Source organism: Lissotriton vulgaris, chromosome 5, assembly GCF_964263255.1.
Source record: "Lissotriton vulgaris chromosome 5, aLisVul1.2, whole genome shotgun sequence".
NCBI lineage: Eukaryota > Metazoa > Chordata > Amphibia > Caudata > Salamandridae > Lissotriton > Lissotriton vulgaris.
The window spans coordinates 1,001,186,813-1,001,258,901 of record NC_141693.1 but is presented as its reverse complement, the minus strand read 5'-3'; positions in this window follow the sequence as shown (position 1 = coordinate 1,001,258,901).

Below are 72,089 nucleotides of genomic sequence, written 5' to 3'. Positions count from 1 at the left end.
AGTTTTCTGGACATGACTTCGTGAGTAGTAAGTCTGTAGTGCGTGACAATGGACCAACTGCTAGGGGAACAGGTTTCGATACTTCATTAACAATAGGCTGTCCTGAAAAACCAAGGGAAACATTCTGTGAGCCTGAGAGGGGTGCCCCTGGAACCTCATCGTGACTTATTGTTGTTCGACTTGCCCCTGTGTCAATCAGAAACTTTCTATCCTTTCCTAATACTTGACTATGTACATAAGGACCCTCTTGATCTACAGGGATTTCAATAAGAGGCAAGCCAACCTCCCTCTCTAGGCTGTTTCATGTGTATCGCTGATAATCGGGATAATCAGATTGTGCATACTGGTACATCTGTTGTGAAACTTGCTGTGTCGCGGCAATGGGCTGCGGACGTGATACCGCTACTGTCTGTCCGGTCTGTTGTGGAGCAGGCATTGGCTGAACGTTCTGTGGAACATGTTGCTGGACCTGATGTTGGATCTGGTCCTGTCTAGGCTGACGGGGTCTCTCTTTAGTTTTACCTGTGGCTATGTTGTGTTTCAGGACTGTACATTCATTTACATAGTGACCTGGCTGTTTACAATAGTTGCATGTCCCTTTAACGGGAGCTGCCGAATTATTACAATGTGTCATGCCCCTTTTCTGACCGTCAGCTGGGACTGACTGAGCGACTAACATTTTCATTTTCGTATCTTTCATACGCCTCTGTTCATGATCTTGTTCTTCTCTAATTCTATTCTGATGGTACTGTAACATTTGTAACATTTGGGATGGCGTATTTGCTTGCCATGTGCTTTCGACCTTATATACACGGTTCTTAACCTGTGGCAGGGAATTCTCGACTAATTTGGTTACAAAAAGGTGCGGGTATGACTCGCTACTTGGTTTCAGGCCACTATTAATAATAAAACATTTCTCGAATCTAGAATAAAAATCACTAGTGTCTTCATCGTGCTTCTGTTTACAGGCTGAGATTGCGTCCCAGTCTTCCTTTTTCGTTGTCAATAATCTTGGCAAAACCTGTACAATTAATCCTGGTAATGCTTTAGCTTTCGGCCCAAGGCCTAACCCTGGAGTACGTCCATTTTCCTCGTCTTCTATTTCGGTCCAATTAATCTTTTTATCTCCCACCTCCCATTCTTTCTCTTTGAGTTTCTCGTAAATGCCAGCTGGCAACAGTACTTTTGACATTTTCATAATATCTGAGTACGTGTAGTCACCCATGAGTAGCATATCTTTAATTTCTCGGTGAAAACCTGCAGGGTCTTTATCGTGACAGGGTACTAGTTTCTTCATTTCTAGCAATTCTATTTTAGTGAGGGGTGTATATACAAATACACGTTCTAATGTGTTATCGTCTTTTCTGACCGGATGTACTTCCCGTAAGGGATTCTGTCTATCAAAGTAAAACATTTTTCTTTCTGAGGGTGGTGGAGCTGGCATAATCTGCGGTTTCAGAAAAACACTATACTTGTGTCTATGTTCTAGAATTTCTTTAATTAAATCAGTACCTAGGCCTCTCCATCTATTAGAGAGCAGTTCTACCAATATGTCCGGTAAGGGACCTGGATCAGAATGTTGGCCTTTAAACAACGTAATGAGATGCTGAATCATGTATACACTAGCTAATTTTTGTTCATCAGGGGAAAGGTTCAAAAACGTCTGAGCTACTGCATCATCATTATATGTACTGGAATTATCAGCCCATTGTACGGCGGACCGGGCTAGTTCTTGTTCATCCATGGAATCGAGTACATGGTACCCCATTCGTTCCTGAAGTATTTTATCGGTAGCCTGAAACAAATGTTCAGGAGTCCTCGGATTTGACATGGCAGCGTGAAAAAGTCTCTTGCTTTCTGGACGTATCGGACGTATTGTATTATTAAAGGGTCTTCCCTTACCTACATATGCTATCATTTCTCTAGCTGGTAATTGCAATGTTTCTGCTGTGGTCTCTGGTTGTTCGTCCTCCTCCGAGGATTTATTTGCATCTAATTCTGCTTCCCTTTCAGCTTTCTCTTTTGCATGGAATATTACTATTTCTTTACGAATTTTCCTGTACATGCTCTCTATACTATTTTGTTTATCATGTTTTCCGTCTGAAATATTCTGACCCCATGTAGTTAGTACCTTCATCTCTTCTTTATTTACACCAGGCCGATCTCGTTCTCTTATGAAACAGTTTATGAGGAATCTTAATAGTAGACTTTGAATGCCTACTTTCTGATGCGCCATGGCCTCCTGAATACATTCCTGACCCTCCCCCGTCTGAACAAAATGATATATCCTGTCTAGATTATCTGTCATTCCTGGAAACAGAACTAAAAAGTCTGCAGCACGTCTTATACGTATTGAAGATAATAACATGCAACCATCTTTGCCTGGTATGGGGTCATATCTACAGGTTACGATAAGTTCTCTAAGCTTGTCAGCTGTATTCGGTTTTGGAGTACGTTGCATTGCTAGTTCTCTAGTATTTAATCGATGTACTGGTGGCGGGGTATGGTAACCTCCTGATGCACCTCCTGAAGCGGAGGCTTGAGCATGATCTGTCGGTAGGGCAGTGTCAGGTCCAAAAGGATTAAGCAGATTAATAGGGGGTGCAGGAAGTGGTGGAGGATTATCAGGGGGTTGACGATCAGCGGGTGGTATACGTGCAGGCGGAACATTAGTATATTCGGGAGGTACGTCGTCTAAATAGGAAGAAAGGAATATGTCTTTTGCGGTCTTGTGACGTAATTTAGTCGGAACCAATGGAGGGGGCAGATCTTTCGGTATTTCCGGGGTGGCCTTAGGTAAACCCTCGGCCAAAAGAGGATACATACCATTCGCAAGAGTATTTCGTTGTCGGTCTACTTGTTCTGCTCTAACTCGTATTCCTTCTTCAACTAGCGCGTTTTCTCGGGCTTTATCTGAATCTTCTCTATGTTTCTCTGCTTTTCTGAGTTCTTTCTCTGTACGTCTATGAGATTCTTTACGCCACAATTCTATGGCGTCTTTCTGGGATTGTCTGGCTTTCTTTTTCCATAGCGCTTCTTCTACTCTCATGATGCAATCTGCATCCCATGTCCCTGTAACGGGCCATCTGTATTTCTCTTCTAGGTTCTTAGTATAATCGGCCCATAAATCTAGGTACAGTATGGCATCTAAGCCATGCTTATGGTACATAAAATTTCCAGGAGTGTCCCTAGGTGGGACAGGAATTGCTTCCTCTAATATCCCTTTCCTAGTTCCTAGCTGTTTTAATTTGGAGAACAGTGGCATCTTGATATTCAGTACTTGATACTTACTTGAACCTGAACACACTTTTAACACAGAAACACAGTAATGTATATCAAACAGTCACTCATACCACGACATTAATCACATAGAAACATTTTGAACACATTTTGACTAAGCTTGAATTCTATAACGAAAACAAAAACTGAACTGTTGAAAACACTAGTTACTTGATATACTGCTAAACAGTACAGATACACCGCTAAAACAGTGCAGACCGGGTCTGTGTACCCAAAACCGTCTTGACCGGATGCATAGTAATGCACCCGTCTAGATGCGTCCCCAGCAACGGTACTCACCGGGAAGCACGGAACGGAAGGCCTCGGAAACTCGACTGGACTGGACCGGACTGGACTCGACTCGACACGTGACGTCACCGGGATGTCGGAACTGGTGGGCCTCTAGACACCTCGGACCTTGCTCTCTTAGCTGGGCTCTGGTCGGGATCCTCCGCACTCCTCACCGCCTCGTCTGGGTGCTGATCGCAGTCTCCGTCACCTCCGTAGGCCTGAGGGAGATACAGGAAATCCTGCGGGTACGCGGAATTGTCTGTCTTGGCCGGGGCAGGGGGCAAGGCCTGCAACGCACCTACCGGCGCGTGGGGTGGGGGAGGGGTCCCTGTTCGGGCGCCAAATTAATGTGGTAAATAAATATTTACCGTCTGAATTTCTATGCAGTAAAGTTCAATAAAATAACTCAATCGAAAATAAGAGTCAAAGTCCGTGGCATCTGAGTTATAAGGGTTTTATTCCATAAAAGGGAATGGTTCGAACCAGGGTATCATGTTCCTTTCACCATAAAGGATCAGGAAGGGATAGAGCATACTTTATTGACAGAATAAAACTTTTATAGTTAATGCATATAATGGTGAGGAATACAGAAGGCGTAACAGCTGAGAGAAACGAGATAAGAACACATGTGCGTAGCAATACGTAATCAGAAGGCGTGCACTAGGGCGTACACAGAGGTGTTTTCGAGGAGCTGAGCTCGGCTATACTGATAACTTGAAGGCAAAATACTGTCTTTGGCAGGCAAGCAGGCCGAGCCGGGCACCGCTCGCCGCGCAGGGAGTAGGACAGAGGTCAGGGAGGCATCCCACGTTGCAGCTTTCAGGAGGCAGAGAACAGAAAGGACTCGATGGCAGAAATCAGGGCCTAGCTCTGCAGGGCTAGGAAAAACGTGAGAGTGCACCATGAAGAGACGTTGGCAAGGCATACTTAGGAACTGAATTATCGATCCATTCATGGTGGATCTGAAAGAGGACATGTTAACGTTGGACGCAAATGTCTATCAAAGTAAAACATTTTTCTTTCTGAGGGTGGTGGAGCTGGCATAAACTGCGGTTTCAGAAAAACACTATACTTGTGTCTATGTTCTAGAATTTCTTTAATTAAATCAGTACCTAGGCCTCTCCATCTATTAGAGAGCAGTTCTACCAATATGTCCGGTAAGGGACCTGGATCAGAATGTTGGCCTTTAAACAACGTAATGAGATGCTGAATCATGTATACACTAGCTAATTTTTGTTCATCAGGGGAAAGGTTCAAAAACGTCTGAGCTACTGCATCATCATTATATGTACTGGAATTATCAGCCCATTGTACGGCGGACCGGGCTAGTTCTTGTTCATCCATGGAATCGAGTACATGGTACCCCATTCGTTCCTGAAGTATTTTATCGGTAGCCTGAAACAAATGTTCAGGAGTCCTCGGATTTGACATGGCAGCGTGAAAAAGTCTCTTGCTTTCTGGACGTATCGGACGTATTGTATTATTAAAGGGTCTTCCCTTACCTACATATGCTATCATTTCTCTAGCTGGTAATTGCAATGTTTCTGCTGTGGTCTCTGGTTGTTCGTCCTCCTCCGAGGATTTATTTGCATCTAATTCTGCTTCCCTTTCAGCTTTCTCTTTTGCATGGAATATTACTATTTCTTTACAAATTTTCCTGTACATGCTCTCTATACTATTTTGTTTATCATGTTTTCCGTCTGAAATATTCTGACTCCATGTAGTTAGTACCTTCATCTCTTCTTTATTTACACCAGGCCGATCTCGTTCTCTTATGAAACAGTTTATGAGGAATCTTAATAGTAGACTTTGAATGTCTACTTTCTGATGCGCCATGGCCTCCTGAATACATTCCTGACCCTCCCCCGTCTGAACAAAATGATATATCCTGTCTAGATTATCTGTCATTCCTGGAAACAGAACTAAAAAGTCTGCAGCACGTCTTATACGTATTGAAGCTAATAACATGCAACCATCTTTGCCTGGTATGGGGTCATATCTACAGGTTACGATAAGTTCTCTAAGCTTGTCAGTTGTAATCGGTTTTGGAGTACGTTGCATTGCTAGTTCTCTAGTATTTAATCGATGTACTGGTGGCGGGGTATGGTAACCTCCTGATGCACCTCCTGAAGCGGAGGCTTGAGCATGATCTGTCGGTAGGGCCGTGTCAGGTCCAAAAGGATTAAGCGGATTAATAGGGGGTGCAGGAAGTGGTGGAGGATTATCAGGGGGTTGACGATCAGCGGGTGGTATACGTGCAGGCGGAACATTAGTATATTCGGGAGGTACGTCGTCTAAATAGGAAGAAAGGAATATGTCTTTTGCGGTCTTGTGACGTAATTTAGTCGGAACCAATGGAGGGGGCAGATCTTTCGGTATTTCCGGGGTGGCCTTAGGTAAACCCTCGGCCAAAAGAGGATACATACCATTCGCAAGAGTATTTTGTTGTCGGTCTACTTGTTCTGCTCTAACTCGTATTCCTTCTTCAACTAGCGCGTTTTCTCGGGCTTTATCTGAATCTTCTCTATGTTTCTCTGCTTTTCTGAGTTCTTTCTCTGTACGTCTATGAGATTCTTTACGCCACAATTCTATGGCGTCTTTCTGGGATTGTCTGGCTTTCTTTTTCCATAGCGCTTCTTCGACTCTCATGATGCAATCTGCATCCCATGTCCCTGTAACGGGCCATCTGTATTTCTCTTCTAGGTTCTTAGTATAATCGGCCCATAAATCTAGGTACAGTATGGCATCTAAGCCATGCTTATGGTACATAAAATTTCCAGGAGTGTCCCTAGGTGGGACAGGAATTGCTTCCTCTAATATCCCTTTCCTAGTTCCTAGCTGTTTTAATTTGGAGAACAGTGGCATCTTGATATTCGGTACTTGATACTTACTTGAACCTGAACACACTTTTAACACAGAAACACAGTAATGTATATCAAACAGTCACTCATACCACAACATTAATCACATAGAAACATTTTGAACACATTTTGACTAAGCTTGAATTCTATAACGAAAACAAAAACTGAACTGTTGAAAACACTAGTTACTTGATATACTGCTAAACAGTACAGATACACCGGTAAAACAGTGCAGACCGGGTCTGTGTACCCAAACCCGTCTTGACCGGATGCATAGTAATGCACCCGTCTAGATGCGTCCCCAGCAACGGTACTCACCGGGAAGCACGGAACGGAAGGCCTCGGAAACTCGACTGGACTGGACCGGACTGGACTCGACTCGACACGTGACGTCACCGGGATGTCGGAACTGGTGGGCCTCTAGACACCTCGGACCTTGCTCTCTTAGCTGGGCTCTGGTCGGGATCCTCCGCACTCCTCACCGCCTCGTCTGGGTGCTGATCGCAGTCTCCGTCACCTCCGTAGGCCTGAGGGAGATACAGGAAATCCTGCGGGTACGCGGAATTGTCCGTCTTGGCCGGGGCAGGGGGCAAGGCCTGCAACGCACCTACCGGCGCGTGGGGTGGGGGAGGGGTCCCTGTTCGGGCGCCAAATTAATGTGGTAAATAAATATTTACCGTCTGAATTTCTATGCAGTAAAGTTCAATAAAATAACTCAATCGAAAATAAGAGTCAAAGTCCGTGGCATCTGAGTTATAAGGGTTTTATTCCATAAAAGGGAATGGTTCGAACCAGGGTATCATGTTCCTTTCACCATAAAGGATCAGGAAGGGATAGAGCATACTTTATTGACAGAATACAACTTTTATAGTTAATGCATATAATGGTGAGGAATACAGAAGGCGTAACAGCTGAGAGAAACGAGATAAGAACACATGTGCGTAGCAATACGTAATCAGAAGGCGTGCACTAGGGCGTACACAGAGGTGTGTGCTAGAAACGTCACATGAAAGTGTCACAAGTGGGTGGATACATAGTGGAATCTTGCAGTGTCAGCAGAAATCTGTAGCAAGGATGCGCGCGCAGCAGCATGACGTGTGACTGACGTGAGGTTGGAGGGTGCAGGGGACTTGACATTTAGCACTAGAGGAAAGAGACAGAAGTCTGGCATGTCAGATCAACTCGTTCCTAAATCATATCTAATATCTTGTGTTTGGGGAACTATATTATCTAGAAGGAAAGGTCTCTTGGGCAGAGGCTACTCTATACTGGCTATTAATGCGTGCATATTTGACTACGTGTCTGCGTGTAATACGAGGGGCCATGGGCCTACCATGGTAACAGGAGCAATGAATTACTTGCATGGAGACAGAGAGGCCGGGCCCTTTGCTCTGCAGCCGGGGAAATGTTTATCTATTCTGCTAGACTGGAATGTGTTTTCGAGGAGCTGAGCTCGGCTATACTGATAACTTGAAGGCAAAATACTGTCTTTGGCAGGCAAGCAGGCCGAGCCGGGCACCGCTCGCCGCGCAGGGAGTAGGACAGAGGTCAGGGAGGCATCCCACGTTGCAGCTTTCAGGAGGCAGAGAACAGAAAGGACTCGATGGCAGAAATCAGGGCCTAGCTCTGCAGGGCTAGGAAAAACGTGAGAGTGCACCATGAAGAGACGTTGGCAAGGCATACTTAGGAACTGAATTATCGATCCATTCATGGTGGATCTGAAAGAGGACATGTTAACGTTGGACGCAAATGTATTTGCGTCTTCATAGCAGGTCGAGGAGGGAAGTTACATGCACATTAAGCTCGTACATGGAGACGGTGGGGTTCACGTTAGGGGACACAATTGACTATAAAAATTTATATTACCTCAGTACTCTGAAACCCAGGACATTACTTCGTGCCCCTATGGCAATATAGGAAATATCTGGGCTGGGACAGAAATTTACCTTAATTATGTACATAGGATTACCTAAGGCATCCCATAACGGTCAATCAGGTACTGCAGGATGTTGCGGCAACTGCTAATAAACAGAAAGATGAATAACAAGATAAGATAAATAAGATAAGAAAAAGAAAAAAGGTTTAAAATGAAAAAAATAGCAAATAAGATATAACAAAAACAGTACTCACTATAGAGAAATATTATCTGAACTTTTCAGCTAACAGGTCCTTATTCCTGGGGCTGATGTAATCCAGATAGAATTGTTATGATTTATTTTGCACTTTATCTGTACTTTATTTGCACTTAACTTGCACTTTATCAATGACATGGGAGTAAATATAGGTTTTACAAATGTAAATTGATCCTTGGGTCAATTTATGGTGGTGCAGGTGGATAACACAAAATTGAATTCATTGCATTGCCTTTGCATTAAAACATGGTAAAGTTTACATTACAATCCTGCTCAGATTTGCACTTTTTGATGGTACAATTTATCATCAGACGTTTAACATCAAAACATTTATTGGTGCACAGAGTACAAAAGCTTAAATGACTCTATGGTTATACAGCACAAGCACTTTATGGTTGATATTGTAAATATGTAAAAATTTTATGATATGTAGATATTTGTAAATAGTATATAAAAATAGGTATTACTATGGACATGTTTTAATCTATTTTTGTATTTTGAAGTATAATGGGGCAATTTTCTATTATAGAGTGATTCATACAATTTTGTATTTAACCTAGAATTAATGATTTCAAATGAATTTTAACCACGGTGCATCAGATGGTATTATACCATGATATCATATGTAAAATGTGCTTTAGATTTGCCATCTTTTATTCAATTAAGATATGTTGTCATGCAAATCACAGCGGAAAGTATTTCTTCCATGTCTATCACTAAACCGAGCATGTGATCACAAACTTTTTTTCTAATGGCTGCTCCTTTAAAAGAACGGCTCTAGAATTATGACACTGTCATGTGAACAAGGCTCCTTGGAGCCGAAACGTCATGCGTTGTGCCTGCTCGCTATAAATTGACAGCACAAAATTGGACCGTGTCTGCGTCTTTCTAAGGTGTGGGGGACGCTGCGCCTTTGTGGAAACTCGAACGTGGATTTCGTGGATATATATATATATATATATATATATATATATATACATATATATATATACTAGTTAAATAAAAATTATTGAAATACATATTCAACTTCATGAAATAAAAAGTAATTAGTATTCAGTATATATATATATATATATATATATTCCGTTTCACAAGTTGCCTTTTGCAGAATGCACTCACAACAAGTCTTTCAAAAGCGCAGGATCAGCCTCAGTGAAAGCCAGATAAATAAATCATTGCATGCCTTGCCTGACGCGTTTCAGAGTACATAAACCTCCTTCCTCAGAGGCAGCATGCCAAGCCATGTTCGTTCCGTAATGCCTCCAACTGAAATAACCCCTCTCATTAATTAGTATCCTGCCCAGGTGGGCCTCTCAATGTAAAGCATCATGGGAGTTGGAGTCCCTGTTAAACCCTCGTGGGTCTGGAAAAACGAAACATGCTCAAATTTAAACAGCATACCATTTCTTTTTATTGAGCATTAACTGTGCAGTCACAAAAGATTGTTCCCAAATCAAAGCACAACTCGTTGCGTCCAACTGGCACTTAACATCAGAATGCCAAGGACTTGTAATATACAATGGTGCATTCCCCGACCTAGCTGGCCGCTTCAGATTCCGTTTCACAAGTTGCCTTTTGCAGAATGCACTCACAACAAGTCTTTCAAAAGAGCAGGATCAGCCTCAGTGAAAGCCAGATAAATAAATCATTGCATGCCTTGCCTGACGCGTTTCAGAGTACATAAACCTCCTTCCTCAGAGGCAGCATGCCAAGCCATGTTCGTTCTGTAATGCCTCCAACTGAAATAACCCCTCTCATTAATTAGTATCCTGCCAGGTGGGCCTCTGAATGTAAAGCATCATGGGAGTTGGAGTCCCTGTTAAACCCTCGTGGGTCTGGAAAAACGAAACATGCTCAAATTTAAACATCATACCTTTTCTTTTTATTGAGCATTAACTGTGCAGTCACAAAAGATTGTTCCCAAATCAAAGCGCAACTCGTTGCGTCCAACTGGCACTTAAAATCAGAATGCCAAGGACTTGTAATATACAATGGTGCATTCCCCGACCTGGCTGGCCGCTTCAGATTCCGTTTCACAAGTTGCCTTTTGCAGAATGCACTCACAACAAGTCTTTCATATGGCCGGGATGCCCGCCACCCCCTCCCAATCCCAATCTCGTAAATGCCAGCTGGCAACAGTACTTTTAACATTTTCATAATATCTGAGTACGTGTAGTTACCCATGAGTAGCATATCTTTAATTTCTCGGTGAAAACCTGCAGGGTCTTTATCGTGACAGGGTACTAGTTTCTTCATTTCTAGCAATTCTATTTTAGTGAGGGGTGTATATACAAATACACGTTCTAATGTGTTATCGTCTTTTCTGACCGGATGTACTTCCCGTAAGGGATTCTGTCTATCAAAGTAAAACATTTTTCTTTCTGAGGGTGGTGGAGCTGGCATAAACTGCGGTTTCAGAAAAACACTATACTTGTGTCTATGTTCTAGAATTTCTTTAATTAAATCAGTACCTAGGCCTCTCCATCTATTAGAGAGCAGTTCTACCAATATGTCCGGTAAGGGACCTGGATCAGAATGTTGGCCTTTAAACAACGTAATGAGATGCTGAATCATGTATACACTAGCTAATTTTTGTTCATCAGGGGAAAGGTTCAAAAACGTCTGAGCTACTGCATCATCATTATATGTACTGGAATTATCAGCCCATTGTACGGCGGACCGGGCTAGTTCTTGTTCATCCATGGAATCGAGTACATGGTACCCCATTCGTTCCTGAAGTATTTTATCGGTAGCCTGAAACAAATGTTCAGGAGTCCTCGGATTTGACATGGCAGCGTGAAAAAGTCTCTTGCTTTCTGGACGTATCGGACGTATTGTATTATTAAAGGGTCTTCCCTTACCTACATATGCTATCATTTCTCTAGCTGGTAATTGCAATGTTTCTGCTGTGGTCTCTGGTTGTTCGTCCTCCTCCGAGGATTTATTTGCATCTAATTCTGCTTCCCTTTCAGCTTTCTCTTTTGCATGGAATATTACTATTTCTTTACGAATTTTCCTGTACATGCTCTCTATACTATTTTGTTTATCATGTTTTCCGTCTGAAATATTCTGACTCCATGTAGTTAGTACCTTCATCTCTTCTTTATTTACACCAGGCCGATCTCGTTCTCTTATGAAACAGTTTATGAGGAATCTTAATAGTAGACTTTGAATGTCTACTTTCTGATGCGCCATGGCCTCCTGAATACATTCCTGACCCTCCCCCGTCTGAACAAAATGATATATCCTGTCTAGATTATCTGTCATTCCTGGAAACAGAACTAAAAAGTCTGCAGCACGTCTTATACGTATTGAAGCTAATAACATGCAACCATCTTTGCCTGGTATGGGGTCATATCTACAGGTTACGATAAGTTCTCTAAGCTTGTCAGTTGTAATCGGTTTTGGAGTACGTTGCATTGCTAGTTCTCTAGTATTTAATCGATGTACTGGTGGCGGGGTATGGTAACCTCCTGATGCACCTCCTGAAGCGGAGGCTTGAGCATGATCTGTCGGTAGGGCCGTGTCAGGTCCAAAAGGATTAAGCGGATTAATAGGGGGTGCAGGAAGTGGTGGAGGATTATCAGGGGGTTGACGATCAGCGGGTGGTATACGTGCAGGCGGAACATTAGTATATTCGGGAGGTACGTCGTCTAAATAGGAAGAAAGGAATATGTCTTTTGCGGTCTTGTGACGTAATTTAGTCGGAACCAATGGAGGGGGCAGATCTTTCGGTATTTCCGGGGTGGCCTTAGGTAAACCCTCGGCCAAAAGAGGATACATACCATTCGCAAGAGTATTTTGTTGTCGGTCTACTTGTTCTGCTCTAACTCGTATTCCTTCTTCAACTAGCGCGTTTTCTCGGGCTTTATCTGAATCTTCTCTATGTTTCTCTGCTTTTCTGAGTTCTTTCTCTGTACGTCTATGAGATTCTTTACGCCACAATTCTATGGCGTCTTTCTGGGATTGTCTGGCTTTCTTTTTCCATAGCGCTTCTTCGACTCTCATGATGCAATCTGCATCCCATGTCCCTGTAACGGGCCATCTGTATTTCTCTTCTAGGTTCTTAGTATAATCGGCCCATAAATCTAGGTACAGTATGGCATCTAAGCCATGCTTATGGTACATAAAATTTCCAGGAGTGTCCCTAGGTGGGACAGGAATTGCTTCCTCTAATATCCCTTTCCTAGTTCCTAGCTGTTTTAATTTGGAGAACAGTGGCATCTTGATATTCGGTACTTGATACTTACTTGAACCTGAACACACTTTTAACACAGAAACACAGTAATGTATATCAAACAGTCACTCATACCACAACATTAATCACATAGAAACATTTTGAACACATTTTGACTAAGCTTGAATTCTATAACGAAAACAAAAACTGAACTGTTGAAAACACTAGTTACTTGATATACTGCTAAACAGTACAGATACACCGGTAAAACAGTGCAGACCGGGTCTGTGTACCCAAACCCGTCTTGACCGGATGCATAGTAATGCACCCGTCTAGATGCGTCCCCAGCAACGGTACTCACCGGGAAGCACGGAACGGAAGGCCTCGGAAACTCGACTGGACTGGACCGGACTGGACTCGACTCGACACGTGACGTCACCGGGATGTCGGAACTGGTGGGCCTCTAGACACCTCGGACCTTGCTCTCTTAGCTGGGCTCTGGTCGGGATCCTCCGCACTCCTCACCGCCTCGTCTGGGTGCTGATCGCAGTCTCCGTCACCTCCGTAGGCCTGAGGGAGATACAGGAAATCCTGCGGGTACGCGGAATTGTCCGTCTTGGCCGGGGCAGGGGGCAAGGCCTGCAACGCACCTACCGGCGCGTGGGGTGGGGGAGGGGTCCCTGTTCGGGCGCCAAATTAATGTGGTAAATAAATATTTACCGTCTGAATTTCTATGCAGTAAAGTTCAATAAAATAACTCAATCGAAAATAAGAGTCAAAGTCCGTGGCATCTGAGTTATAAGGGTTTTATTCCATAAAAGGGAATGGTTCGAACCAGGGTATCATGTTCCTTTCACCATAAAGGATCAGGAAGGGATAGAGCATACTTTATTGACAGAATACAACTTTTATAGTTAATGCATATAATGGTGAGGAATACAGAAGGCGTAACAGCTGAGAGAAACGAGATAAGAACACATGTGCGTAGCAATACGTAATCAGAAGGCGTGCACTAGGGCGTACACAGAGGTGTGTGCTAGAAACGTCACATGAAAGTGTCACAAGTGGGTGGATACATAGTGGAATCTTGCAGTGTCAGCAGAAATCTGTAGCAAGGATGCGCGCGCAGCAGCATGACGTGTGACTGACGTGAGGTTGGAGGGTGCAGGGGACTTGACATTTAGCACTAGAGGAAAGAGACAGAAGTCTGGCATGTCAGATCAACTCGTTCCTAAATCATATCTAATATCTTGTGTTTGGGGAACTATATTATCTAGAAGGAAAGGTCTCTTGGGCAGAGGCTACTCTATACTGGCTATTAATGCGTGCATATGTGACTACGTGTCTGCGTGTAATACGAGGGGCCATGGGCCTACCATGGTAACAGGAGCAATGAATTACTTGCATGGAGACAGAGAGGCCGGGCCCTTTGCTCTGCAGCCGGGGAAATGTTTATCTATTCTGCTAGACTGGAATGTGTTTTCGAGGAGCTGAGCTCGGCTATACTGATAACTTGAAGGCAAAATACTGTCTTTGGCAGGCAAGCAGGCCGAGCTGGGCACCGCTCGCCGCGCAGGGAGTAGGACAGAGGTCAGGGAGGCATCCCACGTTGCAGCTTTCAGGAGGCAGAGAACAGAAAGGACTCAATGGCAGAAATCAGGGCCTAGCTCTGCAGGGCTAGGAAAAACGTGAGAGTGCACCATGAAGAGACGTTGGCAAGGCATACTTAGGAACTGAATTATCGATCCATTCATGGTGGATCTGAAAGAGGACATGTTAACGTTGGACGCAAATGTATTTGCGTCTTCATAGCAGGTCGAGGAGGGAAGTTACATGCACATTAAGCTCGTACATGGAGACGGTGGGGTTCACGTTAGGGGACACAATTGACTATAAAAATTTATATTACCTCAGTACTCTGAAACCCAGGACATTACTTCGTGCCCCTATGACAATATAGGAAATATCTGGGCTGGGACAGAAATTTACCTTAATTATATACATAGGATTACCTAAGGCATCCCATAACGGTCAATCAGGTACTGCAGGATGTTGCGGCAACTGCTAATAAACAGAAAGATGAATAACAAGATAAGATAAATAAGATAAGAAAAAGAAAAAAGGTTTAAAATGAAAAAAATAGCAAATAAGATATAACAAAAACAGTACTCACTATAGAGAAATATTATCTGAACTTTTCAGCTAACAGGTCCTTATTCCTGGGGCTGATGTAATCCAGATAGAATTGTTATGATTTATTTTGCACTTTATCTGTACTTTATTTGCACTTAACTTGCACTTTATCAATGACATGGGAGTAAATATAGGTTTTACAAATGTAAATTGATCCTTGGGTCAATTTATGGTGGTGCAGGTGGATAACACAAAATTGAATTCATTGCATTGCCTTTGCATTAAAACATGGTAACGTTTACATTACAATCCTGCTCAGATTTGCACTTTTTGATGGTACAATTTATCATCAGACGTTTAACATCAAAACATTTATTGGTGCACAGAGTACAAAAGCTTAAATGACTCTATGGTTATACAGCACAAGCACTTTATGGTTGATATTGTAAATATGTAAAAATTTTATGATATGTAGATATTTGTAAATAGTATATAAAAATAGGTATTACTATGGACATGTTTTAATCTATTTTTGTATTTTGAAGTATAATGGGGCAATTTTCTATTATAGAGTGATTCATACAATTTTGTATTTAACCTAGAATTAATGATTTCAAATGAATTTTAACCACGGTGCACCAGATGGTATTATACCATGATATCATATGTAAAATGTGCTTTAGATTTGCCATCTTTTATTCAATTAAGATATGTTGTCATGCAAATCACAGCGGAAAGTATTTCTTCCATGTCTATCACTAAACCGAGCATGTAATCACAATCTTTTTTTCTAATGGCTGCTCCTTTAAAAGAACGGCTCTAGAATTATGACACTGTCATGTGAACAAGGCTCCTTGGAGCCGAAACGTCATGCGTTGTGCCTGCTCGCAATAAATTGACCGCACAAAATTGGACTGTGTCTGCGTCTTTCTAAGGTGTGGGGGACGCTGCGCCTTTGTGGAAACTCGAACGTGGATTTCGTGGATATATATATATATATATATATATATATATATATATATATATATATATATACTAGTTAAATAAAAATTATTGAAATACATATTCAACCTTATGAAATAAAAAGTAATTAGTATTCAGTATATATATATATATATATATTCCGTTTCACAAGTTGCCTTTTGCAGAATGCACTCACAACAAGTCTTTCAAAAGCGCAGGATCAGCCTCAGTGAAAGCCAGATAAATAAATCATTGCATGCCTTGCCTGACGCGTTTCAGAGTACATAAACCTCCTTCCTCAGAGGCAGCATGCCAAGCCATGTTCGTTCCGTAATGCCTCCAACTGAAATAACCCCTCTCATTAATTAGTATCCTGCCCAGGTGGGCCTCTCAATGTAAAGCATCATGGGAGTTGGAGTCCCTGTTAAACCCTCGTGGGTCTGGAAAAACAAAACATGCTCAAATTTAAACAGCATACCATTTCTTTTTATTGAGCATTAACTGTGCAGTCACAAAAGATTGTTCCCAAATCAAAGCACAACTCGTTGCGTCCAACTGGCACTTAACATCAGAATGCCAAGGACTTGTAATATACAATGGTGCATTCCCCGACCTAGCTGGCCGCTTCAGATTCCGTTTCACAAGTTGCCTTTTGCAGAATGCACTCACAACAAGTCTTTCAAAAGAGCAGGATCAGCCTCAGTGAAAGCCAGATAAATAAATCATTGCATGCCTTGCCTGACGCGTTTCAGAGTACATAAACCTCCTTCCTCAGAGGCAGCATGCCAAGCCATGTTCGTTCTGTAATGCCTCCAACTGAAATAACCCCTCTCATTAATTAGTATCCTGCCAGGTGGGCCTCTGAATGTAAAGCATCATGGGAGTTGGAGTCCCTGTTAAACCCTCGTGGGTCTGGAAAAACGAAACATGCTCAAATTTAAACATCATACCTTTTCTTTTTATTGAGCATTAACTGTGCAGTCACAAAAGATTGTTCCCAAATCAAAGCGCAACTCGTTGCGTCCAACTGGCACTTAAAATCAGAATGCCAAGGACTTGTAATATACAATGGTGCATTCCCCGACCTGGCTGGCCGCTTCAGATTCCGTTTCACAAGTTGCCTTTTGCAGAATGCACTCACAACAAGTCTTTCATATGGCCGGGATGCCCGCCACCCCCTCCCAACACCAATCCCCAAGGATGGGAGAAGTCGGACACAGGTTTGAACTTTTGGAAGGCGGGAGGGAGTCACCCTCCCGGCCGTATTTATTAAAATATGAAACAAAATTTAAAACATTAAATAAAAGTTTCATCATTATGTACAATTTTACATTTATTACATTTCGATGAAGACATGTTCTTTGGCTAACCTTAACAGATCTCTAATACAAAGGTTTCCTAGTCGAGTCTAACATCCTGAAAATGCATACATTCTAAATTAAAATTGTACATCCTAGCATTAAGGGCCAACGGCAAGGTCTTAACCGGTGTCAGATCCCTACTACCAAAATCTCGCCCTCACGGTGTGAGTGGCGCATGCGCAGAGGACTCTACCCTCATTGCCAACTGTAACTTCCCTTGTCGTGGTGGGGGTCCCCTTTCCACTCAACGCCATCTTAAAGGTCGTCCGAGTTCCCGTGTACGGTATCTGTAGGAAGGACAGCGTGGACTCCCCCCCATCCCCACACTCTCTATCCGCCGTCGCGGATATCCGGCCCCCGGGAAATTAGTAGGAGGGGCATCTAGCCACCTCCCCCTGAGAGGGGCCTAGGGCCGTCTCCCCCTAGGCGACCCATCCTTAGTGGGTGCCGCCTCCCCGTGGAAGGGGCCAATGGCCACCTCCCCCCGGGCGCTCCCATCCATTCTGGGTGGCGCCCCCCTCTAGGGACCTTGAAATTACTGCTCACCGATCATGACCTTACCGCCCGACCAAAAAATAATACGACAGTTGTTCACCTACTAAGGAAAGAAAAATTCTGACATAGCCTTGATGTGTCATCAACTGCTCTCTCCTACAAAGAAAAAACATTATCCTAAAGGCAGAAGTCACATCCTTATCTTAAACATTCCCTTACTTTTTCAACAAAGGAAAAAAGGCCTATACATCTACTTCTCAGCAAAACTTTATTTAAACAAATATTGCCATAATGGGCTGGTGGGTGGGTCAAAAGTGCCGCTTGTTCCGTCGAGGGCTCATGAGCAACGAGTGGGTGCAGCCTTCAGAGCACAGGAACAAGAGGACGCTTCATCGGATTCCCGCTCTATTTATTCTTCTGCGGGAGTGCGTGTACCCTCCTCCGGTACGCCTACTGGGCGTGGTCTTCTGTGTAGGTGTCTAGGACAACTCCTCTTGGGCGGGAAAAGGCGCGCCCCGGCTACGCCACTTCGGGCATACCAGCCGATCCACGCCCCCCGCCCAAAATGGTTTCCCGGGGGATCGGGGCACCCAACCATACGTTCTGGGGGACCGAGTGGTCGCCCCTTTCCATATGGCCGGGATGCCCACCACCCCCTCCCAACACCAATCCCCAAGGATGGGAGAAGTCGGACACAGGTTTGAACTTTTGAAAGACGGGAGGGAGTCACCCTCCCGGCCGTATTTATTAAAATTTGAAACAAAATTTAACACATTAAATAAAAGTTTCATCATTATGTACAATTTTACATTTATTACATTTTGATGAAGACATGTTCTTTGACTAACCTTAACAGATCTCTAATACAAAGGTTTCCTAGCCGAGTCTGACATCCTGAAAATGCATACATTCTAAATTAAAATTGTACATCCTAGCATTAAGGGCCAACGGCAAGGTCTTAACCGGTGTCAGATCCCTACTACCAAAATCTCGCCCTCACGGTGTGAGTGGCGCATGTGCAGAGGACTCTACCCTCATTGCCAACTGTAACTTCCCTTGTCGTGGTGGGGGCCCCCTTTCCACTCGACGCCAACTTAAAGGTCGTCAGAGTTCCCATGTGAGGTATCTGTAGGAAGGACAGCGTGGACTCCCCCCCATCCCCACACTCTCTATCCGCCGTCGTGGATATCCGGCCCCCGGGAAATTAGTAGGAGGGGCATCTAGCCACCTCCCCCCTGGGAGGGGCCTATGGCCGTCTCCCCCTAGGCGACTAATCCTTAGTGGGTGCCGCCTCCCCGTGGAAGGGGCCAATGGCCGCCTCCCCTGGGCGCTCCCATCCATTCTGGGTGGCGCCCCCCTCTAGGGACCTTGAAATTACTGCTCACCGATCATGACCTTACCGCCACAGGCCGGATAGTTGACCGACTATCCGGCCCCCCCTACTCCTCCTAAAGGTCATGCTTCCTCAAACCCCTTAGCCACGCTATGAAGTCTCCTATGAGTAAGTAATTCCCCTCCCTGGACAGATGAACCCCATCATTCAGATACATGTGATCACCCCGAATACACCCGTGAGGAATGCTATGTAACTGCGAAGAGCGGAACAATTTACCAATTTTATTGTTAACCCTTTTCACTGAATGGTTCAGTGCTGACACCGAAAGGCCCCCCCGCCATACCTTCCTTGGAATCATGTGGGACCAGGCAATCGTGCACCCCGGGACTCTTTTAGCCAACCAGCTAACAGCCGACAAAATGTGTTCCAATAACACTCGTCTACCCAGTGTCACCAAGTCATTGCCCCCCAGGTGTGCTATGACTACAGATGGCGGTGACCTTTGCCGCCCTAAGAGACCCTCAAAAAACGATTCGAATTGGTCAAAACAGAGCCCACCCTTCCCATGGAAGACCACTCTGTACCAGTATTCCCCAGCTGCGTGAGTCGTGTCACCTGCCTTGAATACGTCCCCAGCGCGCCTCACATATGAGTGGCCCACAACCCATACCACTCTCTCTCCAGTCGGTGATCCTTGACCGCTGGTCTCCTGGTGCTGGGTCGACTGTAAATTCCGCCCCGCGTGACAGGCTCGCGAAACTGTAATTCAAACAAAAGACAAGAAGCGTGAGTGCATGTCAATTGATCTTTACAACATGTGCAATCGCACATACCTTTTGAAGCAATTCGAGGACCAACGTCCCAACTGTTTTACTTCCTCCGCACTCTGACCCCTGGCTGTAGCCTCAGTAGCATCCCCTATCCTAAAGGAGTGGGTCCCAAAATCGCACGGGTCCATGCCCGCAGCAGCGATTTACAGTGCTAGCACCCTCTGGAACTGAAATCTCGTCAGTGGGGTGCCATCCTTGTGCCTCAGCAAACTCCCCCCCCATGTAGCCGCCCTTAGTGCCAAGTATTCCTCTACACACTTTATCGGGCACGTGGGGGACCCTCGCGCGCGCTGCACAATAACACTATTTCCCATAGCTCCCTGGTCAGTCTTGGACCCGGCTATCGAGACCACCATTGAATCACCCCTAATTTGGACGTGATCCCTGCACAAGCCTCCTTCAACATCTTTCTTGTTCCTTGCGACAAGTTCGCTCACCCGGATAGCCCCATGGAATGCCAATGCGAAAGCTGCCCGGAACAGAACTACTTCGAAATGGGAGGAGCACGTCTCGTCCAGTTTTGCTACGAGTAGAGACAACCTGTCTAAGCCAATCGGGCGCCTCGCATCTTGCTTGCGACCCTCGAGGTGCTGCCAGCCGCGAAGGGCTTTCTTAACCAAAAAGGAACCCGTCGGGTCTTTTACGCCATGCACCTGCGCCATGAAAGAAATGGCCGCCCTATGCCTACTGGCTGTTGCCGCTGATCGGCCTTCTCTGTGCAGCGCAACCAGGAACCCCAGGAAGGATTCCTCCTGACCCCAGCTCTGTCTCCCTGTTGAACCCAAAAATGTGCAGTAGGAACGAAACGCTCCTTCGTATGCCTTCCTTGTCCTGGGGGCTAAGCTTGCTGCCACGAGGTCTTGTAATCCGGGGCACCGATTCGCCATAGCGCTTCGGGGAATGGTGCCACCACTAGGTCCGCTGTGGGTAGATAGCCCCTGAACGCCTGCATATGTGAACGAGAGAGTGCATCAGCTGCATGATTCAGTACGCCTGGCACATGTTTCGCCCTGAACTGTACATTCAATCTCATGCAAAGCAGTGCAATTTCTTTCAACAATCTCAAGATCCACTTGCAGCGGGCTGCCTGCTGGTTAATGCACTCGACCACAGTCATATTATCAGACCAAAACACCACTGAGCAGTCCCTGAAGTCGTCTGGCCATGCCATCAGAGCAACCCAAATGGGGAATAACTCCAAGAACCCAATGTTACCTGTGAGACCGCTGGAGTGCCACCACATCGGCCATACTTGCGCCGACCATCGGTTACCAAAGATGGCGCCAAATCCCACGCTCCCAGCTGAGTCAGTCCACAGACCAAGTTCGCCTGAAGACGCTGGTGGCTTGTTCCACACAACTCGACCGTTGAAGTCCGCCAGAAATGCCAACCAAATGCGCATATCCTGGCGAACCTCTGCCGACAGTCTCGTACGGTGGTGTCCCTCCTTGAGACCCACCATAGCTTGTGAAATAGAGCGTGAGAAGGGGCGGGCCATTGGCATTACCCTCAAGGCAAAGTTAAGCAGACCCACTGTTTGCTGTAACTGGTGCAGGGTCACTTTCTCCTTGCCCAGGTATTGTATCAGGGAAGCCCTGAATTTGGCTACCTTTTCCATCGGTAAACGGAAACATCCTTCCACCGAATCGAGCTCAATTCCCAGAAACTCCAGTGAAGTAGATGGTCCGACCGTCTTACCTGGTGCCAGTGGGACTCCGAACTCCCGCATGAGGATGCAGAAGTCCCGTAGCGCCTGCGCACAACTCGTATCGCCGGCTGCACCCAAAAACAGGAAGTCATCTAAATAGTGCATCACATGCTTATGGCCGTGGCCTCAGTGAATACCCACTGTAAAAACCAGCTGAACATTTCAAAATAAGCACAAGAAATGGAGCAACCCATCGGCATGCATTTATCCATGTAATAACTCCCTTGAAATGCAAAACCTAGCAAGCGCTGATCCTGTGGGTGTACCGGGAGCAACCGGAATGCCGATTCGATATCTGATTTCGCCATCAGCGCCCCGGGGCCCAGGCGATTTAACATGGCCACGGCATCATCGAACGATGCGTACCGCACTGAACAAACTTCCGGGTCAATGGCTTCGTTCACCGAAGGACCCCTTGGGGCGGACAAGTTATGAATTAGTCTAAACTCCCCAGGGTCTTTCTTCGGGACAACCCCTAACGGGGAACATATGAACTCCGCCACCGGCGGGCGATGAAAAGGCCCCGCCACCCGCCCCAAGCTGACTTCTTTTGCAATTTTCTTTGCTGCAACGCTTGGGTTGTGTTGGACAGATAACTGTTTTTTACAAAAGGAGTCCCCCCGAAAATCCCCCGCCGGGATGTGGAAGCCATGTAAGAATCCCTTCCTCAACACCCCAGCGGATACATGATCAGGGTATTTGTTCAACCAAGGAGTCAGAGCCATGATATCAACAGGTGTAGGCAATCGGTTACAAAGTCTTACCTCACTCTTGCTTAGACCCCCCTTTTCCTCCCATCCCGCTGTTTTTAGATCGACAGCTACTCTCCGGGTGTGAGGAGTTCCCACAGCCCGCACACGCATGCCTGAACCTACATGTTCCCTGGGGTCTGTTACAGTTGCCTCTATTGAAGCCCCAACAAACCCCACGCCTGCCGCCATTCCCGCCGGTCTTGGGCTGATAGTCCCCACCGGTGCCCGCTCGAAGAGGCACCGCGGGTTTTTGGCGGACGAACCCCGACCCGCTCCCGCTCGGCGAGGACGTACCTGCCGCCCCTGGCAAGAGCTGCTTGTGCCATGACACCGAGTCAAGGCATTCCCAAGTCAAAGTAGCATCAAACTCTTTCGCTTTCCGGAATTTCATATCATAACCTTTCCATTCATCCCCCTCATACATGGAATAAAAATCCATAATCCTATTCTGATAGCAAGTCAACTCGGTCATCAGTTCAGGCTTTCGTTCCCCCATGACTGCAATAAATATGGAAAAGGCCTTAACCCAGTTCGTTACCGTCTCATCCACCCTGAATTCCGCCATCTTGGCGCACCATACACTGGGATGCCATAAATCTTTCTGGGATTTTGCATATTCCATCTCGCGATGGTCAGTCAATAATGAAAACATGTTAACATATTTCTCCCCCCATATTAGTTCTTTTGTGGCCATAGGGATGTGCTGTGCCACCCTTTCCCGCCTCGAGGGTAATGAACCCTCCCCCGCCATTGGCAATGTGTGCTTACCAGGTTCGGCCGTTGTTTCTGCCGCCTTTTCCTGGCCAACCGCAGGTCCTCCCGGCGCCACCTGTGGGGGAACAAGAGGAACATTCGCCGTTGCGGCCTCTCTCGACTACCGCAATTGCTTGATCATTAGCCTGGCCCCCGCGGCCACTGCCCCCCCTGCTTTCTTCTTGAGCCATGGCAACACCGCCGCTAACTGGATGGCCAATTCGGGAGGCATCTCCTCATCATTAGCGGGAGTAATTATAACCAGGATCGGCAAACCTATATCTGGGTTTGGTACCGGGATGTCCGCCGGCGTGACGGGGGCGACTGGGGGTACCTCAGGAACCGGGATCTCCCCAGAAACCGCCCTCCTCTTGACCCGCTTCCCCCTACCCTCGGGGACGACTCCCGGCAAGGCCGGGCCCATTACCTTCTTAGCACGACCTGAGTTGTTGTCCATCTCGGAGCCTTTTCCTGCTTTCTTGCCAGCCATGGTTTCGAGTATTCTGCTCTTAGTCGATCAATGAGGTCCTGGATCCTTCGTACTCCAAATAACTGAAAGAGAAACAACAAGATTACAAGTTCTCAAAATTGCCGCTTGTTCCGTCGAGGGCTCACGAGCAACGAGTGGGTGCAGCCTTCAGAGCACAGGAACAAGAGGACGCTTCTTCGGATTCCCGCTCTATTTATTCTTCTGCGGGAGGGCGTGTACCCTCCTCCGGTATGCCTACTGGGCGTGGTCTTCTGTGTAGGTGTCTAGGACAACTCCTCTTGGGCGGGAAAAGGCGCGCCCCGGCTACGCCACTTCGGGCATACCAGCCGAGCCACGCCCCCCGCCCAAAATGGTTTCCCGGGGGATCGGGGCACCATACGTTTGGGGGGACCGAGTGGTCGCCCCTTTCCAAAAGCGCAGGATCAGCCTCAGTGAAAGCCAGATAAATAAATCATTGCATGCCTTGCCTGACGCGTTTCAGAATACATAAACCTCCTTCCTCAGAGGAATAGATATATATAGATATATACACACATATTAAATCAAGTTAAATACAAATTATTGAAATACATATTCAACTTTATGAAATAAAAAGTAATTAGTATTCACCATAAAAGGCAAACAATTGTAACTAAAAGAATACTAACAATATAAATAAATCATAAACAATATTAACCAATAGAACTATACAAACAATTAAACTAACAATATAAAAGTCTCATAGATTTTAACAACTTACTACTCCAAAAACTTCAAGAGGAGACTCTGCCAGCTTTTCTAAATCCAACCTGAAAACAGAAGTGGAAATATATATACAACTACCTTTCAAAGTAAGTAAAACATTGTCTTAAACTAAATTATAAAATGTATTAAACTTCAAAATGCAAATTAACAAATGACTAACAAAACAGACTACTGTTTTTGTATCTTTACATTTAGAAACTACAAAAAAAGCTACAACAATGAGAAATTGCTAATCTACCGAAAAACAATATCGATCACATACCTGAAAAAGGCACACAAAAAGCAAGTACGTTTTAACCATTACTAAAAAGCAACTCACACTAAAACGTTTAAAAAAATACAGTTCACTCCCTCAGCCCCCACTTCCTACCAAAATGAAATGTTTAAAATCAAATTAATATAATTTTTTTTTCCAAACGCCACCTGATCCACATTTCAACATCCCCAACGGAAAACCTGAAAATCAAGACTGCAATTTTCAGCAAGAGCACATATGTAACTATAAAATAGAAAATGAGTAGCACAATTGTGTATGTCAATAACAAACATATTATACATTTGAAAAAATTAATTCTTTATATTTTTTCACTATTTTCAGGCATAATGACAGAAAGAGCAAGATATATCACATCAGAGAAAGGATAACAATTACTATCTGCCATACCATGGGCTACACTTACAGCCAAGAAAGCACAAGCATGGAAATTATTAATTGGAAATGTAATAAATGTTACTCTAATGTTTGTTGTAAAATGTTTAGAAGCCCTACAAAAAGAGAAAATCTACCAACAACTTTGACCAGAACTATAAGAAACCCAAATAAAACCTAAAGTTAGCAAAAAAAACAATAGAGTGTATGGCAAGCTATAATGTAAACTAAAACTCTTTATTGACAACAAAGGAATACACTTCTTTGCATCAATAGCCGAAACCCAATTATAAAATAACTGGGGTCGATTCACAAAGGTAAACTTAAATGTTTGGTCTAAATTTCTAAGTATATGACTGAGATGTCACAAAGGGCATTTACGAGTACTAGAGGACAGTGAACCGCCCGAGAGCAGATATAAAGATAGTACTCATGAATGCCCTCTGTGAATTCACAAAGTCATAAACTTAGATGTTTAGTCTAAGTTTAGACCAAATGTCTAAGGGCCTGATTCTGAAGCAGTTAGGAAGGCCTCCTAACGGCATTTGCTCTGTCCGAATCGGTAATGTGTCTTTACAACCGAGGGCCCGATTACGATGCGGTTAGGAAACATTCCCACCTAGGGCCCGATTACGATGCGGTTAGGAACATAGAATCCCATTGAAGTTAATGGGAGTCCAACCTAATTGTTTCTGGAAGCATCCGGATGCATCATACTTGGTCGGTTGGACTCTCACGATACGATTCGGTTGGAAAACATTCCCAAATCCATTCGGTAGGGAAGCTTTCCAAACCGCATCAGAACCGGGCCCTAAGTTTATCTTTGTGACTTGCTCCCCTTATCTCCTAAACAACACCAAATATAGCAAAAGAATATTCCAAACCAGCATAAATAAAATATTTTTTTAAATAAATGATAAACATATTGTTTTTATATATCAGCTATAAATATATATATCAGAAATTGCATATAAGACTGATGAATAAAATGTATATGTATATTAATTATTTAAAACAGTAAAACCTCACTAAATACAAAACTCAAAATTACAAATAGAATCAAATAAAAATAATATTTGGAATACATATAGGGGCTGATTACGATGCAGTCTATTACGGCTCCGACCAACGGTTGAAGCCGTTAGGGCTGCATAGTAATTGGCCCCGCGGTTCACTTTCTGGCCTCCTAATTATGATCTAGGCCAGTGGGTCCCAATCTGTGCGCGGCGGCGGCCGGGTGCGCCATTAAAACTAGCCAGGGGCGCCGCAAATGGATGCGCACCAGTCTGGGAACCACTGAAATACTCTGTTCCTGTTAATTTGCATCGTAAATTAAAGCTCGGGCTGATGTGGACAGTTCAGTTCCGGCTGAACTTTTCCTTCCGGTGTACTCACCTCATTGGGGGGTTACAGCAGCACATCCAGGCAAAGAGCTGCCCCTCCCACCAGCTCTTGGTCTTGTGCTATGGATGACATTATCAAAGAGGCAGTCCACCGCGCGAGGAAAGTAGGCAGTGCTGACGCTGCAGTGTAGCACTTGCGCCAGCAGGAAAGCCACTGCCAGCATCATTCACAGGCAGTGAACAAAGGTCGTCTTAGTCAGCATGGATAGCACAGCCAGGGCACCTGACTTGCAAATGTAAACATGCATGTGGTGAAAGGTGCATCGCTGTTTCATTAATCCAGAGGAAAGGTCCAGCGTGGAAGCCCTTCCTGTGAAGCGGCCTTTTAGTTACCTTGTACACAAGCGATATCATCGTAATCCCCTGTTATTAATTATTTAATTGAACTAGATATTTAGTACTTTCTGAAGAGTTGTACACTTGCCCTGCAGTCCTAAAGAGAACAAATACTAGGAGCGAAATTCCAGAGAGTTAGAAAACAAATTTTTCCAAGTGCTACAATTAACAGTTTCTTGCATCAGTGGAGTGCTGCAACTTAGCATATGACCCGTTTATAAGCTGTCTGGTATTTGTAGCCACCGCTTGAAACCAACTATCTGTAGCAATCTAAATTTTAGATTCTCGTAATTAAAATACAATTTTATGGCAGTGGTTATCAGTTGTGCGGTGGGATTTTAGTGCACACGCAGTTGGGGTCGTACAGTTACATTGCCCTGCTCAGACTGAAGAGCGCGCATTGTACCTGCTATTAATAACAAACATATTCTAAGTAAATAGGTCTGATCTGTTTTTTTAATGCATGTTATGTAAAAGGTGAAGTGGCTTGTGATTTCTTTTTGTATGTCTGTATTTGTATGGAATTTTGAGTACGTAACAGGTATATTGCTTCATCCATGTCATATATATACATAGTTGGAATTTTAAATTGATAATAATACAGTTTTACGGCTCGCACAGTATGTCAGCAGCCCTCATTGTACACCCCAGTGTTGAAGTATGCCCCGCCTGCTGCTCCTTCTTAACTCAAGCCCCATCAATGTGTCCAGGAAAGGAGTTCATCACCTTGGAACTTCTGCCTTGTGTTCAGTCTATCCCCTCACAGGGCCAGTAGCACTCTCTCAATGCTGCAGCAGGAGAGGCTTACCTTGGGTCCTTTGTCCCTCTCCCCTCTGCTACTATTCCATAAAACGAGTAAACTATCATCTCCAACTTTCTTCTAACAGCTGTTTTGATTTTAGCTTGTTTTATGTTGATAAAGTGAAAACTGTATTAATATCAATGTGAAATTCCAGCTATGTATATATATGACATGGATGAAACAATATACCTGTTACGTACTCAAAATTCCATACAAATGCAGACATACAAAAAGAAATCCCAAACCACTTCACCTTTTACATAACATGCATTAAAAAAACATACCAGTCCTATTTACTTAGAATATGTTTGTTATTAATAGCAGGTACAATGCATGCTCTTCAGTCTGAGCAGGGCAATGTATCTGTACGACCCCAACTGCGTGTGCACTAAAATCCCACGGCACAACTGATAACCACTGCCATAAAATTGTATTTTAATTACGAGAATCTAAAATTTAGATTGCTACAGATAGTTGGTTTCAAGGGGTGGCTACAAATACCAGACAGTTTATAAACGGGTTATATGCTGATTTGCAGCACTCCACTGATGCAAGAAACTGTTAATTCTAGCACTTGGAAAAATGTGTTTTCTAACTCTCTGGAATTTCGCTCCTAGTATTTCTTCCCTTCAGGACTGCAGGGCAAGTGTACAACTCTTCAGACAGTACTAAACATCTAGTTCAATTACATTATTAATAACAGGGGACAGGGCCGGCGCTAGGCATGGGCAGCATGGGCGGCTGCCCAGGGCCCCGAGCTCAGCCCATCAACAGGGGGCCTCGCAAAAGTGTTTCCCTACCAGCCTCGCGCCTGTGGTGAGCACTGCGTGGCCCAGGGAAGGGCTGCCTCTCCTCTGGGCTTCGCAAGCATGTGTAAGAATAGGAGAAGAGGCCCCCTCCCCTGTGCCTCGCAGCACTGGTTAATGGCTGTTAACCCCAGGGAGGGGGCCCCTTTTCTCCAGGGCCGTGCAGCCCACATGTAGTGCGAGGCCCATCTGCATTTGCAGTTTTGACCTGTAATTGGGGACAGGGTCGGGTTGCGAAGGCAAGCAGTGCTGAAAGGTGTGACAAGTGGGCCGGTTGTTAAAGGGCCTCAACTTCATTCCTGCCTCCCAGGCCATCACACTTCTGGCTTTTGTGTGCGGGGCGAAGGTGTTAAGTGTGGCAATCTGCCTTAATTGTGGCCAGGTGTTGCTCTAAGTGTTGTCATTCTCCCTCAGCCCCCCAAGTGTCTTGCGTGGCTCAGTGGTTAGAGGCGGCAGACCCGGAAGCTGAAATCGACCGTGGACCACGGTTCGATTCCCCGCCTTGGCGGGTCTCGGGCTCAAAATTCCACGGACTCGACAATTCTCGCTCTGGTGCCTACTCAACTCACGGGGTCACACTCTGCGACTCTGGGCAATAGCTTGCTTAATCTCCACTACGGCCCCTCGCGGCGGGATGCCTGGCTTTCACCTTGTGGACACCCTGCCGTGGTTTCTCACAGGGGAATACCAGGACGGGTTCCCTAAGCAAGCGCCGGGACGCTTACGGGCAGCTGTGCGCTTTACAAGTCCAGCACATTTACATTTACATTTACATTTGCCCCAGACCGCTCCCCTGCCAGGCAATGGTGGGTGGGGGCAGGTGGGAGTATGCCGGGCCGTCACTGAGGGAGCAGGTTTTTGGCTATTGGGCAATTGACACCTTAGCCTCCATCTTAGCTGCCAAGGTTTGAAATTGCTATGTGTGAAATTTTCATAATTCAGTGTCATTATGAGTGACATTTCAACGACCATGAGTGACCCTTTCTAGTACGCAAAATCAAGCAACGATGACGAGGAAAACATATAAAATAACGTGGGACCCAGCCCAAACAGGGTGTGTGAAGACCCAACTGAGGCACGAAAACATTATGGACCTGCCTGGACATCTGTGTTGATGGGCAGGCCGGCAGAATCCTGTCTTCCAGCCTTTGGCGACTCGTACTGGGTCCCCTGGCTCCACCCTTGAACTTAATGATGCTGTTGTTTAGAGCATCAGTCTATCAAGGGCCTCTCTACCACGTGGGACACAGCCCTAACAAACAACACACTTCTCCGGTGCCTACTGTTGCCGGGTGGGCGGGCCACCAGAAAAACAAAATACAGATTGCCAGCCTATGTGGTAGGCCCCCCTCCCCGCTGGCAAACTCGGGGCCTCTGATATCACGTGAGTGACCTGGGCCAACTGGCAACGGGGACGGACCTATGTCAGAGAGGGCCCAACAGCATGAATAGGTGTCATTTATATATACGTTCGATCGGATCAATCCACCTATGTCACTCTACAGAGTAACAACTTTAAAGTAACACCGGCAGGCACCATCACTGTCTATTACAAACACACACAGGCTCACAGTGCCTGGTACTTACGGTCTTGGGCCACGGCCGTAGATGAGTCTGAGTCAGTATTGAGTCCGACTGTGACGCATGCAGGCAGTGATCGACTCTGGCCTGCTTAGTGTACATCTGAAGGGCGTCGCTTCGCTATTTCAAGGCATTACTACACACCTATTCTTGAATGACTTTAACAGCAGGCACTTGCTCACTTTGTGAGAGGAGAGGAGCGGCAATTCTGCATGGGGCGCCTCGTGGCCGCAGCGACTTCCGCCGCAAATGCCATCTGCTCGGGCATACTTCAGTGACTCCACTAGGGCGGAGGAGCGTCACCCCACTGCTTTCTCGCAGAGCGAGAAGCATAAATATAAAATGCAAAAACTACCATTTTATGTTTCTGCTACTCACACTGCGAGAAAGCAGAAGTGTTTGGTTGGGGGCAGGCAGGTCTGCTTTAGGGCAGGGGAGGAGTGCCTTGCCCCCTGCTAAGGGCCCTGACTGTTTGGTCAGCCCTCCGGGACCGACCTAACCAGTCATGCGCACTCTGGCCTTTCTCCCTGTAGGCGCCAATGCACCCTACATGGAGAAAATGGCCTCCCCATAGGTCCCTGGCTGGTCGGCGTCCCAACCAATCACAATGCTGCCATTGGGAAGGGAGGCTGCCTGCTTCCTGTTCGAACGAAAGAGAGCAGGTCAGGAGCAGAGATGACACGAGACCTGGGAAGGTAAGTTTATTTAATTTTTTAAATAACCCCTGCGAGACCTGCCACCCGCAAGTCATGCTAGCCGCGACTGGATTTTACATGCAAATTAGAGGGGCCTCCCATCTTCCCTTTCGCCCGGGGCCCCAGAAGTTCTAGGACCGGCCCTGACAGGGGATTACGATGATATCGCTTGTGTACAAGGTAACTGAAAGCCCGCTCCAAAGGAAGGGCTTCCACGCTGGGCCTTTCCTCGGGAATAATAAAACAGCGAGGCACCTTTCACCACACGCATGCTTACCTTTACAAGTCAGGTGCCCTGGCCGTGCTATCCTTGCTGGCCACAGCCACTAAGACGACCTTTGTTCACTGCCTGTGAATGATGCTGGCAGTGGCTTTCCGCTGGCGCAAGTGCTACACTGCAGCATCAGCACTGCCTACTTTCCTCGCGCCGTGCACTGCCTCTTTGATAATGTCATCCATAGCACAAGAGCGGGTGGGAGGGGCAGCTCTTTGCCTGGGCATGCTGCTGTAACCCACCGATGAGGTGAGTGCACCGGAAGGAAAAGTTTAGCCGGAACTGAACTGTCCACATCAGCTCGAGTCTTAATTTACAATGCAAACTAACAGTGGTTCCCAGACTGGTGCGCATCCATTTGCGGCGCCCCTGGCTAGTTTTAACGGTGCACCCGGGCGCCGCGGCGCAGAGATTGTGAACCACTGTTTTAATCCCTTAAAAATTGTAACAACTAAAAACAAAATAAGAAAAATAAAGATCCTTTTTAGAAATACATTTCTTGGTTTAAAAATAGAAACTTGTATGCTGTTTGTCAAGTTTGTTTCCTTGTGTTGGTGTATGATAATAGTCTGCTATCGCAATCCTTACCTTATAATAAAATGTAAGTCTTTTATACCGACAGATTTGCGCCAGAGTTACTTTTATTAAAACAGACCTGACAAAAAAATTCAGTTTGGTATTTACAAACCAACACAAATCACAACTTATGTTGATTTGCAAAATTAATGCAAATACATTGGAACAAGTGAGCATACCATGTGAGGTGTATGGGCATTTGGGTGCTTCCACCGATGGATTTTGACACAAATCCATTATCTACAAATGCTTTTAGATATGTATTTACACCAAAATTTGCACCAAACTTTTGCAAATTCCACAGGCAGGTATAACTAAGAAAACTATTTTTATTTCTTTTTGTTGTTTCCTCTTTGCATTTTCACTCTCCGTACATGAGGACTAAGATTCCCCATTCTTTAATAGTGACTGCAATATCTCTGTTTGTGTTACGGACAGTCAATCAGATAACTCGGTCCCTCAGGACCAGGAGCGGTCCCGCGCAACTAATCAGCCGATGTGAAAAAAGCCTTCTTGGCCATTCAGATCACTTTATTTTTTAATTCAGAGTACTACAGGAGTTCAATGGGACTGCTGTTGGATATATCACTCACTTTTGAACCTTTGTTTCTCAAACCTGGCTAAACAGGTTTACACCAAAACACAAAATGCATGTTTTCTGAGTAAAGATCTAGGTATGTGCCAAATTTTGTATAATTAGTTTGAACAGTTTTTTCTAAAATACTTTCTACAATTCTTATGGGACATTGAAAAGGGAAGATGTGTTTTAGTAACCCCCATTTTCTTTTCCCCACTTGATGGATAACCCCAAAACGTGAATGAACTTTTTTCTTAAAAGTTCTGCGAAGATTCGGCATGCCCCACCAATGATATTAACAAAACAAAAAAGCGCTCTTCCTATGAAATGTCTGCCTTAATGTTTGCAAATACCACTGTATAATAAATAAATAAATGCATATATATATATAACTCTGGGATACTCACCTGCTTCTTGAACGCTACACCCACGGCGCTGAAGAAGGCACATAACGCCAAAATGCATTCGCCACAGCGGGTGTTTTGAACTCCATTTTGCCATCTGTTCCTGAATAAAGGTGTCTCCAACGTCTCCCCTGCTGTGGTCTTTCTTGTCTTTTTGGAGGAAAGTGGATGGACATTCAATAACGCGATTTCCAGTGTCGCGTTTCAAAGACCCCCGCATCATCAAGAGGCTTTGTTTTCACTGGTCCCACTTCGGTGTTTCTTCTATCCTGGTTACAGGAACAAGCAAAGCCCACCCCCCAAGCCCGGGACGAGAAGGAGCGGTGTTGGTGTCATCCGGCATCACGCTGGGCGAGGTGACATCGTAGCCTTACCCCCGCTGTAAGAAATCCTGCGGCAAGGTGGGTGATGCGGTTGGGGACTCGAGGGGGCACCTGACTTTGGGACGGCTGGACATTGGGGCTCCATGCGGCGCTGCTCCACCCCACGCATTTCCTACCAGCATTATGAAGTGCATGCTGGGACAATTAGTAGGCGATGTTCAACTGGTGTCTGCATGGAGGTCAAGGCGTTTGGTATTCACCTTAGGGGGCGGAGCAGTCTTTTCAGAAGCAGGATGGGGCAAGACATATAAACTCTGGGATACTCACCTGCTTCTTGAACGCCACACCCAAGGCGCTGAAGAAGGCACATAACGCCGAAATGCATTCGCCACAGCGGGTGTTTTGAACTCCATTTTGCCATCTGTTCCTGAATAAAGGTGTCTCCAACGTCTCCCCTGCTGTGGTCTTTCTTTTCTTTTTGGAGGAAAGTGGATGGACATATATATAGTTGTTGGTGGCGAACTTTGCATAGATATATATAGTCCAGTGGAAGGCTAGGAGTAGCTGAAACGCATAGGCCGTCCAATTACTGTACGGAACTTTGCACGTGGTGTGTAAAATAAAATAGTTTGCTGTGCCGTGACTTCCGCCAGGAGGGGATAAGGAGGCAAGAGGATTCAAAGGACTATATATATATATATATATATATATATATATATATATATATATATCATCAAACCACACAAGTCGCTTTGGAACCCTGCCACAGTCGGAGGCGGGCCTCGGATGGGATAGCGAATCCCAATGTATCCAACCAAACACTTTCCCAGTGAAGAAAATGAATTGGGCCACTTTGAGGTGCAAAAGCGTGTTAATTTTCAACGGCTCTCTCGACGCGTTTCCTGTTTCGCATACATTACACAGATGGCCCCCGGACAAGAGCTCCTCCACTGAGCTCCTGGGTTAGAGATCACCTATCGGTTTTTATCCCTGTATAACCCGGCCATCCATCTCTCTCCGCCGCCTGGCTGCCCCCCCCACGCATTCACACATTCATATTGTGCTTACTTAGCTCCCAAAACACCGCACAGACTAACCCTGTCGGACCCCTCTCACCTGATCTGGAACGTCGGCCATTTCTCACTGGTCCTGACTGTTGGCTCAGTGGTGCTGCCTCGCCGCTGTGGACAAACCCAGTCGATTGACGCCTCGTAAATCCAGGGTACTGGGACCGAGGGCTGGGCTGCTGAGGGACAGACCGTGGTCGCTTGCCGGATCTGCTGGCTTGGTGGGTCCGGTCTCACCCTCCCCCTCTGCAGGCCTCCATCACTTTTGGGCCCAAGCCTGTTTTCTCGCCGGAAGGTGAACCGGCCCTGAGGTAAGTCCTCCCCCTGGTGACGGACGCCCCGGGCTCCAACAGAGGCCCTGGGGAGATTTTTGCCTTGTTGCCCTTTCCCGGTCACAGTGCTGCCGCGCACTGAGAGAGTGTGCTCAGAGACGCTGAGGAGCTGAGAGGCGGTGTCATTCACCTTCGAGCCCCGGACGCGTGGAGCCTTGTGGAGCTAGCGGACTAAGACCGGAGGCTGGGCTGCAGAGAAACAGACCGTTGGACGCTTGCCGGATCTGCGAACTTGGTGAGTCCGATCCCACCCTCCCCCTGGTCCGCCGCAGGCCTTCATCACTTTTGGGCCCGAGCCTGTGTTCTCACCGGAGGGTGTGCCGGCCCTGAGGCGAGTCCTCCCTCTGGAGACGGACGTGCTGGGTTCTGGCAGAGGCACTGGAGAGTTTTTTGCCTAGCTGCCCTTTCACGGTTTACAGTGCTGCCTTGCGCTGGGAGTGCTGGAAGAGCACGCCCGAAGACGCTGGGGAGCTGTTTGCTGCCTCGCCCCCCATCCCCATCTTTTCCAAGGTTCCTCATGGCAATTGTGCTCATGCCAGCAGTGATATCGGAGTGCATACAGCCATGACTGGCAGTTGTCCAATCTGTTAGTGCAAGAACAAGACTGTGATTATAAACTGTGAAACATGCCCTGAATTAACCTTAAATTTGGATTTTTCTCGGTTTCTGTGGAAACCTGTAAGTGAATTTTACCTCAGACCCTCTACCCTCCAACATGGCAGCACATGGCAATGACTATAGAAAGAGGACTACACTCTAAAAACGAATTAGGGCCCACAGCTGTACCCCAGCCTGGCATGCTTCAGACAGAGGCAACAGAAATAGAACTGCACCAGCACAACAAGCTAGCCTACTCGCTCAAGTGGCAGCCATCTTGAAGTGGCACTGTCCAGCTACAACATTCAGTTGAGAAAGCCCCAGGAATTTTCTTCTTCCGCTTTCTTCTCACTTGCGACCCGGACAATTTCATACCCCCAAACGGTTACTATCTCAATGATCGAGGTCATAAGGACATCTGCTACTTATTGACCCGGTCTCTCCTACTGTACCCTATCCTATCCATCATGGTTGGTCCTGGCCTGACCGCTACTGGGGCAAACTCATACACTCTGGCTTACCCCCAAAACTCTCCAAAACCGCTCCAAAAACCTTCAAACACCTCACCCTGAAAAACCACCCCGACACATTGATCTCTGACCTAGGCCTCAGTGCGGACAACAGCACAGTCATCAACGACCTCGTCTTCTACTCCAGAAGAATCCCTTCTTGGTGCAATGCCTTTTCGCATCTCCTTAATGTACGCTCAACCAGGAACATTCCTTATGGCACTAAGCTCACAATAGCGCCCTCCGCAACCTTGCAAGCTGACCTCACCATCACCCTCTACAAAAGCGGCATTGTATTGATCCAAGCCTCAAACAAAAACCTTAATAAATCTGCAGACAGTTTTACCCTCCTCAGAAACCATGTGCATGACACTGGCAAGGTGGCCAATACCTGCCTTAACGATCTTCCGATCCTCCTTCCTGGGACGACCAACCTCCCCCAAACCTCCTCTCAAAGGGTCTCCAACACAGCTCCTCCTAACCCCTCCAGCTCGGTTACTGGCATTGCTAAAACTACTGCCCCCAGACCATTGGTCTCCTCCCCTCTATCTCCCCCAGGGTCTCTATAGCTTCTAACACAGCTCTTCCTAACCCCCTCAGTTCACATACCGGCCTTGCTAACGCAATCGACACAAGACCCTCGGTCTCCTCCCGCCAAGCTCCCCACTTGGACCCTGAGTCCGGTACACCTCTAACTACCTACGATGCTGGGCAAGCTAGTCCTGCTAGCCCACAAACCACGCCTCCTATCTTCCCTAACACAGCCCATCCTAACCCTCCTAGCACCTCTACTGCGCCCCCCCTTTTATGGACACCGGTACTCTGCACTCCAAAGCCACCATATTAATTCAGAGCATTCATTACTCCATCCGGGATCTAACGAACCTCCTTCACCTCACCGAACTCTCCTTCGCCAGCCTCAAGCCCCTGCTGAATCCCACTTCCCCATCTATCTCAGAGCTCCCCAAATACCCACTACCACTTTCCTTGAGGCACCGTTGCCCGCAAAAGCAACCTTGCCACCTATCGGAGGAGGAAACCCTAGCTCTCGCCCTCTCCTACATAGCTTCCCTAACCACACCAAACCCGTTAGACCTCACTGAAAAGGAAATCCTTGCCATTCTCCAGGACCACAAAGCAGCCCCAGTTACCCCTTGTCTAGCAGACATGAGTGCAGAACATCCCATCCGCACGGTCGCTATCAACCCCTGCAGACCAACTCCCCTCAGTAACAGAAGTGGGATCAGAAGTAATTTAGCGCCTGCACACCTGTCTGCCCTGTCTCCCGACACCCCCTCCAACACCTTCCTGACTGCTCTCTTAATTAACTGCCGGTCTGCAGTAAAGCATGCCGCTGATGTTGCTGCTCTCATCCAGAACAACAACCTTGACTTAGCAATTCTAACAGAGTCATGGCTTAATGAGTCCTCATCCCCTTGCCTGGACCTCCTAGTCCCCCCAACTATAACATTGCTAGACTAGACAGACCACATAGCAAGAAAGGAGGTGGCATCGCCTGCATCTACAAAAGATAAAGAGGGAGCTACCCTTTTGACAGGAAAAGGATTGGGTCAACAATCTTATGAAAACAAAAAACTCCTTCTCCTGAGTTTGGCAAATGATTAGTGATGCTGGATTCCCATGGGGGCCGTTTGTATCAGTGAGATGGATTTAAATATTGCGTAGGTTACCAAATTAACAACTTAATATGTATCAGACCACAAGATAGCATGAAAACATTGCATACACAAAAATTAAAAGTTTCATTCATTTAGTCAAATAATTTAAAAATAATAACACATTATTTCATAAAAACAATCTTGTGCACATTCGACTTTGCTGTTAGTCAGCTTTAAAAAAAACTCCAATTTTAAAAAAAAATGCTGTTCAAGCATTGTTACACAAGTCTACATATACATCATATTTATTATACAAAAGGACACACTGTCGATGCGGCGTTTCGGTGCCTCAAATAATCTTGCACCTTCTTCAGGACTTAAATCATATCTATAAAAAACATATCACAATGCATTTCATTAGGTCCAATATTTAATCTAACAATTGCACATAGATTCATTAACATTTAAGTAGTCTCCTAATATATGGTAACCACGCCATTTTGTAATCCGGATCTATTCCCTGCGTCTTCTGTATTACTAAGTTCCCACACCTTAATATTACTGAGAGGGAAGACCTAACTAGCGTGGTATATATTTATCGCTAGGATGCGGTGTCATCAATTTACTTTTATCAGACACAAGTGGGCTGTATATAAAGGTAAAGAAGGGCCGTCAGATTTTCGTCCCTTCTTTATTATAGAGTCCCACCCTCAGGTACCTCTATGTTCTTACCAAGGTTTGTATTTTCTTCCTGGCACTACCTTCTCGGTCTTTTGAGCAGGTTCTCTTCCGCTCTTATGTTCGCCTAAGGAAGTTTTGTTTGCTTTCCTCTTTCTTATTCTAGGAGAAAACGCACCTTATTTTTAGTTACCCTGTTTCTTTGGGCTCTTTTCACCATTTTGACGTAATATAATCCTATTTTTTACCTTATATGTCAGTTTCGTTGGTACTGCACCCGAGTTGATTAAAAAATGGACCAACTTCAATCCTATCAAAACAGAAAAACATCTCTTTTTGTAAGGAGTTGCCTTTTTATCACCTTACTATGGTTATTCTCCATTGTCTCATAGCCTTCTCTCCCTGTTTGTCTTAAAAGAAAGGGCTTACCGGTCCTATTTTCTTGGTTTAAAGGATTGGAAGGACGCCTCTGGGAGCTACCCGTCGCTGTTCTTCTCACCACTTTGCCTACAAGATAATTTATGTTTTAGACTCTCTGGGCTTTAGTTCCCTTCTAATTATCCTTACCAGCTGACCTAAAGATCTTACCTTCTTAGAGAAAAGACCTGCTTTAAACTTGATTTCCTCCTTCTTTTTTCTTTAGTGTGAAATCAAGGGTCACTCCATTGGGCTTTTATAAATTAGCTGCCAACTCTAGAAAAGCAACAAACAGTGTCTACATTTACTGTTAAAGCAGTGTTATATACCTGCTGCCTAATGTCAATTTTAGGTAACAAACCCCTCTCTTTCTTACTTGTTTAGGGTAGCTGAGCTGCGTGGCGTCCTCCTCCTTCCCGGGCTGTTAGATAATGATTTCCTCTCTCAGTGTGTCTGGTATAAGCGCTCTCACTAATTGGCTAATTGCTCGCACCTGGTCGCCCTGTTGAGCTCTAGCGGTGTGTACCTAGGAGTTTGATGTCCTTAGCATGGTCGCCATCTTGTAACGGGTTAAGTACCCTTTCTTTATATTGTTGAATCACCTATTTGTTATTTATTGGGCTGGCTTTCGATCATATCTCATTGGCAAACTCAGGAGAAGGAGTTTTTTGTTTTCATAAGATCGCCTGCATCTACCGCACTAACCTTCTTGTCACGGAGCTTCTGGCGGATACCACCGACTCCTGCCAATACCTTGCCCTCTCAATTTGCCGTAACGCCTCCCTATTGTGCAACCTGCACATCTTTTACCACCCCCCAGGCATGAACAATTCCTTCACTGACTACCTCATGGGAATTCTCACAGCAAAGAGCTCCTCCAACGGCAAAGACATTTTCCTTGGCGATTTCAACCTGCACTGGAACGATCCTAAGGATCCTCATGTCAACGCCATTAAAGACCTCCTGACCGATCAAGCCCGGACCCAAGCTTGCTCACTGCCAACACACTCGAAAGGGGCCACTCTAGACTAGATCATTTCCAAGGAAGCAACCATTAAACTTATCTATATAGACCCTTGTGACTGGTCTAACCACCACACCATTACATTCCTTCTACCTGGCACCCACAAGTCAAGGGCACCCCAACCGGTGCTTCCTAAATGCTGGGTCAGAGACACCAAGAACCTGGACCACAAGGAACTTGAGGTTCGTTGCAAATCTGACTTCCCTCCCCCCCGCATATCATATCAGTCAGTGACCTCAACGATCACTACTCTGCAAGTATGTCGACCATTCTGGATGACCTAGCCCCGCTAAAACTAAAAAGAACTCAAGTCAAAGATAGAAACCCATGGTTCACCGGTTCCCTGAACAATGAGAGGCGATCCCTCCGACAATCCGAAAGAATCTGGAGACAGTACACCTCTGCCGCTCATCTAAAGCTTTTCCGCCAAGCCAGAAATACTTACAACAGGAATGTCCTCAACTCAAAAAAGAAATCTTGAGATGGGAACTAGGGAATGCACAGAACAGACCCCGCAAACTCTTTGAACTGATCAAACGCCAGTCTAACAAACTGGCCAAAACATCGAAAGAAAACCCTTAGTCTCTAATTTCATCCGATGCTATCTCCTCGTTTTTTGCAAACAAAATGAAAACATTGGGCAATGAACTGAGTTCCGCCTCACACTCTCTACCGCCCCCTGACCTGCCTCCTCCACCCACGGCGCCTCAGCAGACCTCACCTAAGAATCAAGCACACTGGACCAACTTCACTCTCTACGATGAAGACTCTATCACCGAAATCCTTTCCACCTTAAACCCGAATAACTATTTCAACGACACGCTCCCCTCTAACTGTCTCGCTACCACCGCCCAATCCATTATTTCTAGTTGGACTGCGATAATTAATGTCTCTCTTCGGCAAGGATCAATCCCTGACTCCATCAAAGCGGGCCAAGTCCTCCCCATTTTTAAAAAGGCATTGCTGGATACTGCCTCCCCAGAAAATTTCAGACCTATTTCCAACATTCCTATATTAGCCAAAGTGCTAGAGAAATGTGTGCAACTGCAACTAAGTCATCACATCAACAACTTCCACCTACTCGATGACTGCCAATCCAGATTCCGTCCCGGACACAGCACTGAAACCACCATGCTCCACATCGTTGATGATGCCCTCCAAGCCCTTGACCGAGGCAAAATTTGTCTCCTAATCCTCCTATATCTATCCTCAGCCTTGAACACGATCAACCATGGGAAGCTACTCGAACGCCTCAAATTTAGGATGGGATTAGATGGCCCTGTCCTCAAATGGTTTAAATCCTTCCTCCAAAACCGATCTCAGAGATTCCTAATTAACGGTAACCTGTCTGCTCACTCTTCGGTCACGGTTGGAGTCCCTCAACGCTGTCCCCCACCCTCTTCAACCTTTACTTAGACCCCTTGCCGAAGTCCTTCGCACCGCAAATATCTCCTATTATACGTACGCCGACGACACTCAGATCTACATCAAAATCTCATCTCTCGAAGAGATTCTCTCCCTGAATGAGGCACTGAAGCTGACCGTCCAATGGCTCTCTTCCAATCAACTAAAACTAAACACAAAGAAAACAGAATTCCTTCTAATTTCCCCTCCTAAAACTGTCCCTAAGATCCAGACATGGATTACAGCCATCACAGCCCTAAATTGTCCACTGACTATCGTGGACTCGGCCAAATCGCTGGGAATAACCTTGGATTGCAACCTGAACATGCAAGACCACATCAACTCAATGGCCAAATCTGCCAGATTCCACCTGAGCTACCCATGGAAACTGAAACCCTTCCTTGACGCTTCCGACCTAAAACTGGCAGTCCAAGCATTAGTCATTTCTAGATTGGAATATGGCTGTTCCACCCTCTCTAGTTTACCCAAGTTCTCCCTAGCACCTTTAAAAGCCTGCCTCAATGCTACTGCCAGACTACTTACCAGCACTAGGAAATTTGATCACATTTCTCCACATCTGAAAGCACTGAACTGGCTTCCTCTCGAGGCCAGAATACAACTTAAGCTAGCATGCATCACACACAAGGCCCTACACTCAAACTCCCCTGCATATCTTCCACAGAAACTTGTGGTATCCGGAGGAATCAGAAACTCACGGTCTGCCAGTGACCTCCTACTCAAGCCTGCACGCTTTCGGAAGAAAGAAACCTATAATCGGGCGTTAGCTGGGGCTGCACCAAGAATATGGAACTCCTTCCCACCCCCCATCAGAAGAATCCCCTCTCTTGCACGTTTCAAAAAGGAGGCCAAATCCTTCGTTATGGGTAAATTCCTCGGCTAAACACCGTTCCCCCAACCACCACAGAGACTATTGCCTTCCTCTGTCGACCTTCAGCCAACAAAGAAACTTTAATACTAACTGTACTGTATACTTCCATTCCTCTTGTACTCAGTACCCCCCCACCACCCTCCCTATTTTATGTTATAATCTTGTGATCCCATGCCTCTTGTACAACTCTATGACACTGTAAAGCGTTCTGATACCCTAACGGGTCAAGTTTCTGCTCTATAAAACATATAAATAAATAAATAAATACATATGTATCCCAAAGTGACCCAAAGCATCGGGAGGGCACACAACGGCATTCTCTTCAGTGACAAGCCTCGCTGCAACTCGCCTGTCATTCCCTAGATTTTTCACCATAAAGCCGACGCATTTCGTGGCTTTGCACCTCTTCTTCTTGGGCTGGCAATGGTACACTGAGCGCTCACCATTTCAATTCCTTTATTTAGTATTGTCACCATTAGTGGACGTGGCCTCATTAGCCTGATGGCATGCTGGTACTTGTAGTCCTAAATGGTGAGTATTTGCTTATTTCCTTCGTAGGTACAGTGCATAAATTGTCAAATTTAAAACCAGTTGCTACCTTAGTAGGATGGGATTTAGCACCACCGCCAGCAGGGAGTGTTTAATCAGCTAGACAAGGCTGTAGTTCTGCACTGTTGGGGCGGGATCAGTACAGCGCTCGAGATGCAAATTGAGCCTGCCTAACTGTGAAACTACCTACTAAGGAAACAAGGATTATATTAATTTACAGAGGTACATTTGAACTTACTTTAAGGAACGATTATTCTCGCAGTCAGTCTCTGTGGCCCACAATGCATTGCACAGAGCACACGCCCACTGGGGGCAGTCAGACTCAGTGTCCCACAATGCATTGCACTGAGCACACGCCCACTGGGGGCTGATATGCAAATAAAAGAAACGTGAAATATGGCACATGCGAGTTTCAAATGGTGTCTGTTATAGCCCAGGAAGAAGAGGTTTGAACACCTTGAAACGCATTGGCAGCAATTACTTTAAAGCGGAGCAGGAAGGCAAGCTGCATGATACAGCCTGAAGGCAGAGTGTTGTCGAGTGCCACCTAATGCTACAGGGCAACTCGTTGGAAATAACTTTACACAGCAGCCTGGCCGTGAGGTTGAGCACCACCGCCAGCAGGGAAAGGAGTGTTTAACCAGCTGGACGAGACTGTAGTTCTGCACTGTTCAGGACGGGATCAGCACAGCGCTCGAGATGCAAATTGAGCCTGCCTAACTATGAAACTACCTACTAAGGAAACAAGGATTATATTAATTTACAGAGGTACATTTGAACTTACTTTAAGGAACGATTATTCTCGCAGTCAGTCTCTGTGTCCCACAATGCATTGCACAGAGCACACGCCCACTGGGGGCAGTCAGACTCAGTGTCCCACAATGCATTTGACTGAGCACACGCCCACTGGGGGCTGATATGCAAATAAAAGAAACGTGAAATATGGCACATGCGAGTTTCAAATGGTGTCTGTTATAGCCCAGGAAGAAGAGGTTTGAACACCTTGAAACGCATTGGCAGCAATTACTTTAAAGCGGAGCAGGAAGGCAAGCTGCATGATACAGCCTGATGGCAGAGTTCTGTCGAGTGCCACCTAATGCTTCAGGGCAACTCGTTGGGAAAAAAAAAAAAAAAATATATATATATATATATATATATATATATATATATATATATCTATATATATATATCGAACAAGTGCAACCTCCCAGGCTCCGACCACAGCGACCCAGGAAATCACGCGGATCCAGTAATTATAAAGCACAGATCTTTATTTAAAAGCTGAACCAAGCAATCTGACGCGTTTCGGGCATCCGCCCTTGCTCACAGACAATCAGAGTTGGAAATGCTTGCGTTTTAAATAGTAACTGCCAAACAGTGAAAAAGTGAATTTTTTTCTTTTTTTCGTCATACACCTCGTGGTAATAGAAAGCGAGGACAAACTACTTGCAATGCATGGCATAGTCTGTTTTCCAAACATTTTGAAATGACAACAGTTCGAAAAATTCATTAACTGGTTTGAATCCACGTTTTAAATTGACAATAATAAAAACCCATGATCTAAAAGTTAAGAATGTAAGAAAACTTTTTTTAACAGCTTAAAATGCAAATACCAAAAAGTTGTATATAGCAGATATATATACAAGGCCCCCACCTACATTCAATGTTGATAGTGCAAAATTGCAGAATAAAGTGCAAAGTGCATCATTTAAAAAGAATTGTTGGTATTATAACAGATGCATTAAAAAAAACAGCAGTTATACTATTGGTTTTGTGCAAAATAAGCTTGGATGTAAACAATGTAGTGTTGCATCTATATCTATCAAAGTGCAAAACAGTGCAATGTGTAAACATACGACTGTAGCAGCATAATTATGAGGCATGGGCTATTTGGTATGGAATCAAGGGGATATCATTGTCATAAGTCAAACTGTTGCGAAAACATATTAATCAGGAAATACAGAAAAAAACATTATGTCTATGTCCTCAAATAATAAGTGTACCCAAAAATTAATGCAAATACATCAATAATGAACCACCGTGAACTAATATATATATATATATACTTACCGATGCAGCAGGAGAGCCCAGGTCACTACGCCGCCACCATCAGGAGTCATAAGATGCCACAACTCGCGCCGCCGCTCCGGGACTACATCTCCCGGCAGCCTCAGTGGCGGCGCGCTCTGCACATGTTCCACCAGCACCAGGAGGCGCATTTAGCCAGTGTCCAGACCCGCGTCGCGGGACGAGCTGGGCGAAGCCAGGGTCAAGGGCGGGCCCGTTTAAGCCCGTTCAAGACCGGACAAGGACGGGACGGGCCACCCCTCTATCAATTGATGTATCAGCATAAGGTTAGTGCTCTACAATAGACCCCAGGTGTGATATATACTGTATGCCAATACATTAGAGTAATACTCTGTTTCCTGCAAGTATGGCTGCCTTGCCGGAAGAAGGAATAGTTGGCAGGAAATCTACTGGAGGTTCACTAATGGGCACTTTGGATAATTTCCTTATTAGGGTATCATCAGCTCTGGCAAAGGATATAGAACTTACTGAGAAAAGACTATCCTTGGATACAGCCTTTGACAAAATAATTTCCCTAGGCCCCCTGGCAAGGTCTAGCTTGCCGATAAGCCAACAAGCTGACTCCCAGGGGACGCTTCCTCCGTCGGGAGTGGAAGCGAGAACTCTATCACCTCAGCCAGTGATCATTCTGGATACATGCGAGATCTCTCCAAGGAGCAGGGGTCTTGACAGTGATGCAGATAGAGCCCCATCCCCTAATATGAGAACCCGGTCGGCATGCCAAGCAAAACAAGGATTGGCTCAGCAGAATGGGGGGGGGGCGCCAGCAAAAAGAAAGCGTCCTGGGACCCAAACACACGCTGGGGGGAGAAAAACAAAAAGTGCAAAAAACGCTGCACCTGCAGAGGATTCCGTGGTAACTCCACCAACTAGCTCCATACAACCTGGATTTTTTGGCAAAGATGGGCATGGTAGCCACCCGGAAACTGTGGGGGAGGAAGCATACCAGAATTTGGGCCCTCTGTTCTGGAAAAGACTGGAGGGTACCTTTAAGAAGATATGTCTTCCAATACATGAGCGGCTGGTCTCTATAGAAAATAGGTTGGTGTGTCTTGAACTCTCGCTTGTACAAGCCCAGAAACAGGCAGGACTAAGGCACAGTGCCACAACTGGTCGGCCAAAAACATCTTTAGCTCATAGCATAACTGATTCTAGTATTGGTGCAGTGATGGCGGGGGGGGATAATTCTATCCAGTCTGGCAAAGGGGTGCCCTCTGTTATCCCTCGGCCTCCTACTTCAGGAGGGGGTGGGATTATAGCACAGACTAATAGAACTTCCCAGGCCACAGTGGTACCCAATGTTTTACCCCTGGTTCAAAATCAGACAGGGGCTGGGACAACAGCGGTGAGCAATAGGCTAAACAAGGGAGATGGCAGCAGTATGGTAGTTAGACAGCAAACCTTGCATCCTTTGCCTATGGTACATAATGATACCCCCTTACCTTATATTGATCTCCCTCCCCAATCAGCCCCCTATGTGGTAGTTTTGGTTGGCGTTCCACCAGTAGCCCAGGGGAAGCGGGAATCATATTTAGACCTTAAGCATTAGTGTATCTTCTGGCTTAATAAGTCTCGCCCATTGCCAACTAATATGCGAGCAGAGATCTTGGGTGCTAGGAGAGTCAACTGGATAGGAAGGGGATGTAAGACTGTGGCAGGGGATTGTATTATTATAAATTTTAGAGACCAGAGGTGTGTCAATCACATTTGTAATTGGCCACAAAATGATCAGTCCTTTGGGATTCAAGAACTCCCCCTGGCTTACTTTTATGGCCCTCCACTTTCGTTTAAGAAGGACATTTTTGCACAGGGTATTGCACCAAATCCCAGGCCATTGGGGAATGTAAGGTTGTTTAATAGATTCCAGGCTCTGTCGGGGCTAGGGGATTGCGACTGACATCATGCACACCTAAGGTCTGTTTCATGCAGCGGAGTTGGGGGCAATAGGGAGGTGGTAGATTTGAGGTTAGGGCTAGTGTCCGCCCAGGGCAGTAGGTATGTAGGTGAGGACGATGGTGGTCAAAATGCCATATGTGTTGTAAATGTAGAGGCGGACAAAGAAGTTCGGCCATTGGAGAGTCAGATCTCTGCATACCAAGGCCCTAGTGACTCTCTTGTACAAGGAGATTTGATTTCAATTTTTAATGGGTCAGTATGCCAGACATCTCTTATTTCATGGAATGTGGTGGGAGTGGGGACCAAACTTAACTCGACTGTTTGGCTGGAATTCATTGACCGATTTGATGTTTGCCTGTTTCAGGAATTTTGGGCGGTTGAACCCGTGTTTAAAGTGGGCTATCTGAATTTCTTTGTTCCGGCTGTTAAAAAACATCAGGGGCGTCCTATGGGGGGCCTGGTGATATGGGTTAGGCAGAGTCTTAAATGCCATACCCAAAGGCTCCCTGTGATGAGTAGTGATATACTTGCCATTAGGCTCAGCTTCCCAGAAAATAAAAAAAATGATATTTATAATGTCTATGCAAGGGTGCTTCCCGGTGGCAAGAAATCTGATGTTGTAACAGAGCTGGATATATTACTGCAGGCAACTCCCCCCAATATTTTGCCATTGATCGCAGGGGATTTTAACACCAGGTTCGAACCCCTTGGTCTGGACGACACGCACCTAACATAGGAAGAGGATGGTAGGTGGGAAGTTCCTCAACTTGGTATCAAACCTATAAAAAGATGTACAGAGGCCGCAATACAGATGAAGGGCCTCTGTATGGGGAATCAGTTGAGGGCTGCCAATGGGCGCACATTGTCAGATAAGATGGGAAAGGAAACTTTCGACAATGGTGTAAGGACAAGTAATATTGATTATTTACTTGTTCCACTTAAGTTGTGGTCTACTCTTCCTGATATGGAGGTAATAGCTTGTATTAAGAGTGACCACAATCCCCTGACCACAGTGTTTAATCTGGGACTACATAAAGTGGATGATGCCACTGGGGGAATTATCCTCCCTGATTTGGTATTGTCAAACGACGAGCGCCATCTTAAGTGGTGCCAAGTTGTGGGGCATCAGAAAATTATTGCCGACATTGAGGTAGATCTGGAAGGGGCATTAGCAGCTATGGAGGAGGCCACCTTGTATGGACCTTCCCATAAACTCTTGATGGAGGCTAACAATAGGTTTTTTGCCAAACTGAAAAAATATTTTTGTAAACCTAGCTTAGGTAATAGAAGCCAATCTAGAAAAGCGGAGAGCTGGTATGATGGCTCCTGCCGCCAAGCTAGGGGAGAGTTGGGCCATGCACTAAAGACTAAAGATTTTAGCAAAATAAAGCTGGCCCGTGCAAACTATAGGCATAAACAACATATAGCAAAAAAGGATTGGGAAGAGTGTAGGTGGCAGGACCTTAAAATGGCGTGCAAGGCTAAAAACCCCAAACTTTTTTGGGATATTTTTAAATGGGACAGGGGAGGGCACCGTGAGGGCCCTCAAAATATTGTTGACCGAAATTCATGGGTTGATTACTTCAGGCCCCAATATGCTAGTAGTGCAGCTGGCAATAGTGAGTGGGCGTTTGTCCATACTTTTTACAATGAGGCCGCCTTCACTGTAGGAGAAGTGGATAGGGCACTAGACCTAGTCAACGAGGGACGTGCTACAGGCATGGACTGTGTCCCCGCTGACCTATTTCTAAACAATAGAGGCCATTGGCAGATTTATATTCTGCATGTGGCGAATGCCATAGCCCAAGGGATGGAAGTACCTAAATCGTGGAAAGGTGCTGAAATAGTGCCGGTGTATAAAAAAGGGGACAATCCGACAGCAGGTAACTACAGGCCAATAAGTCTGATCGGCTCTATCCAAATAATTGTGGGGCGGCTTGTTTTGGGTAAAATCCAGTTATGGGTGGATGATGACAACATTCTGAGTCACCTCCAGGCTGGCTTTCGCCCAAAAACAAGCACCATAGACCAGGTCTTCCGGTTTATCATGTTAAACTGGCGCACCGTGGTTCTGGAGAAAGGCACCTTGTATGCCGTCTCTGTCGACCTAAGGATGGCTTTTGACCTTGTTCCAAGTAATATCCTGTGGCAAGTTCCTTGGGGGGCTAGGGATGGCACCTGAGCTGTTGAGCCTAATCGTCCGCCTACATGAGGATACGTTCGCTTGGGTTCGGAGAGGTCGCCAGGGAGAGGTCCTGTTGAGCGGGGAGTGAGGCAAGGTTGCGTCATGGCGCCTACCTTGTTCTCGCTCTTTGTGAATGGGGTGGCGGAGTTCCTCTCCCTGGTCCCGACCGATGCCGCTGCGATGTGTAATGAGCGGGTCTCGATCCTCATGTTCGCGGATGACACCCTGATTATTTCAAAACTGCCAAGTGGGCTCCAGCGTGCCTTAAAGCGCTTTGAAGACTTTTGTCTGGAGAGGGGCCTTAAAATAAACACGGCAAAAACAAAGTTTATGGTTCTTACTGGCCGTATATCTTCTGGGCCTGCTAGACCTTTCTGAGGGATGATATATATGAATGGTTCCCCGTTGGAGCGGGCTGATGCCTTTACCTACCTGGGGGTTACCCTCCAGAGAGATCTGGGGTGGACCAGCCAATTAGATATTGCAGTGTTAAAGCATCGCCAGCAGGCTGGCATTCTTCTGAAAAGGGTTAGATCTTCAACAACAAAGCTCATTAGCCCATACATGGAAGTATATGTGATGAAGGGTGTTAAGTTCGACCCTTTATGGTGCCGAACTTTGGGGTTTTCAGAATTTGAGAAATTTGACGCTAGCCGAAAATGAATTTCTGCGAAAAGCACCTAACGTTCCTATAAGTACCCCGTTAACACCTCTTATGTGGGACCTTGGGAAAAAAGCGGTCCAAGATCTGGCCTCTCTGCGGCCTTTGTTGTACTGGCGCCGCTTATGGACCACAGATGAGTTACAGCATTACGCACAGGGCTTGAGGGAGATGATGGCTAAGGATGTTTGTCAAAAAATACACTGGTTGAAGGCCATTCGGACTCTATTATCTAGATTGGGAATGAGGGAATTATGGGATCACCAGGTAAATGCTGCATTCCCCTCCAAGAACATTTTGAAAGAAAAGTATTGGGAGATGGTGAATGCAGAAGTTTGTACAAAGGGTCTCTCCTCACACTTAACAGGACGTTTTCTGGAGTTTAAGGCCCAGCCGAAGCTGGAAATATATTGGGATGCCATAGAGAAACAGCAGGACCGCAAACTCTATTTTCAACTTAGAGTAGGCTCCCTTCCACTAAGGTCATTTAAAGCTAAATGGGCAGGTGAAAACCGTAATGATAAATGTCCTAAGTGTGGGGAGGAACAAGAAACAATAAGTCATTTCCTTTTTTTCTGTCCCTTGTATACTGCCCCTAGAGTAACGTGGGTTAAACCAATTTGTAAATTGCTTGGCACGCGCAGATATGCAGAGGCTTTAAGAATCCTATGTACAGACTCTAGTCCACTAATTGCTATTGCTCTGGCCAAATTTTTTAAATGGGCATGGGTAATTCGCACAAGATTAATTGCGGCTGAGACCTGAATATTAAGTACCTATCACTCTCATTTAGTTGAAAATATGGGGGTCGCTTCATCTATATGAGGTTTCTGCAATATTACCCTGGACTGTATGAAAATTGATGGATTTTCTTTTTTTTTTTAAAGGATTTTATGAAATTATGGAAAATGATATTCGGCAATAGTCTATAGTAGTTTAATCCTTTCTTAATATTTATTGTATTGTTTTTAATGGATTTTATATTGGAAAACTGTGGATTTTATGTGCTTTTTTGTCTTAATTGTCGAATAAAGTTTTTGAATTGAATTGAATATATATATATATATATATATATATATATATATATATATATATATATATATATATATATATATATATTCTTTAAAATATCAAAGGCATAAATTGGCATTAGAGTTAGGTGTTGAAAAGAAATAAAAACGAATGCTTAAAAGACTGAAATGCAGTAGCTATAGCTTACCGAGCTGACTATAACTTGCTCCCCCCCTCCTATATCACCCATGACATGTTTAAGACATCATTGATGACACCTCAAATGACATCATTGATAACACTATAATTATATACAGCATAGATTACTGTGTGAGCACTTATGGGTGCATAGCATTGAAATAGCATAAGTCACTGAGGCAAGTATGATTATGTCTGTTCAAATTTATGTAGTGCACAGTTTGGAAATCTACAAAGTTAGGGGTTCAGTTGGAGTCAAGATGGCTGAGGGATACGATGTTCCTGCTGGTCTCTCTGCTCAGGCATCTGAGTTAACTGTGGTCCCCATGCCACACCAACATCTAAATGTGATGAAGAGCATCCCAATGGACTCTGGGGACCCAACACTCTCACCATCTGTCAGGACATGCGCATTTTGACTCAAGAGTATAGAAGCTAGTGTATACATGTAGCCTTATATGGAACAATTCTCCGAGGGGCAATGGAGCAAAGTGTCCTGCAAACACACAAGAATTTATTCTTAGCCAGGTTTCTTGCTGTACCTCGATCAACCTCTACTTTTGTTATTCACAGGCAACTAGGTATAATGTATGTTGGGGATAAAATCAACCTGTCTGCAATTGATGGCTGGCATAATATCTGGTCCAAACCTGGTATGAAATTCAACAGAGACGTAATTAATAACTGCCTTGCCCTTGAGCAATGTAATAAAATTCCCTGGCTGATGTATCTTAGCCGGCTTGAGAAGGAACTTGATGTGAAAGCCCATATTAAGAACCCATGAAACATTATACAGTAGGCAAGAATAAATTAACGTAAACTATTAGTAAACATTCAGGAGAGAGGGAATTCAAAGAAATGCAGAAAACTTCAGTAAATAACTATCTGGAAGGGTCCTTACAAAATGGATCGCAGGGCTACCTTTTTATGGTCACAGATATACAAAAAAGATTCTATATGACCAGGTTCCGCTTAGGTATTGTACATCGCCTTGTAGCAATCCCAAAAAAATACACATGGTTCAATAAATTCCCTAGATGTCCTTGCGATGGAGTGGCAGTCCAGTCCTCAATGCACTTTTTATTATTGTGAGTTTTTTATTACAAATTAGGAATCAAATTGTACGCTCTGTTCTTTTAATGAGAAGGTTTATGAACTACCAGGAAGCTTATAATGACTTATGTAGTCTTGAGACTAATTATATCTGTTACGCTGTCTCTCCTTTTATGAGCGGTGCTAAAAAAATAAGGAAGACTCTCACCCCATATGATAAACTGGTGTATGAATACCATTAGTTATGCAACTAATATTTATATCACTCTTTGTTTGATATTGATGTATTATATAACTCTTTTAAAAAATCATACTTTTTACTGATTTTAACTGTGGTTTTTATGACATAATAAATTTGATGATTGATGTACGCACTTCTGCTTGCTTTTATGATTATTTATAAATTATAATCGAATAAAGCTGATTTTGACTTTGACTCATGAGTAGGCCCTGGACCTGTGTGCACCCAGCATCCCGATGCAAGCTCATGGCTGTAAAGTTAGGGTAAATTCAACCTGACCTCGGGGAACACTGAGGAATCCTCACTCGGACTGAGGGTTGGCCAACTGTTGGAGCAATGGCAGGGGTGGTTCTGGAGGACGGTGCAGCACAATTCCCTGAGAAGGAGAATCACTTGGAGCAGCGGGAGCTGATGTGCATCTCCTGAGAAATTGCTTTCAAGCAGAGTTGGAAACATTATTTTGCTTGCATTATAGACACGGGACAGAAGTGCCCTACAAAGCTACATCCACGTCTAATATGAAGGCAGTAGTGCCCCTATAAGCTGCCTTAAGCCAACTCAGTAAACCCACATCAACTAATAGCAATCAACTCAAATTAAACTCCGATAAAACAGAGATCGTCTTGGCTGGAGACTTATGAAGTCCAATTTTTGGCCAGTTGAAATGGGTAATGCCCCTCAGCCAAAGAACTCCGTTAGGATTCTTGGAGTTCTTGTTGACAAAAATCTTTCTATGAAACCTCAAGTATGAGCAGTAGTTTCATCCTGCTTTCATCCTGCTTTCTTTAGCTACGAAAGATTAAAAAAATTGGTACATTTCTCAACCTCGAAGCACTCATTCAGGTTGTCCTCACATTAGTCCTTTCACGAATAGACTATGCAAATTCACTGTACCTTGGCCTCTCTGAATACCTGGTAAAGAGATCACAACTAGTACAAACTCAGGTAGTCAGGCTAATTTAAAGACAGCCTAGGAGGTGCCACATCCCCCCCCCATTTGAGAAAACTTCATTGGGTGCCTTCTCCAGTTCGTTTGTGGCGCCTGCCACTGAGCCCGCTGACTGACTCCAGCTTCTAATTTGAAGATATTTGAATTTTGATAGTTTTCTTTCAGTAATGTTGTTTATCTCGTCCCATGATAACAACGAGCCCTCTGGCATTAGCTGAAACCAATGTTCTATCCATGCATCTTTCAATGTCTTTGCGAGTGCGTCTTTAGACAATTCTGGAGATCCTGGCAAATCCCATATAGGAGCGAGGGCGCTATAATAACCAATTCTCTAAGCTTTTCTTATTTTTGGCCAGATAGACACTGTATCTCTCAGCAGCTTTAAGCAAACCTTTTTAAAGAATCGCGGATCCCCAAACTGATACATAAAGCCTTGGGTGCCACCTTTGATATCCCATGGCATTTCTTTAAACATTATCCCTGTATCTGAGTCATCAGGCTGATTTAAAAGCATCTTTCCTGCCCTTATTGAAAATGCCCAGGCATACAGCTTCAAATCCAGTGCACACAACCCCCCTTTATTTTTTTTCCTTCGCAACTTTTTCCACGAAATCCTTATGCCCTTGGAGGACCACACAAAAGAATTCATTCTGGCTTGTATTTTCCTTAGCTTCTCTTCCTTGAACGCTAAAGGGATATTCTGAAAAAGGAATATAATTTTAGGTAAACGCATCATTTTCAATATGTTAACTCTTCCTATTAATGTCAAAGGAAGAAACGCCCAGATTTTTAGAGAATCTGCAATTTCTTTATCAATCCTAGCTAAATTTCTGTCAGTGATCTGATCAATATCCTGTGTGATTCTGATACCCAGGTACCTCATCTCACTTTTCAATGTGGGAAATTGGACATTTATATTCCAGACCATATATTCTGATTTTGACTGGTTGATCTCGTAACCAGAGATCTGCCCAAACTGTGAAGCTATGTTGTATATTAATGGGATCGCCTCTGTTGGGTCGGAAGTAAATACCATCATGTCGTCTGCTTATAAAGATACACTTTTTTCCCATTTTCGGAACTTAAAGGGAGCTAGGCCCTTCTGCGTGCTCACCCAGAGTTTCCGAGACACCATTCATTGGTTTTAGTATAAGGGTGCTAGGTACTGACCTGAAATACTCTTTTAATAAGGGGATAGGCTTAGCCTTACGCTGAGTTGATTGTGTTATAAGGTTTGGTGAAGTCAGCTTAAGATTTTTGATACCCTTTTTCTCTTTAGACTTGGTTATGGTGGCAGTTTTAGTTTTAGTAGTAATGTTTGTAGACTTTGCAGGGATCGCTTTATTAATGCTCCTGATTGCCTTATCTGGGGCATTAAATAAAGCAGCCGTTTTTAAATCTTGATTCCTAATTGTGCTCCTGAGGGCCTATCTAAGTGCTGGGGCCCCTTCAACATCGCCTCCTAAACTTTTCCTCCGTGAAATATCCCCAGCTGAATCTTCCGTACCTTGCTCAAAAGGACTTGGATTTTCACTTTTTGAGCTATGAGGTGAGTCAAATATGGGGACTCCTTTGCTGGTCTTTTCTGTGCCGTTTTTAGAGGATTCTGGGAGGCTGAGTCCTAATCTTCTCTGATAACCCCAGACTCTGCCAGTGTTAGGGAGCCTGGAAGCTGCTCTGCACCCCCTTCTGACTTCCAAGGCAGCCCAAGTCCACTGTGCGACCCCCCTCTGTCTCATTACAAGGTACCCCCTTGTACCCTGCAATGCCTTTGATCACGGCTGTTGCCGTGTCATTTACAGCCGGCCTGCCACTGCCAGTTCCTTCACTGGGATGTTAATCTACACAAAGATCACTCCACCAGTAGCCCGAGAGAAAAACTCACAGAGTAGGTGGAGGGCAAGCAAATTCTGCGCGTTTCTGTTTCTTACGGGCGCTTGCGGTGCCATGCAGCTTGACGCTCTCACCTTCAATGCCCTGGCCCGCCCTCCTCCGGACCAACCTCGAGCTTCGCAGCGCGACCAAACACGGAGACGTCTCTGGGTGCATGGCGGTGAGAAGCAGTGAAGAACGGTAATCCGCAAAAGACCTTATGATTATTTTAGAGTGGCTGAGTTAAAAGCTGAAATTCCATCTTTTCAAAGTGCTACCAGGTGCCTGAAAAGAAGTCCATTGCACTGCAAAACCGTCCCGTTGCCGCCGGAGCCTCTCACGACCAGCTCGCCGCTAGTCGCTAGCCGCCATGTTCTCCTCCGCCGACGTGCTGGTCCAGGATTTGGGAATGGTTTGAAAGAAAGATTCAATTGATCAGTAGAAGGGACTGACTCAGGAGTGTAGAGAGAGGTATAATATTCGGTGAAAAATTTGAGGATTTAAGTATCTGTAATCTGTCTAACTCCTTTGCTATCTGTAATGGCAATGACCTTGGACTTTTGTTTTTTAATTTTAAGATAATTGGCTAGGGATTTGCCAGCTTTGTTCCGGCCACCGTACATTTTCCATTAAATTTAAGAAGATTGTTGCAGGCATTATCCCAGGATTGTTTGTTATACTGCATTGTAGCCTTAATGAGATTAGACAAGGTATCGGGACACTTCATGGTAAAGTATGCATGCTTTAGGGCCTTGATTTGTTTTAGAATTAGTGTAGCAGCCGTAAGTGCCTTCTTTTTTTCCGGGATACAAAATCTAATATAAAGCCTCTAGCAGTTGTTTAAAAGCATCCGAGATAAGGTGGAATTGTGAAACAGAGGAAAGATTATTATTAAAAAACTCTTGCATAAGCAGTGTGAATTGTTCAACAAATCGAGTGTCCAACAAAAGGGCATTATTAAAACGCCATCTGCGTGAGGTAAGTGGATATGAGGATATTCCATATCTAATATGACAGGGGCATGATCAGAGGTGAGAATGGAGCCAATCTCAGCATTGGTCATAAATCGAAGAGATAATTGTGTGAGAAATAAGTAATCAATTTGGGAATGAGACCTATGAACCGGGGAGAATGAGGAATATTCCAGGACATCAGGATGGGAAATTGTCCACTCATCCACCAGCCCTCTAGCTGTAATTGCTTTGTGAAAAGTCTTCTGCATATTATTAGGGATAAATTTAGTTTGGGATTTACGATCTAAAAAAGGATCTATGAGTTGATTACAGTCACCACCCAAAATCAGGTTTTCAGAGGCATGAGAAGAAAGGAGAGTGGAAAAATTGTTTCAGAATACTAAATCAATGCCATTGGGACCGTATACATTAAAAAATAGCAAATTGAGTATTGTTGACTTTAACATTTAGTAAAATCCATCTACCATTAGTGTCTTTGACCTCATTTTGAAAACAACCAGTTAATGATTTGTGGAACAATATTACAACACCATTCTTGTTATTGGCTGCTGGGGAACATAAAACATCTCGTACCCATAGGTAACGTAAAGAAGACAAATCCTGTTCTTTAAGATGTGTTTCTTGCAATAATTTGGCAAGGTGAGATAATACACATTGTTTATTAATTGGATTACGGATCCCTTTAACATTCCAAGAGATAACACGTAGACCACTCATCGAAAAAACTTATTGCAGATTAAGCACTTAGAATTATTAAACTTAAAAAAAGAATACTACGTGAAATGCAAAAGGCTAAGTAGCATTAAACAGTGCAAATCCTGAATGGAAATAATTCTGAAAAAGAGACGAACAAATGTAGGCTGGAAAATAATGTTTCATTCTCATGAAAAATCCTTGAGCGTTGCAGGACAGCTGAGTGACCTATCCCGTGTGGAGATTTTACTGGGATCTGCATATGATATTTGAAAACCTCCCCTTTGGACCAAATCGAAGGTTGGCTGTAGAAACGCTCCTTCCATTGTTCCATCTCCTCCTGGCACCTTGTCTCGGGAAGGGATTGCTAACGAATAAGCTTTAGAGCTGCCAGCACTGACGATATTTGACACTCCTGGTTGAAGCTTCTGTTGTGGGGCCCTGTAGGTATCTGGCCCTCTGAAGAGTATCCGCCTTCCTGGGAATACTTACGTGTCCTATCTCCATCATGATTAATGTGTCCCACGTTGATTTGTACATCCCAGCCCTGATGAAGGTGTAGCCCCGGCTGGGGCTATACACCGAAATGCGCTTCTGCCTTTACTTCTTTGGGGACATTTTGACTGATCTTCCTTCCATCTCCCCGAGAACCTGTGTTCATTTTTAACATCTAGATCAGCACAGCGCACAGGAGGGCCGGAGGAGGACCGGAGGATCAGAGCAGCGGGAGGAGCACCTGAGGAGCACTGGAGGAGGAGCAGAGGCAGGCGTAAGGGAGGAGCGGAGGAGCAGAGGAAGAGCGGCACTCCTGGCATGTAGAGAGCAGAGAAACAAGAGCTGCTGGTGTGCTGGTGTGTTGTGTGTGCGGGTGCAGGCGGTGGAGGTGAGCCATTCCTTCAGACAACCCCACTACCCCGATATCTTTCTCCCTCACTCGCTACCCCCCCCGCCCCAGCTGCTTCACCTACCTCACTACCTGTCACCGCTCATTACCGGCGCATTAAGCACCAAGTCCTTTGCGATTATAAAATTGGAAGCGCTGGGAAAAACAATCGCTAGACCGCAGCCTAAAGACTAAAGATTAAAGATTAAAGCCCAAAAGCCAGCCGCAGCCTCACCCGGTCTGACGTGACTCGACCCGACGCCACCACTCGACCCCTTTCCTGGGGGGAAAAGTGCGACAAACACGGGAGGCCCAATAAGAGCAGCAATTAAAGAGTGACGAGCTGCGAGCCCCTTTTTGCGACAAACAGAAGAAGAACAACAACTCCTCTGGCTGGCAGAAAGCAGCCACCAGGACCTAAACTATTGGAAAAAATAGTTCAAACTCAACCAAGCTCTCCAGTGTGCCATCAGTGCCGGACAGCGCTTGCATTGGTTATAGCTGCCGACCTAACATCGCAACACCGGTCACCACACTCTGCAAGCCCTGTCAAGGCTGTCAGGGGCCGCAAGGATGGACTGAATAGTGTTGAGCAATGGCCGCCATTCTCGAGGCAGCCAGGAGAGTCTGTTGGACGTCTCGACTCTAGCCTTTATTTCAACCCCTTTAACTTGCACATTCAACGCATCCTTAAAAATGAGGACTAGAAACTCAAATTTGATCCAACTGCAGGAAAAGCCCCGGCCTCACAAATCAGCAAGGAGACAAAAGGCAAAGTTATTTTATCCACCCGGAAGAGGGAGCTTCAATCTAGGGCCAGGGCCCAAGGATGACGAACAAATGGGAGCACCCGGAGCCACACCGATATCACCGGAATCATCGGCACTGGCATTAGCATCTCCATTAGGGACAATCTCCAGCCCATTCAATGCCACAGCCCATAAGCTTAATTCCAGTGCAAAAACAACCTATGGGACAGGTGGAAACAGAGACATAAGAGATTTTTTGTGCCTCAAAGCACCCACATCAATTGAACCCAGTGGAGCCTCGAACCCCCTATCCACCCCACACTCGGGAAAACTCCCCGGTGCCATTGACACGGCAATGGAGGGCGGGAAGACTCCAAGCCCTACAACTCCTTGGTGGCCAGTCATGCCACTTTCACCCAAAATATTCACGCTTCGTGGGGGAAGACCTCCCGAAAATCTGATATCAAACATGGAACAAACCAGATTTACTCAAACAAGCTCACTTACTGTGACCCCTCAACAGCTGGAGGACCCAAACCTGAGCCTTATTACACATGGAATGTCTATGGTCTATGAACCTAACAGGTCCCATGAAGCCAACAGAGCCAAAACACCTACACCCCCAGCTAACAGAGTCAAAACACCTACACCCCTGCCATCTCACAAAACCAGCCCGCTTACTTGTCAAACCCCTGCGCCCGGAACACGACAAAGAGGCTCAGTTTTTAAGCTTCGAGAGCAGAGGAGCAGATAAGGACGAGAAGCCTCCATTGATTGCAAACCACCTAATACTGATTAACGAGGCCCTTATCTCAATGGCAAGTTCAGCAATAATGCATGCAGATAAGCTTGGCGCCCAAATCAACTTCTTACAAGTCGTCGCCGGGCTGATCTCTGGGATAGACTCTAAACTGGACCACCTGAACACATTAATACACAGAGCTCAGGACAGCACGACCTTAACACCCAAGCCAGAGACATGTGGTTGCAGCCTTATACTGCTCAACTAAGAAAAATTACCAAATATAATTAATACATTAATTGAGGATCTCAAGTTTGAAGTTAGCAAGCACCAGAATAACTTACCTATACAGCAAAACGCCAATGCGCTATCCAAAACAAAAGCTATTACAAACTCACAAATTGGCGGCACAGACTGCCCTCAAGAAGAGAAGAACTCGGGCACTGAGCCTTCGGCGATGGTCAACGTGACTGAAACAAAATCCAGCCCCATCCCTGACAATAACCAAGAACTTCACCATACCCTCAAACTGGTTACTCCAGAGACTCAAAATCTATCCAGAAAAAATGAGAAAACTTAATAAGCAGAGAAAAAATAAATCTTACACCAACAGCTCAATCAGGCAATGGTTCCTGCCCAATAACCAGACGATCACCGGTCACACTGACACTCAAAACATGACCTGCCCGGCAGTCACTACCAAAATGACAGGGAAAACCGCGGCAGTTCCAGAAGCCTCACACATAACTAACTCTGCCACCAGCCTGAGCACAGTGGGCCACCTCGTAGCTCTCCAGCTAGCACCGGCACCGAATGAAGAAAAACAAGCACTGAACTTACAGGGACAACACATCGGGGAAGCAACTTGAGCCCCACCAAGAGATCGCAAAGTGTGCCCCAACAGCTATCAGCATTGCGAAAACTCAACGACAATAATGAGCGGAATGACCCAAGTGTCTCGAGACACTAAAAAATCCACTAACCCTCTCACAACGTCAGAACAATCCCTGAGTGTCTCCCAAGGCACCCTTGAGCCTAACTTTGAGTTCACTGGGAACTGGGCTTTAAATCCTAAGTCACTCTACCCACTCTTTCAGACAACAACACAGCAGACAACAGGCTTATCAAGCCAGGGCCAAGCCTGCTTGACCAGCCCGGCACAGGCAACCCCCATCTGCACGTAGGCCAAAGACGTGAAGGATGCACATCCTGCTCACAATTCTATCTACACAACTCTCAGGACTGGAAAATAATGCTGTATCCCGAATACGCCTCACAGGGCAAGAGGGATATTCTCAACTGCAGCAATCTCTTAACACCCTGCGCAAACATCCCTGGGCTGGAAGGGATAAAACCTACGGATATTGAGACAGTTTCTTTCCTTACTCCAGACCCTAATGATATAAACAAAACCACGGCTATCCAACGACCGGCACGGACGTCCAAGATCAGACTACTAGGAGGAACTTATGCATGAACGCCCGCTTGACCGCGCTCCACATGTGGGGTCTATCCTTCAGGGGACTAAAGGTGGCACGAGCATAGGCCTAACTAATGAAACCCCCATTAAAATAACAACAAACCTGGGACATGGCAAATGCTCCTGCTCAATCAGGGGGCATGTGAGCAAAGATTGGTCCTGGCTGCCGCAAGTTTTAAATCCCAGCTCCTAACATTTATCCACCCGTAAATAAGGACCGAATCCATCCCCGGTCATCCCCGGTCGATAAATGGCCAGTAGAATCACTCAAACCGAACCTCGATTACCAGCAGATTGAACATCATGACCTGGAATGTTGCAGGAATTACAAAGTTGTTGCAAAATCACGCCGCGGTGACAATCCTGGAAGAGGCGGACATAATCTGCATACAAGAAACTTGGGTGACAAAACCGATTTCAATAAGAGGATATGCAGAATATGGTAAACCAGCCACAGAGACCAATATATTTGGAAGACCTTCAGGTGGGATATCCATTTACATCAAGCGCTCGCTGAACATTCAATTAACGGAAATAAAACAATATGTTCCTGGCGGGCATTCTGAAAGGCCTCTATTCGACCAACGGGCCACTTTCAATTCTGGTAATCAACATTTACCACAATCCGCGTGGATCTACAGCTAAGGACAACTTGCCCATGCTAACAAACCAGCTAGAAGCCCTGCTATTACAATACCCTCTACTTGACTGTATTATTCTTGGTGACCTAAACATACACAACATAGGGGTCATGGCCACACAAAGCATCACCTCTGGGGCCTGTAACGCATTGAACGCCTTAATAAGATCTTACAATCTGGCAACAGCTCACTCTGTCCACTTAAAGAACAAACCTGGGGCTTTTTTCGCCCCCACATACAATAATCAAACCACGATTGACTATATCATTCTAAGTGACAAACTACAACCTTTGATGTCAGATTACACAGTGTATCAGCGAAACGAATGCGATCATGCTGCCTTAACACTCACACTGAATCTGACTGCAGAAACTCGGCATAGGATACAATGCATTGGGGCCCCAAATGGTGACGAATTACTAAAGCTACCTAGAAGAATCAAATGGGGGCCAGTATCAATCACTAAGTTCAACGAATGGACAAGTACTTGGGCAGGCTAGCCACCAAGCCCCCATAAGAAGGGCGCAATAGAAGTATGGGATAGAACCGCCGGGAACTTAGCATCTCGACTTCGAGGAGACACAGCAAGCATAAATTACTGGCATCCACCATCTACATTTGGATTTATTCCGGCAATCAAAGAAAGCGCCAAACATCTGAGCGCAAAACGAAAAGCATACCGGAAAAATGGTACAGCACTGGACAAAAAACTACTACAAGAAGCAGCAAAAAGACATTCAAAGAAAGTGTGGGCTGCGAAACGCGAATATTGCAAGGGACAATGGCTGAAAATCTTTGATTTACTGAGACCTTGCAAATCGCAAGAGTTTTGGAGCTACTTAAGCAACATAACTCAAGGAAAAAACCACAGAGAGAACTCCCTTGACGCAGACACCTGGGTCACCCACGTTAAAGCCTTATACAAAGAGGATACAATAAGACCTCACTTAAAGAAAACAGTCGCCAAAATGGAAGAGCTAGACCTTACCGCTGACATGAAGGCCGCTCCTGGAAAATTCTTAGAATCTAAAATCCCCCAAAAAATCTGACAAAATGGTGCACCGGGTCCTAATGGCCTCCCTGGCTCCTTGTTCAAGGCGAATGTAGAATTATGGTCTGAAAATCTGACCCACCTATATACCGAATACTGGCTCCGGGGGGACGTCCCAGACTCCTGGAGAGGGTCGCTTCTGCACCCAATACACAAGAAAGGGCATAAATCAGATCCGTCCAATTATCGCATGATTGCCCTTCTGGACATCGAGGGCAAGGCCTATGCGAGCACCATCCTGGCGTATCTAGCAAATTGGGCAAGCACAGAAGGACTTTTGCCCCTCTTCCAAACAGGATTTAGACCCGGGTCTAACCGTGGACAATATAACAGCACTTTCTTATGTAGCCCACCAAGCACGGTCACGCAAAAGTCTCCCCCTATTCGCTTGCTTCATCGACTACTCTGCAGCGTTCGATGGGGTAGACCGTGCAATTCTCTGGAAGAAGCTGCCACTTTGGAACATCAACCCCGCCCTGCTGAAAGCAATTCAGTCGCTGTATCAATGCACGTGGGTCAGAATCAAACTCTCGAGTAACACCGCATCAGAGAAGATTGAAACGGACCGAGGTTTAAAGCAGGGGTGCGTTTTAGCACCGCTGCTGTTTAATTTATACACATCAGACATGGACCAAGCCTTGACCGGGGCAGCTTTAGCTACACCAAGGATCGGGGGCACTAAAATCCAGTTTATGCAATACGCCGATGATTTGGTACTTTTGGATCATACCAAAATTGGACTACAAAAGGCGCTGAAGGCCTTGGCAATATATAACGCTAAAAACAGTCTGGTGGCCAACCCATCCAAATCAAAAATTGTAATCTTAGGGCACTACCTGAAAAAAACTAGCCAAATGGAGGCTAGGTCGCTTGATCCTGGGATGCACGCAGCAATACAACTACCTGGGCGTCTGGTACCATGAATCGGGGCTACCTGGTACACACCTAAGGAAAATTCAATGCAAAGGGAAAACAATCACCTATGCCCTTTGCAAATTACAAGCCACCTTACACAGTCCCACCACAATGGCCATCCAAAGAGTACTAAAGGCAAAACTAATGCCAGCCCTTAATTACGCCCAACAAGCATTCCCCGGAAAACTAAACAAAGACCTGGAAAAGATCAACTGTAGCGCATATAAGAGACTATTCCATCTCCCGGCGTGCACTAGAAACACTCTTGTACGACTAGAATTTTTTTCCCTGAACCAACAAAAGCTGGAAGAGGCGGCTGCCTTGAGCAAATACTACTACCTTACAACAGTGGCAAACGAGAAGATATTGAAGGCAGTCCAAAAAAATCATCTTCCTGGAACCTGGGAACCCTTGGTCAGCGACTCTCACGGTGGCAAAGGATCTCCTTAGCCTAGCTATGGAGAATTGGGGCTCTGAGCTAGTGAATTATTCTGCCATCAAAAATGCAATTAAAGAACAAGTCCGCATCTGCTCTCACGCATCGGATTTGGAGTCACTGGCAAAAAGAGGCCTCCACGAGTCCCAAAGTCTGCCGCATTTAGTGTACAACTCTAAACTCCATCTCACGCAGGCAGTGGGCCGCCCAGCCCTACACAAGATTTTAGTCTACAGATTACATCCCCTACCCCTTAAAGAATTATACACCACCGAACGGGCAGGTTCACTGACCAAGGAATGTAGGCTCTGTAAATACAAACGGGAGTCTCTGGCCCACCTCCTATTTTGCTGCCCGGCCCTGCGCACAGCTCGCAGCCTTTATCTTAGGCCCATCATCTTACAGCTGGGGACGCGCACCGCAAAGGAGGCGGTTCTTCAATACACATTGAACTCAGTAAAACAGATGGCCACATTTGGCAAATTCATTCAACAGACTCGCACTAAGCTGATGGCCTTCTCGAGCTAAAATGACCAGAGACTTAGCCGAAGCATGCTGGCCTGTAAGACTTTGGACATTACTCTTTGCAGCCCACAAGTTCTCAAATTTTAATTACACAGACTTGCCTTAAAACAAGATGACTACTCAGTTTTTTTTTTACTTTTGTAATTTTTGTTCCTTGGTTTTAATGTAATGGTTTTGAGTAACCAAACAATAAAAAATATTCATTTATTCATTCATTCATTCATTAATGGAAAATAGAAATTGAGAGATAGGACTGAGAGAAGAAGAGGTAGACAGATGTAGCAAAGTAAACATACCAGGGAGAGAAAGATGAAAACCACAGAAGTGAGAATGTATTGACAGAGAAAAGCTGCAGCCAAGAGCAAGATATGGAAGAAAAGAGAAAAGGAAAGGACAGGAGAGGGGTGAGAGGCAATAGGAGACGGCCATCTCCCTTTAGATATAACAAAAGTAGAGATGACAAAAAGCCAAAGGGCTTTAGTCATAACAATCACAAACAATAAAAACAATAATGTAGAGGGGGGAGAAAGAGCCAGAGGCCACCCAAAAGAAGGACACCGAGCAGAACAAAGTTAATGACAAGGGAGGATCAGAAAAACTGTAATCTATGAAAGTAATCATAAGCAACCCAGTGGAAGAGAACTTACCGAACATTGGGGAAGACAACACAATGGAGTAAAGCAAACACAACATGTGGACAATGCGAATGTAGACATCAGCGTCGAACAACATAGGAAGGGGAAACCTGTGGGGTAAAAGAAAGAGCATATAAGAAAACAATTAAGTTTTGCTCAGTTCCATAGCTTCTCCTTTGTGGACATGGATGAAGTTTCTAAACTCTGCAGGATCCTCGAAAGTAAAATATCTGTCCTTGTAAGTTACTTTGAAGAAACACGTGTGAATAAGGCCGTAGCAAGCGTTCATGGATCTCAGCGTTGGTCTGAGTTCAAGAAATTCCTTAGGACGAATGGCCGTTGGCTTAGAGACATCTTGACTGAAGAATATTGAGATCAGTAGATTTTGGCAAACCAACTATTTGCGGACCGTGAATCTTCCAGAAGGCAATGATATCTGATACTTCAGAGCCTTCCAGAATTCCATAAACTTGTAGGTTGTAGCGCCTGTATCGATTTTCTAAATCTTCTGTAGTTTTCTTCAGTTGTGCAACCTCTCGAGAAAGGAAGTCCACTTTAGCAACCACATCCTGTACATCACTAATCTTTTGCTCAACATCCCAAAGCCTTGAGTCCAGACCGACCATTCCTCTTCAATACGTTGAAGTGTTGCAGTGGTTTCAGACATAAAAGGTCGAATGTTGCATAATTCGTCCATATGTCTTCCAACATCAGAGAAAAAAGCACTTTTGTTGGAGATGACAGGTCTTTTTTAATACGTTTGTTGGCATTACTAACCAAGTCTTTGCAACAATTAGAGGTAGAACTAGCAGCCCCCTGGGGCTTATTTGTGTGCGTGGGATCCATATACGCGAAAAGAACATTATGCAGCCAAGAGACCAGCAAAAGACCTGTCTTAAGGCGCAAAACTCTAAATCTGCACAGACTATTGTATGGTAGGAGGCTGAATGAACAAAACAGCTGTAGACTTGATTGGACATATTGGCAAGAGTAGTCCAAAGTAGAAATGAGGAGAAAGCGTAGGCACATGACGAGGAAAATAGTTGTCTGTGGTAAATATCAACTCTAATTAGAAAAAAGAGATAAAGCAGTGATGAAAGAGTCAATATGGGTAGAACACATCAGTCACAGGGGGATCACCATTGCGCCAAAACCCATGAAACATGCAGAAGACAAGAAGACAAATTGGCGGATGCAATCTAAGGAGTCATGGAGGCACAGGAAAATGAGGAAAAAGTGCCCAAAAAGACCCCTTACGGTCTAAAAAAGACTTGCCTCAGCGCTCCACACGACTTCCGACAGGGAAATCCATAACTATGGCTCCTCTCTGCTGACGAGAGAAAGCCCTTTGGCTCCGACCGATCCTCGGCGTCACGGAGCTCCTCTAGAGGGCGGCCATCTTGGATCACCTCCGTCACGCACCCTCGCCACTTAGGAGTTCTAATAAGAAACGAGGTCTGGGAGGGAGAGTGGAGGAACTGATGGGAGAGGGTGATTGCAGGGAATATGTACGTTTTTGTTATTCTCAAAAGAAAAAATCTGGCTTGCCTGGGTCCCTGACTCCATGAGAGGAGCAGTGTTCTTCCTAAGGTTTTGTTTGTATTGATTCAATACATGTTGTTACATCTTCAGATTTTTTGTTGGGTGGGATTCTGTGGAACGACCTTCCTAAGATCTGTGAATTACAGAATCATGAGTAGTCACACATCATGGTTAAGTACTCTTACACCACATATCCTTACATTAAGGGTATTTACATTGCCTATGTACATGCCCCATATACTGTTTCCGTTGAAAGTAAAGTAAATATGGCCCTGGAATAATTACCTAAAGTTCTAAGCCTGAATGTATGAGACCACAACTCTCCTGCAAAATGACAAGCTGTCATTCATCTATTGAGAAATTCAGAAACTCAAATATGTCTTTTACGGGAAACAAACGTACTTAGGAAGGACTCCTCCCACAGGCAGTCCAGATGGTTTCCATACCAATATTTCTCATCAGATCACACTAAGTACTTCTGGAGCAAGGAAGATACACCTACTTATGGAAACTGGTTATACAGAGACTGTGATATGTTTGGAATGGAATAGACCACTCTATGGCTGGCTGGTAGAAGCAGCAGTTTGAGTCACTTTGGAAATCATGTCTGAGCATTTTAGCAGTAGAATTTAGGGAGGTAACTTACCCCAGAAACCTACGGGTCTTGAACATCATCATCTAAACGTTAGAGCAAGGGACCTAACAGTTAGGTGTAGGACTCGTACACATACTAATTTAAAGATGTAACTTTGCTGTTTAACACCAAGTACAGTTGTGCATGTTTGGGGTAATGGGTATTCAGTAGCGCAGAATTGAGGTTTGGGGAGTTAATGGTGGTTTACTTTCCAGTTGCTATACTCAATGTAGTTACACTTAAGTGATTAAAAATATTATCCATTTTTTGTTAGTAAATGATTCAAATGTAATCCTCAATACTCAGGAGGCCCCGCTGGCCATGTGATGAAGGTGGATTTATGTGTTCTGAAAATCTTTTTTTTCTTGCAATAAATATAATACTAAAAGAATTTAGGGTTGGGGCATTAATGGTGGACAAGTAAATACCTAAGGAGAGACCCCCCCCATCCCACCCACAAACTGGTGTGCTTGGGGCCTTATCCAAAAGGAGGGACTATTACTGGGCAGGGCAGAGCATGCCTCAGGATGTCATGACTGGGCTTTCTGTAGCTGTGAGTCAGGGAAGACAGAGATGTCTCAGGCATGTTATTTCATTCAATTCCTTAGCCAGCAATGAGAGGATTGGTTGCCATACCTTCTTAAAGCTTGTTATGGAGTTGGTGAGGGAGGCCTGGATCCATTTCATCCCCAGGATGTACCACAACCTATGTAGCCACCCGGTGTACGTCGGCCGTGTTTGCGTCCCCCAATGCGATAAGATGTTTTGGAGTGCCACTCCTAAAACTAGTCCCATTTGTATCCCTTTTCTGGATCGTAATAGATAGGTCAAAGGATTAAGCAGCCCAAAGACGACGTAGGCTGGAAACCTTGAGATTTGTGTCTCAAATTGTATGTCTATGTCATCGATCGGGTTCATTGACGTCTGGCATAAGGGGTCTCAGCTGTGCCGCTAATATCCTGGTAAACAGTGTTAAGTCCACATTTTGGAGCGACACCGGGCGATAGGAGCCACAGAGTGTTTTGCTTTCCATGGTTTTGGTTACAATACAATGGAAGCCACAGGGATCGCCCTGTGCCCGGTAAAGGAGTTAATGAGCCGGATTAGGAGTGGAGTACATTTTAGAAAATCCAGCCGAAAAGTCATCCGGTTTCATCAGTTTGAGACGTGAGATCGCCCCGATCACTTCCTCTACACTTATCGGTGCCTCAAGCGTGTCTGCGAGCTCTGGGTTTATTGCCTCTGTGTTCGCTTCTCGTAGGTAGGTAGTGAGGTGAGAGCTTGGTGGGGTGTCCGTACTGTAGAGGTCAGCATAGAATGTCCAAAAGACCTCCGCGATCTCTTCGTCACTGTCTACCGTCCACCCTGGGCTCGACTTGAGTGACTGAACCTTCGTTTGTTGAGTGCGGGCTTGCAGCTTGCTCGCTAACAGTCGGCCCGTTTTGTCTCCACCTATGTAGTAGGAGTGTTTGAGCCTGAGCTCAGCGTATTCAGCTCTGTCTAAGTCGAGTCCTGCCAGTTGGGCCCGCCCATGCCGCCTTCAGCTGGCGCCAAACACGAGGTGCTCCAGTCCTGCTGTGTACCCTCTCCAACTCCTGGACTGGTAGTGTGAGCTGATACCGTTTGGCCTTACGTTCTCTCTTTTCGGCCGCCGAGATAGCTATCAGCTCCCCCGGCACCACTGCTTTGAGGGTCCCCCATAAGGCGGTCAGGGAAACATTGGCGGAGTCCTTCAGGTCCAAGAAGTCTGTTATACATTTATGGATCTGCTCCTTAACCTCCAATTTTTGGAGCATGCCCTCTCTTAGTCTTCAGCCCGCTGGTTTGCGACGTGGCTGTGGTACCTCTAGGGATACCATTACTGCGTCGTGATCTGAAAGGGCTGCAGGAGTAATGGCCACGTCCCTCACTAGTGCCTGCAATTCCCTTGTGCCTAGCATGCGGTCAAGCCTATCATATGTGTGATATGCATGTGAGTGAAATGAGAATTGTGAAGCATAGGGATGGGCCGCTCGCCAAAGGTCTACTAGCCCTCTAGACTGCAGCCAGTGTTTGCCATCAGCGGGCAATTCCTCTGTTTGATTGTATTGCTTCCTGGATCTGTCAACAGCTGTGTCCATCACTAAATTCAAGTCCCCTCCAACCAGTATCCGTCTCTCTTGGGCACTTAGGACGTCAGAAAGGGCCGCTTTCAGGAATTTCTTCTGCCCCGTATTAGGTGCGTATATGGATCCCACCACTAGAGCCGATCCTCCCACCCAAAGTCGATAAGCTAAGAGACGCCCTCTCACCTACGCTATTTTATCCCCAACTCGTCCAGTAAAACTCTTAGCTATTAGAAAGGCCACTCCTGCTTTTTTATCCATGGGGGAAGGAGAAAAACTGCTGGGGGAAGAACCTGGACCTCATCCAATGCCAGTCTTTGGGTAAAAGATGGGTCTCCTTGTTAGACCTGTCTGCTTCTAGGAAGACTCTAACCACCATGATTTATCTTTGTCCCCCTTAGCCTCCCAGAGTTTCTATTTTTATTTTTACATGTGTCCATCAGGAGTTTTTTAATGCTGTCAGGGGGCTAGGTGTTCCTTGGCGATGACGCCATTTTTCCCTCATCACTAGTGAGGCCTAGTCACCCCCTTGAAACCATAGGGATCTCCAGAGACCTAAAATGGTGTCCACCAACTGCCATAACGGACACTACTGGAGGACAGGTCCATAGGATAACATTAGGGAACTTTCTGGAATTGACTAGAGACTTCTGCAGGTCTCAGGCCACCCTATATAAGGCCAGTGACCAGCAGCCATTTTGTGCTGACCCCAGAGTAGAGGAGTGAGGCAGTGGTGAGAGGAGGTGGACACACTGAGAGCAGCTAGTTTGTCACTGAGGCTGACAGTTACTTCAGAGGATTGTTCCCCCTTCAGCCTTTGACCGATCCCTCTCTCAAGACAACAACTACTGACAAAGAAATCGAGCTACTGGAGGAAGAAGACCCTTCTATCTCAGAGCCCCAGTAAAACCACTCAGAACACCCTTAATTGGGGGTATTCCTGACTGTCCATACCCAGCGCTGTGCTCACCGGTGTTGTGGAGCAGCTGTAGTGAAGGTGGGCGTCTGTGGCACCTTAGCGCCCTGAAGAGCGAGGGCGCCGTGTGTGCACATCCTTCCTGTGAAGCCGGAGTGAGAAGTGCCTGAGGAGAAGCAGCGGCGCTGCTCCGATCGGCGACGGGACCCCGGGGGCACCGGCCGCGTCAAACGAAGAGGTAGGCGCTTCCGCGCATGACCGGCGACTAAACGCTTTTGTGAGGCAGGAGGGGCCTAGGATCGAGCAGGCCCAGAAGAGACCGAGCAGCGTCTCTGTGGAGAACAGCGTCCTTCCTGGGAGCAGGTGCGCCGAGGCGGAAGAAGAGCGAGCGCTTCCGCGCATGCCCAGCAGAGTAGTGCCATCGGAAGGAAAATCATCGCGCCAGCCGAGGAGCGCCGCGTCGGAGCTCCAGGAGGTCGATCCCCTCAGAGGAGGCAGAAGCGCCACAGCGGACGACGCGGTAGGGAGCCCTGGGCCGGGAAAGCCTTCCCTGCCTCCCCCCTTCAGCCCGTCTGTTACCGGGCTCCAGCGCGTGTAGAGGAAACACCCGCGACACGCCCCCAACCTCTCAAGTAAGCCGGGTAGTGTGGGGACGGGAGGCGGCAGCGCCGGGTGAATGAAGCAGGACAGTGGGGCTACGACCCACGCGAGTGACTGACTTGTCCAGGGGAGCCGGGCTCGAGGAAAGCGAGCTAGTGAACTGAATAATACAGAATAAAACTTATCCAATAACTGGCTCAGAAAAGAAAGGTGGAAGCTGTGCAGGGAACCACAGGGTTCCTGGGTAAAAACCCCTACAGTTTAGTGTTAAGTGAAGAAGTAGATTCTCTACCAGCTAGGTGTGTCTGTCAATCAGAGGGAGGGGAACCTTACTAATATTATTGTATCTTCCCTTTTAGCACATAACTGGTGGGTTATACAGTGAAGATCTACATTCAGGTCTTGCTGTTGAGTTGAGCAGTGCTTAAGAGCTGTGGGGTAATGTACCTATTAATGTACCTTTAAAAACGTATTGCACTATCAGACTGCATCTTCCTTTCTGTAGATTTATGGGTGGAGTATTGTGACATTGTGTATTAATGTGAAGTAACCTTACAGAGTGTGAAGCTAATGAGATTCTCTTAACCAACCAAAGAGTTACCCTTAGGCTTTACTGAATCGTTGACAAAAGAATGTGGTTTACTGCCCTTTTTCCACAGCAGGAGGAGTGAAAAGTAATTTCTCAAAGTAAAAGTGTCATGTTTACCCCTGAAAGAAACTAATGTTGTAACTTGTATAACTTGAATCCAAAGAGACATATTATTTTTATAAAAGGTAACGGTATTTTTCCAAACAGAGGTGTTGTGTCTTTATTTTAGTGGTTCATCACTGTGTTACTGTGGGTGAGACTTGTAAGTACTTAGCCAACGCCTTGAGTTAGCTGTAGACCACTACTGTGCCAAGCTACCATATGTAGGCTTGGGTAATCTAGGTCCAACATAATTGGTGTTTCAGCGGTGGGATAGCGGATTTGTACTTACACTCACTTATTAGTAACGCAGTGCCAACCACGAGACCTTACCTGGAGTTTTCTCCCTGCGGCCCTCCTAATTTACATTTTTGATTTTTCTAAATTGACTTCTGGCGGTGGGTGGAGGTTGACCTCAGGTCACTCTGTGGATATCTCCTGTGTAGCACTTTATACTTCAAATAAGAATGGAGGTAAATGTGGAAGAGCTAGACAATTATACTGTGACCCAATTGAAGGAATGGTGTCAGCAGCAGGGGGTGTTTTTCAAGAAAGGCGCCAGAAAAGTTGAGCTGCTGACCAGTATCCGGGCATGGGTAGAGGCTCATTCCGGGGAGGAGGTAGATCCTGAGGAGAGTGACAAGGACACTGTCCTGGAGACCGCAACACTGTACCAGGCGGTAGGGGAGAACCTTGTAACAGGTCCTAGAGCACCTTCTAGAGTGGGCAGTAGTGTGTCAGAGAGGGGCCTGACCGACGCCGAGTTAGAAGACAGGAGGGAGGAGAGGAGGATGAGAATAGAACTAGCCAGGATGGACATGGTGAGGGAGGAAAAGAGGTTGGAGCATGAGCGGACCATCAAAGAGATGGATTTGCAAGCCCTAAATTTACGTACCCCCAAACCAGAGAATGGTGGCAGCGATAACCAGACCAACACCAGGGAACCTAGACCGTACCTACCAAAAGATATTATGGCTTGTTATGTACCCAGTGACGACATTGCCAAATGGCTAGCCGCCTACGAGGTCTCGCTGAGGGCCCATGGGATTCTGGAAGTCCACTGGGGAGGTGGGTTATACAAATACATGCCCCCCACTGGCAGGGATACTTTGTTGGCCCTTGATCAGAGTGAACAGACCTACTACCCGGCTATGAAATCAGCGCTGCTCAAGAAGTTTGGGTTGACCCTGAGAAGTATAGGCAAAAGTTCCGGGGCAGCTACAAGCTGGGCACGCAAAACTGGGTAGATTTCTTGGACTACTCCAGGAAGGCCCTGGAGGGTTGGGTAAGAGGCAGCGAAGTAGGAGACTATGAGGGACTATATGACCTCATACTCAAGGAACACCTACTCGAGAAGTGTCTTCCCGAACTAAGACAGCATCTGGTGGACAGCAAGCTGACCAGCCCCAGGAAGCTTGCTGAGGAGGCGGACATCTGGGTTAGTACCCGGGTGTCGACTAAGGGGACTGGAGGGAATTCCCAGAAGCAAGGACAGGGCGCCCCCCAGAAGAAAGAGGGAGGGGAAACTAAGAGGGAGTTCTCAAAAGGGCCACAAAATACTTCGCAAGGAAGGGGCAGAGGATTCATCCCCAAGAGTAACCCCCCTCGCAACCCTACCCCTGGCCAAAGCCAGCAGCCAAGGGTTGTTCATTGTTTTGAGTGTGGTGGTGTGGGACACTATAAAGGAGATGTGAGATGCCCAAAAAGACCAACCCCTCCCACTGGAGGAAAAGCCCCGGGAATCACTAGTGTAGTGCTCGGGGAGGAGATGCCTTTGGTTAATGGAGGGGAGCGGGCGGGTGTCACCTTAGTGTCCCTGGGAGATAAGGAGATGGTTCCCAAGACCCAGCTGCCCTCTAATACTATTAAGTATGAGCAGTGGGTCACCATCAATGGCCGTAGAGGGGAGG